Source organism: Ostrinia furnacalis, unplaced genomic scaffold, assembly GCF_004193835.3.
Source record: "Ostrinia furnacalis isolate ACB-3 unplaced genomic scaffold, ASM419383v2 OfSCF0067, whole genome shotgun sequence".
NCBI lineage: Eukaryota > Metazoa > Arthropoda > Insecta > Lepidoptera > Crambidae > Ostrinia > Ostrinia furnacalis.
Genome location: NW_021130306.1, coordinates 924850 through 996938, shown reverse-complemented (window position 1 = coordinate 996938; position 72089 = coordinate 924850). Strand labels below are relative to the sequence as shown.

Genomic DNA, 72089 nt, shown 5'->3' with positions numbered 1-72089 from the left:
ATTTAGTATTAAAAGCAATTATTAAATATAATATTTAGCGCAAGTGGAGCCGCGGGGGAATGTTCTAGTTTATATTAATATGTTATTCTAAAGGCATTGATCACAATAAGTACTGACGCCAACAAATCAATCTCCATTAGATGTGGAATTCAATAATAATTTGAACGTAAGTATGAGTAATATGGAATAACCTGTAGCTTATCTATAAATCTGTTAATTTTGAGTAAGTTGATATGGTGGCGACTGTACAAAATTATTTTGAAATCTACTAATAGGACGTAATAAAATAATACAATGCAAATGCACTGCAATGCAATTTTGTTTTGGCTTTTTGGATTTTTGTTTGAATGGGCTTGGCTTTTGTTTGCACGTAATTTCTTTGTTCGTAGGTACTATCGGGGACTCTTCCGCCCTCAGATCATAGAAGGGAATAGATGTGAAACGGGGGCGTGGCGCGTGTCTCCGCGATATGCCCAGAAACGAACATCGCCCGCGACGCCAGGTTAGTCGCGATTCAGTCGTACTGAGGAAATGTTCTCCGATATTGTTGGATAATGTGTCGTAACGTGCNCCGTTGCTCCCAGAAGAAGACGTTTCGGTTGAAGGACGAGCCTTCGACGCGCGGGGGCATGTTCGCGATCGCGAGTGATATAAAACCTATTTGGATATTGTGACAGTGAAAAATCATACGGCTTTCTTTTGTTTTACTCTCTGTCGGTTGGATTCGATCAGTACACAAGTCTGTTGAAATTATTTCGCATTTTTACTTTAAAATATACCTGATTCCCTTCACACAATACCTTATTTGATTCATTAAGTGGGATAAAAATTGGGACATGACGCGGCCGTTCCAAAACACGAACGAAGATTAAGTGATTATGCATGTGAATAGAGGAACAATAACGGAACAATCATGCGCACATCGTAAGCTATAACCGGGGCAGATAGCAGGTGGCACAATAATGGAGCCAATATACTCTCGTTTGTTCGACATAGACGTGTGAGCACACAAACAAGTGAGGCGTTCCGATTTTTTGCTCTCACACATCATTTGAATGCCGATAACGGCATGCCGGTGCTTGCTCATCAGGCCTTATTTGGAAAAAATACTCTCACCGCGAAAAGGAAAACTTGACCGCGTCTATTATATTAACACAAGTTAGTGGAACGCGCCTTGACCTCTTAACCGAACAGCATTCGTATTATAAAAGATGATTCGTGTTTTATGAAACGATTGGACCTATTTGCTCGGTTTTTATCGGCTAACACTCACGTCGAAGCGATATTATCGCGATCAGATAAGATAAAATCTCTGTCGCTTGTACGACAAGGGATGATCCATATATTTAGATTTATAATTACCTCGCGATTACGGCTAATAGGCATACATGAAGTCGATACACGCATTATATTAAGACGGTAATTAAAATAACTGCATAGTGCATACGCTATACTAAACCAGAATAAAGTCAATAGCGGTTGGTGAATCAAATACTGAAAACATTAATAGCGAAATAGGCGTGTGGATCCAATTACACCGCCCGTGCCTAGACGTAGACTGGATTCGCTAAGGTTGAACGCCTCTTTACCCAGAACACTTATGTTGGAGCATGAAGAATTTAATGATGATATGCGTGTTTAATAGAAAACGTCCTTATTCTTGCATTTAGAAATAATAATGCCCAATAATATCGCTAATGTATCCGGGTTTGTAATTCTATGCACCGACAATTTACAATACATGGTCAAGTCAAGAGTCATGAGATGATAATAATAATACATGATAACGTTGTTGTTATTTTACGAGCTAGTGAAATAAGAGAAGATTCAAATCAGTGCCTTAAAAACTTTATTACATTTTGATAATCTTTAACATCGAATAACAAATCAAAATACGCTACAGGAACCGCGTCTTTATTCCTAAGACCATACCTTTCAAAATGCTTTACAATCTAGTATAACAAACGTGTTCATTACAGGTGCTCTAACAAAATCCCAGTTCCCTGTCTTCACGATCTACGCCCAGAAGTCATGCCTGGGAGTCAGGCCTTGCGAGCGCGCGTGGTGCTTCGACCGCGTCCGAGGGTACCACCTGAAGGGAAGAGGCAAGAGGACCCACACCGTTGGATCTAGGCAGATGTGCTTGGACCTCTGTCTAGGGGAGAACGAGTTTGTTTGCAGGTTTGTATTTAAAATGTGTGAATTTAGTGATAGTGCTTTTTTGAATCGCCCGTCTTTGGAACGTCACTTTAAAAAAGTGTATCGGGGATTGATTGGACATTGACTTCGAAAAAATTGGCACCTTTTGTGACATTTTATTAAAGCTAGGTATGTGTAAAAAATATAAAATGTAACTGTCAATAACCATGGTTTGAAGGAATAAAGCCCAGCAAGCCTATGACAGTTCATACTTTTCTCATGGATATAAACATAAAACGTATGCACCAAAGCGAAACCACAATAGAAGGAAGTGGTAGAAAATTATTAAAATCGCCTCCATTCCTTATAGCATCGAGCGGTTACAAGTTGTCCCCCACAGACTATACCGGCAAGTCCGCATTGCACATATAAAACATCAGAATAGTAATATTCAGAAGTATTCCAATAAACAGTCAACGGGAATATTTACGGCAGGTGAATTTTACGACTAACGAAGTCCGACTATAAAAATAGGCGTGTACAGTATCTTATATTTAGAAAAGGAAAAGCTAGATTTATACTATGATTCACGTAGTATGTTAAGTCAATTCAATTCAAAAGGCAAGGAACCAGAGGATCTGCGCCATTACTCTTACAGAGCCTATCATAGTTGCTGCACGGCTTCTAGTATGATTGCCGGGAATATGGAAATTTTAAGAGCTCTTCCTTGTATCAGCTTATGAAGTTATTAACCATGAATATATTCTGTATGAATGCGTTGACGAGTTATTTATGGAGGAAGCGAGTAAATCCGAGTACGTAGATAAATTAAAAGTGCACAAGAAATGTACAAAGTAGAGCTTTCTATGGGCGGAGTGAGACATGAATGACCCGCGAGCTCCTTGCCCCGACACGACCTACAGTGCGCGACTCCCCAGACGTTTAAAACGCTAGCCATTAGTGCAAATAGGTATCACTATGTTTATTAATGCGTATTTAAACTCGCCAACTGTAATCTAAATATATAAAAGGAGAAACTGACTGACTGACTGACATATCAACGCACAGGCCTAAACGGCTAAACGTAGGCACTTGAAATTTGGAAGGTACCGTAGAGGTGCACTAAGAAAGGAATTCCCGAAATTCCCACGGAAACGGGAATTAGCGGGAAAAAAAATTTGTATGAAAAAATCTAAACCGCGTAAGATAGACGAAGGGGGTAAAACGGGATCCACGCGTACGAAGTCGCGGGCGGCCGCTAGTGCAATATTAAATAGACTACAGAAAACGACTAAACGGAGCTTAATTAGCGGAATTTCTACAGATGCTTCTTTTTATCAACCATGCTTAAGGCTTTGTAATTCCATGAAAAACAATAAAAGCAGTATATCAAGGCAGAGCAGCAGCGCACGCCCATTCTAATCACTAATTAACAATCCAGAGGTATCATTGCAAATAGTTGGGTAATTAAAATTACGAAACTTAATTATATCGGATCGGATTGGAGATACTTTAATGTGAAACGTAATTCGCGAGCAATTAGGACGATTAAATTAGGTACTATAAAGAGCGATATCAATAATGAAACGGATAGTTAATGCAGTTTATCTCCAGGAAATTAATTAAGGATTGCGAAGTATTTCATACGCTTCTAAGAAGATATATTTATTTACATACATTTACGAGCGTGTTTAGTTAGGACTAAAAGAAGTTTAGACGTACTACTCAATACAGTCGCACTAATCGAACAGACACAGCGCGTCATGACTTTTAGTACGAGAGCCCACGACCAAAATTTTTGTCTCATAGCAATACGGCCAAAACCGCATCAAATCGATAGATACGATTATCCTGAACTCGAAAATACCAATATCAGACATTTTCCGCGTAGCGTTTGATCTGACCGAATTTTCAAAATTGTCAAAGAATTTTACCGAACTGCATCATAGCAATATGTCTGATTTGCAGACTGTAGTTGAATGATAGTTCTGAGATACCGGAAACATTATTTTCAGACGTTAGTGGTGTAGCGCAAACCCGTAAAATCATTTAAAAAAATTAAAAATGAGACAAAAAAAATGTCTCATAGTAATACGTCTGAAAATCTTTTTTATTAGTAAATTTTGGTTATTTGATGCGAACAAAACAATTTTCAGACGGAAATGTGAACGCATTAAATTTTGAGACCGTTTTGAAAATGTTAACAAATTTTACCGATCCGTATCATAGCAATATGTCTGAAAATTGTTGGACATGATAAAATAAGTTGTCCACATGTGCAAAAAATTTATATCAGACAAATTAAGTGTAGCACCTTCTCTATCATACAACTTTTTGATACACTTAAAGTGTCTGAAAACAGGTTTTTGGTAATCATGGCAGCAATACGAAAAGTTAAAAAAAATAATTATCCGTATTGCTATGATACAGTCCGGCTAAATTTGTTGACATTTTCAAAAATGCGCACAGGCTATATGCTACGCGGAAAATTTCTGAAAACAAACTTTTTCGTAATACAATTATAGAATCTATGTACATTTTCACTATCAGACGTATTGCTATAATACCGACTGTCTTTTTTTTTGACACAGCAGAAATGGCCTCCTACTCAGTTGCTACACTTTCGACCGTTACAACACACCTAATCTAACAATTTTATAGGGTTTTTGCCGTATTGCTATGACACATGGTTTTATGACCATTTATTGTTGTCTTTGGACGAAGGGTTTCATATTTCTCGATTCAATTTCGACCGTGTGAAACTCGGACACTACGTACGGTTATGTGTATGTTTTAAGTCATCATTCATTTACGGTACAACAAAGTCAATCAATTCGCTTCAAGATTTCAGCGAGTCGCTATAAATGGTGTTCGCTCGGTACAGCGCCAGTGCAGATAAGTCACGGCTCTTCCTGGTAACTGTTTGGTTTCTGAATTCTACAAACGAGCATTATATACAAAGCAGGGAGGCCAATTGCGCTGGCCGCGTCTCAGGCGTCTAATGTACCAAGACATGACTGTCCTATTGTGTTTATTTCCTTGTAAGGTTTTTGATATCATTAACATAAATAGTATAGCAGGTTTGACGCTCACATTCGATACACGTATTTCTGATGGCGAGTTTAGTTGAACAACGTTGTTAGTTACTTCCATAACTGCATGTCTTTGTATAATGACCGTCATCGACAGAAAAAATGATTTAATTTTTCCGGTTAGATTTTTAAGGATTAAGCTCATAGGATGTTATGTATGCATTACGGCTTAACTTTAAAGTACAATGAATAAGTAAGCTATAAGGAAGTACTTTCCAATTCCAATAGGCCATTAATATCATTGTTCATTCCCTGCTATGCATTATAAGTCGAGATCGCAAGGGAAAGACACACATTAAGATAAACTTTCCCCGCAAAGATCGTGACCGCATCCGAGTCGATACTGGCTCCAATTTGAAATCGACCTTTAGTTTATAAACTTCTACTTTCATCTTTAAGGATGCATTATTAAGCCGGTCCATTCAATAATATTCATGGAATATGATGTTGTTAACTCAAGTCATGAACCTTGCATGATAAAGTCGTAGCTGTATTTGCAGCGAATATATTACTTATGCAGTCTAGTCCGTTGTTGAAGTTAGTGTAAACATCACGGCGGAGGCGCGGCGATTAAAGTTAGAGCCGGCGACTGGAATGAATTGCGCGATTTTACGTGGTCTCGACTAGTTCGACACGTGTACCGTTGGGTACAAATCGTCGTATCTCCATTGAGAGTAGCGCGAGCAACCCGGGCGCACCCCGGGCGGCGCGCATCGCGATCGTCGGCGGTCACGACATTTGGCAAATATTCAGCAAGACGCGGACGGCGCGGCGCGGTGTGGGAGCGGTCTGCCCTATCGCTTCCTACTTTCACGATACAATAACCGATAAAACACATATTGTTCGCTCCGAACCCTTCGAAAATATTTTACTTTTATTGGAATCGGAAAACTGCGGCCCCGCTGACTGCACGACTGGACATTACATGCCTTGGAACAGTTATGTGGGAATAAAACTTTGCTACATTATGTTCGGCGCGAGCCCTTGTTCTGGCGCACCTTTATGGGATGCCCCGAGGCCCTAGGTACTTCTCTAAAAGTTACGGTCTCATAATACAAGTAATAGAAATTATGATTTATAGAAATGGCCTATTCTTTAAGGCAAAACGTTTATTAAAATAATCGTTTTGGAATTAATTTAAGTAGTGATTACCAAGACAGGTCAGGTGAGCGACTACATTACCTTCAAGATGTGAGAGGATCGTAAATAGATAGAGACGTGTAAAATTTACAGCGATGGTAGTCTATTCTGATGTCTATTACGTTCAATTTTTTTGTAACGGATATATAGGAAATGTTGCAGCAAAACAGATTGCCTGTAGTCGTAATTATTATGCGATGAAGACGACGCATTCACTCAAGCAAGTCTGCGCGGTGTTTAATGAATACAACGGCTGGTAGCGGGACACTCTTGCAATCATAAAGCTGAGAGCTACTTTAAATTAATGTTTTCTTGTAATAGCCCTATGCCGCTATTCAGTAACGCGTAGATTACATGTAACACTAACGCACTAGCAACTTCATAAAACTAAATGATAGGATACAATCTTGTCGCAGAACTGGCCGATCGCAGAAACCACAAAGAAGAAAATCTTTTTTACTGTTTCTCTTTCTTACTATTATAATACAAAAGAATTCTTGAGTCTTCAGTCGTTATGCATTCTTGTGTAAAGGTCATCTGATCGGTTACGATAGTATATCAGCACAATAAAGGAGATGACCAGGATAAAACTTTCGAAAAAGTTTATATTGTAGGTATCGTACTCCACTTAATACGAAAATGTTTTAAGATATCAACTTAACGTAGTAGGATAATTTAATTGACAAAAAAGGCCTGAAAAATTAAAGCCGTTAAATTGTGATAAAGCTGAGAAATTATAAATATATGTCGGCCATTATCTTATCTTATTAAAAGCATTTTGAAATAACAATTATGCAAAATACATATTTACGTTACAACGGGACTTTCAATCAATCGAGATAAACCATAAAAATAAATATCAAACCGCTGAAAATTGCTTAAAGTAGTTCGAGCGATATCGAATATTACAGCCGATATCACATCAGACTTTGAGTATACGTTTTTGTTGCAAAAGATCACTTATTCCAACTACATAACACGCATCAGTGTTAAGATTGATCTGCTCTCGTCCGTACTTTTAAGTACAACATATAAAATTAACATATTGAGGCCTACCTTATTAAGTCCAAAGATACTAACAATAAACAATATTAATAGCAACACCATTATTTATCTTAGCAGATATTGCTAATATCGAAGAAGCTGTGAAATATGTGCAGTTTATAATGCTAATTTATGGTATTTGCCTACTTATTCAGCTTTATAGCTTTTATATAGATAGTGAAATATCGATAGGCACATAAACTTTGCTCATAAGCTTTTAACATGCACTAGTAGATAACTAGGTAGCAGTGATAATGATTATAAATACTCGGTAGTCGTAATTATTTACTACAAATAACAAAATATAAAAAAGTGCAAAGAAGAATAAAAGCAAAGGGTTCTAGAACATCTAGCTAATCTTGACGTAAAATAGCAATAGAATTCGTGTGGTAAACTCCCTGGGAAAGTTCACACAGTGAAAAAAAGGAACAGAAAAAGCGCTGCAAATTAAAAATGTCTAACCTTGTTACAGATCAGCGAACTACAACAACAAGACTGGCGAGTGCGTGCTGTCAAACATGGATCGGATCACCCTCGCGGGAACTAGCGCATTCCAGCCTAATGAAGGTAAATAAAATATCAAAAACCTAATAAATAAATACCACATTTAATATTCGTGTCCACGAGACTAATGAATATTTCATTTCCAGACACCGATTACTTAGAAAACAACTGTGTCGAGGAACCGACCAAACTGTGCGAGTTCAAGAAGATGAGCGGTCGCATCCTGAAGACTGTCGACTCCGTATACCAAGACGTCCAAACAGTTGAAGAGTGTCGCGAGCTCTGCCTGAACTCGCCTTTCCGATGCCATTCGTACGACCACGGCGACACTGGTGACCACGTGTGCCGTCTGTCTCACCATTCACGAGCAACTCTTGCTGATATCCAGGTAAAGCGTTGCTTGAGTTGAAATTTTCTTTAGTTTTCTTATTGAGTTGTATTTATGTATAATTTTTTATTACCAGGATCCTTACTTGGAGGTGCCCGAAGCTGCCACGTACGAACTTTCCTCGTGCTACAACGTCTCCATCGACTGCCGCGCTGGTGACATGGTAGCTCGCATTCAGACCTCCAAATTATTTGATGGGAAAATCTACGCAAAAGGAAGTCCGAACTCATGCGCTGTCGACGTTGAACAGAGTCTAGAGTTTGAACTGACAATGGAATACTCAAACATTGAATGTAATGTCAAGCAAAATGGTCTCGGCAGGTAATAAAATACGTAATCTTGTGACCAAAAATATATTGCGCGAATGTTGGTACTAAGTTGAATTCTATTGCAGATACTTGAACGATGTTGTAATCCAACACCACGATACTATTGTTACATCCTCGGATTTGGGATTAGCCGTCGCTTGCCAGTACGACTTGACAAACAAGACTGTCGCTAACGAAGTTGACCTCGGAATCCAAGGAGATGTCAAGACTGGTCTGTCAGAGGAGGTTATTGTGGACTCGCCCAACGTAGCCATGAGAATCACCGACAGGAGCGGAGACGACACCATCGCATCTGCGGAAGTTGGAGATCCCTTGGTAATCATATCTTCTTTACCTTCGACTTGGAATGTATGCGCAATAACGAGCTCTCTTTACTTAATTTTTCGTAATATTTCCAGGCCCTCCGATTCGAGATTTTGGACCCGAACTCACCTTTCGAAATATTTGTGCGAGAACTGGTTGCTATGGATGGCGTAGACTCCAGCGAAATCACCCTTATCGACAGCCAGGGTTGTCCTACAGACCACTTCATCATGGGACCTCTATTCAAATCATCCACAAGCGGGAAGGTAAGATATCAAATATAATAGCGTTGTTAGCAATCAATACTTATTGTTGACATCCAATTTATAGCCATACAATTTATGTTATTCTCTATTTCCTTTATAATTATAATGGCCTTTCCAATCCTTAACTAAATCACGCCATAAATCACACCAAAACACAATAAAACTGAATACCAAGACTTAGTAATAAATCTAACTATTCTTGTAATTTATGAGAAACGTTAATGAGGGTCGCTGATGTAGTTGTTTTGTTATATTATTATGTTAAACTTTCTAGGCAATTGAGTACAAGTATTATAGATTCTACTATAATTTACAGATACTGCTGTCACACTTCGACGCCTTCAAGTTCCCGTCGTCCGAAGTGGTGCAATTCCGCGCTCTGGTGACTCCTTGCATGCCGACTTGCGAACCTGTTCAGTGTAACGGCGGACCAAACGAACTTCGCACCATCTCATCTTACGGCCGCAGGAAGAGGCGTTCGACGTCTGCAGCGCCAACCGAGAACATGCTTCTTGTGCAAACGATTCAGATCACCGACAAATTCGGATTCGACAAACAGCGAGCGAAGAACGTTACCGAAGACTCAGTTTTCATCAGAGAGACCGACGCCACTTGCGTCAACGCTGCGGGAGCGATGCTCGCCGCCGCCGCCTTCCTGGCCGCGCAACTAGTCGTCCTAGCAGCGTGGACCTGCAGTTGGCAGCGTCGACGTGCGGCGGCGAAAGCGGCCGAGCTTCTCCCGGGCCCGACCGCTCCCTCAACCCTCTGCAAAGTCTACGATGCCAGTTTCTCCCGTGCGCACCAGAGGCACTTCTGAGTAACTGTAGGCATGTCGACGTGATCAGCGTCCGCAATAGTAGCATATATAGTAGTTTAAAAACCCCCGTCGAGTCCAGGCTCGTGAGGCCGACGTTTCGCCGGAGAGACACGTCCACCTTTAACGAAGCGCAGGGCAACGATAGCGGTTATTTAATGGTATTGTCCGAGGTCTTCCGCGTGGTGCTACGTACGGGCGCGCGCGGGGGAGCGCGGCGGGGAGGCGGGGACGACCAGGGAGCGTGTGTGGCTGTGGACGGATGCTAGGCGCTCGGGCGCTGTGTGACCGCGTTGTGGAGTGAATGCGAACGCTCGCTTGTCCCCTTCTCCCGGCCCGCGTCGGCGGGACCGTGGCCGTGAGTCGTTATCAAGATCACGTCGCTCATTCGTTCACTTTACGGTCGGATGTCCACTCGGAGATCCGACGACGTATTGTACCATATTTTTTTAAAGTAGCCTAAGCCTGATTTTAATGATAGTGATAAGTAAAAAGTAACATTTCAGTACCTTTTAAGTAGATAACCGAACGTGCGACCTAAGTCAAGAGACGATGGATTGACGGCCGTCCCGACATCGTAATTTATTTAATTTAGCATAGTTTCTTTTTTACGTAATTTATGTTTGAGGATTGAATTATACCTATTTAATAAATTCCTAATATAAATGAATACCTAAGCAAATACATGTAGCTTACTTAAACATGTGCTATCGTTTGCGATGTAAACTGAAAGTATTTTATTATGATGCTAGTGCCTTAAATTTGAAATGTTAATAATAAAATGCTGTAATCATTTTATCTGTTTCATCCGTCCAATTTGTCAAACCTAAAATAAAATATTTCAGAATATTATTCGAAGTTTTATTTGTCTCCCTGTAAATAGCAATTTAATTACTAAATACTGGTACGCAAATCAACACACAAATTGTTACTAAATAGGGTTACTTTAATGCATTAGTTAGTCTGCCTCTATGGCTTTATTTATTTCTGTGAAAAGGCTGTATTTGACGTCTATCATCAGCTTCCAAAATGAAAATGATCCTGTCTGTAGTAAAATAAGTAATAGCTACAAGACTCACGAGAAAATGATTATTTTTGTAAATGATGAAAAATAAGACAACTTCATATAAAAATTCATAGACCAATCAATGAAAAAATTTAAAATAAGAGAGTGTACAAAAATGAAAAAGACACAAAAGTGACTTAACAAACATTGGAAATAATTACCTACATATTCCTATCAAGCAAAACCAATAAAACGTGGACACAATTGGATGTAATGTCTCTTGCTATAAAACTCAGAAAATTCTCAGATCAATGAATCTACATGTATAGCTAAAGTTACAATAGCAGGTGGATGTAACAGTATTTTGATATGTAGATCCTGTACCAGTAAAGCACCATAATATAATAGATTTAACATGATATGGTTAGAAAAATTCTGTGAATCATCATAAAAATATTGACACATGCTACTATCAACGAGAGTTAAAACTACACTCAAGGGCTGAATATCTAGAAGAGAAAGTTATTTAATAATTCATAGACAAAACTGTAACAGCGACTACGAACGAGATCCATGCCATAAAACATAAACCAGATGTCTCATCTTTAAAAACGAGTCCAAGAATGCGAGCGACATACCGCATACCAACAAAGGTTTCGCAGGTCAGATTTGCTCTTAAAACGGCTCACATCAATAAGATGCGATCAGCAGGTTGTCGCGGCGGGCACGTGTGAAAGGGCACGCCTCGCGCGTTCGTGCCCGCGATCCGATCGCAGACCGCGGCACGCGACACGAGACACGTGTCGAAAACGCTCCCATTAGTGCACCACCTGTACGCTAAATCTCGCTTCCTGTATAGATCCGATCGCATCCTTTGGTGCGCTTGCACGTCTCTACTATATTGCTGGGGTTCGATTTTTTTTTCTCTTTTTCGGAATTAAAGGTCCATTTTGAGTATGATCAGCGAAAGCAATGGGCTGCTGTAGGATGACGATGAAGAGGCTTTTTTCATAGCTTACACCTGTACTTAGGGCCCAAATTTGGCTTGGCCCGAAACACTTCGGGACAACATTACGACGCGAGACACGTGTTGAAAACGCTCTCATTAGTACACCACCTGTACGCTAAATCTCGCTTCCTGTACAGATCCGATCGCATCCTTTGGTGCGCTTGCACGTCTCTACAATATTGCTGGGATACGATTTGTTTCAAATTAAAATTATTTCTCTTTTTTGGAGTAATAGGACCTTATGTAAAGTAGGATCAGCGGAAGAATATGTCCAGCATTGGGCTGTCATAGGATGCTGATGATGAAGAGGCTTTTTTCATAGCTTATACCTATATTTAGGACTTACTGCTTAGTCTCTACAATATTGTTTGCTAGGATTAGATTTGTTTCAAACAATTATATATTTTTTAGGAGGTTAAATAACTTAAGGCCACGATAGCCGAACGGTGAAGGGGTCGGACTGGCCATTTCGTGATCCGGGGAACGCTGGTTCGGTCCCCGCCGCCGCTCGACTATTGTGGTGAGCTCACTCGTGATACAAGCATATTTAGCTTAGTACGAGGGGCTAACGGGAGTATTAGTAATTTGTGTAATAACAAATTACTATTAATCTTAAAAAAACTTATGAAAAGTCTAGAGAAGACAAAGACGGGATTAAAAGCCGTGTAGTATCAGCGGATGCCTACGACCAGTAGCGGTCTGGTATAGGCAAAGGATTGGTCTAAAACACTTCGGGGCAACAAGTCTGGCGGTGAGAAGTGGCGGAAGAAACGTCGTATAATTATGTAAGTAATTGTTAATTGCAGGAAATACAATTTACAAGAATTATGAAAAAAGTGCGAGCTAGGCAGGTAAAGTCCATGCACCCTTGCTAAATGCGATCAATTTTCAAAGGATATTCCTAATTTGTAAAATGGATAGGCAATTTTATAAGTTTGTAATACTTATTAAAAATATTATATTGCGCATAGCCAGCTGAAGTTGTCTCTGAGTTGTTGAACTCTCACAACTCTTAAGCCTTCAAGGCTGAAGCGAATAGGTATCTCCTGGTCAAGTTAGCTCGACCGTAGATCGCATCTGCACCCCTCGGGTGCGATTGTAATCATCAGCCAGCCTACATAACATTTAAAAATTCCCGTAGATTAAAATAACCTCAAATAACTACCAGTTTATCGAAAGTGCCCCATTACTATGCCACATCATCAACAGCCCTTTACAGTCCACTGCTGGACTATGAGCCTCCTCCACTATAGTGGAGGGTTTTGCCATAATCTCCACGCTTGGCAGGCGGGTTGGAGATCGCAGTTTAAAAGATTGATGTTTTTCAGAGAGCGCTGCTGCCCATTCTCTGTTTGATGTGTAGTCCCTAAGTCGCCTCTTACGACACCCGCGGGAAGAGTAGGGGTTGGTGACAAATTACTATGCCACCTACACACTTAATCTAGCTTCCTCCCTAGATTCTAATTACATATCCTACGACACTTAGCTGACACACCTTTCTGAAAACTAGGTCTAACCTAATTCTTATAAAAGTATCGATCTCTAAATGCCAGTTTGTTGAAACTTGGTAGAGCACAGACATGCCTTGTACGACGTAAATACATCTTTATTTAACTCGCAATTTCAGAATTAGCCAGCAGAAGTATTCTGTATTTTGTTTAGTAAGCACTCCACTAGCGACACTTTATCTTGGTGGTGATCGCCCTCATAAATTCAACAAATTCAACGAGACGGCGTTATTCGTATTTAATTTCGTAAAGCTTAGAGAGGAGGCAGTGAAATAGCGTCTTCAGATAATAAATTACCTCGAACCTGTAAAAGCTCTCCACTTATATTGAATAACACAACAGATGCACATTTAATCCGATTTCAATAAAAGAAGCAAAATGACGCTAAAAGATCCCTCAATATTTACTCATGGATATAAGTAATTGTATGAAAAACACATAAAAGCAAAAATATGATCAATGCATTATTTATAACACGATGACATCAAATAATTACTTTTGAATGTTTGTATTGCATGATTATCATACTGTATTTACACAGCTCGAAAATAGTATGTATTAAAATCGTTTACAGGCATTGCATAATAAACGATTTTATAATTATTTGAATTACCTGTTGTAATGACAGGTTCATCCAAAAAAATGCTATCGCACAAAACGGCAAGGATTTAAATTGAGTTAATATGTAGAGACCTTTTAGCGAAAATGATACTGTAAATCTGTTTCCAATTTAGATGCTAATACCAACTCTATTTCTCTTAAGGTAATTCTTCGATACATAAATCAGTCTGGACAAACAATTTAATAGGTGTAGATAGATTAGATAATACAATAAAGCATTGTGTTCAAACAGAAGCACAATATTGAAACATTTCAAACAAATGCACTTTAAGCTTATTGCAGCGCTTTGTACTTGGCGCCAAATGCATTTTATGTGTCGTAAAATCATACTATTGAATGCAACAATGTAGGCAAAGATAAAGTCGTTTACAATAATATAAAATATTCATGAAATACACGGAACAGCAGGAATGATGGCGACCACCGAGGGGTACATTCGTAGCGAATGCGAATCGAAGCGAGGAAAAAATAAAAGCCAATGCGTAGGTACTCGTTTATACGAAGATTGACAGGCGTTTGTGCATGCAGCTTGTTTTGGAATGACTACAAGATGTGCCGACGATATCTTGAGTGCTGAGCAACACGGGAAGATCTCGGAGAGAAATCGTATTAATTCCATTTATGATAGCTTTCCCGTTCGTACTTATTGAACGAGCATTTGTAGATGTAATCGCACGTTTGGCATCGCGACACAAATGAAATATTGTCGGTGCGGCTCGGTTCTCATGAAATAATGTAATCTGATTAAGTATTACAATAAATGAGTCACGGTGGGTACTCTCAAAGAGCTCAGTGACCAGAAAGAACAATAAGTTTTTTATAGTGCGTGTTTTAAAACATTAACGTTTATGGGATAGGTTGAGGATATTCAGAGAATTCTTCAGAATGAGAGGTGAAGGCCACTCGCTGCTATACCTAAGCGTGAATATTAGACAAAGTAACTAGTCAAAATGCACATAATAAGTATAAACTTTCGCGTTCATTTCAAGTAAAATGTAGCAAGACGGTCTCGCATAAATAGCACACTCAAGTATCGATAATATATTAAGTACATACATAAATGCAATGTTTAGAACATACCAACAGCCTTTTAGCCTGGGAGGAAATTATGCAAAATACATTACGCCTCTTTCCAGTTTCCCCATGTTCCTCATCTTCTGCCTTCCGCATTTAATTTAGCCTGTTTATAAGATCATCGGTCTATGTCTCTCCCGTAGGATAGGTTTCAAAATAGATCTGAACTAAATTTTATACGATTATAAGCAAGATTTTTTACATGTTCATAAACATTTTAGCTAAACTTAAGTATGAAGTAGATAAGTGTAACACTAGTATTATATTATCTGTGGTGTAACAAAAAAAATATCTAAGTAGGTATATAAAAATTTAAGGTCACGATCCACGTGTAGATCCATTGTAGATCGTTTTCAATAAACATCGTTAGAAATTAGCTTTTATAAAGTTTTTATTGATAAAAAAGTATACATAGCACTTTATTAATGGTTTTGGTTTTTTACAGAGGGCTATTGTTGCGGTAAGTGCGCATTGAGTGAGCCTTTTGAAAGCGATCTAGGACACACTTTCGCTAGGAAAATGAAAGTAAATGAGTACATTGCTAGTCTTTATCTTCCAAATGCTTAATAAGTACTTTTTAAAATCAAATAATGGCTTGAATTCACAACTCCCAAATTAATGTCAGATCAGTAATCTGGGCTAGTCATCTTTTCATAACATGATACTTTAAGAGATAATTTATACATACACTATATTAATACAAGTCAGGTCAGACGATGGAAAACAATACATCCGTACAAACCAGTGTGTTTCGGGTTTATTGTTCGTCAAGGATAATAAAATGTGTAAGATATTGTGCGACCATGACTAAGATAAAAATCTTTGACAACGTATCCTGAGAATGAATCCCACGAGCTGAATCACATCCGTTTAGCGACCATAAAAATAGGTGTTTTGACCTTTAATTATAACACAAGTACGTTCATCTTTCAGACATTCTTTGCCTGCATTCTTGCATAATTTAACGACGTTTAATGAAATTAAAAAGGTATTATGGACAAATTATGTCAGTGACAGGCTTCACTTGCTTTATAATTGCTGCCAGTCAGTAAGTAGCTCGCGAGTGATGTTTGCTCGCCCCGCCCTTTATTAAATGGGAAATATTACATGATGTACACAACTGCTGCCGTACACACACGCGGTCCAATGACTCCAATAAATATTCAGCAGATTACTGCCAGTGCCTCGGATAAAAGCTATTTGTAGCGAGACGTACTTTTAAAAATGGAAGGCTATCGTAAACTAGAAATTGTCAGTTTTGCCGTACAGGGAGATTCTGTTAGCAGATCGTAAATCTGTCAGGAGATAAGTGCTTATCTGGTATGTTCACGAAGTGCAATCGATTTTGGTCTATTATATTCCGATTCCACGGCGCCGGTTACTGATTCGTGGCGCAATTTGTGTACTTATTTGCATCAAGTTAGTCCTTCGCGACCGCGATCACGCAGCTCACTCTGATGCGAAAATAAACAGAGAAACTGAACACCGCAAAACTACGCCACCTGGATCGGGCACATCTATCTTGTCAGCCTATTTATGTCCTCAGACGGACGCACAAAGCCTTTCCCAAATGGATTTACTTATAATGGTCCACGCAAATTATTTGCCGCTGCTGGTTTTTTCATTTTCAATCAATGTGAAGGAAACATTAACTACAGTTTTAATGGGCGATAATGAGAGAGTGCTTACGAGATTTTAATACTCAACTCATAATTCCTTAAAAAAGGTAAACGCTTGATTTTTTTCAACGTGCTTAACGGGAAAATTAGGGTGTAATAACAGGAAAGAATGCATCGCATTTTCACCGATCCGCTATCGGCGCTTCCAGGTATCCTTTCAAACGAACATTCAGTAAAGCAGTGGGCGGACCCTCCAATTTGTTGAACTTGAGGTCCTGATTGCATGTTTACACAAAGTCTCGTGATGACTTGAGCAATCGAAACCACTCCAAGTGGGTGGCTCGGAATGACATTTATTATAGTCATTGGACTTATCGATATCAGGCAAATGTATAATTTCCCGTCACGAGTATCGTGGTATTTGTTCAAGTTATTGAATTTAGTGCAGCCATTGCATTATGCAAATCCTTCAGGAAAGGATATTGAGTAGTAGTGAACAGAATTTAAATTGCGGGAAAATACAATGTGGGTTATTTTGAAGCGTCCCACTTCGATATGAATCGGCAGTTCGAGTAGGCATCAACTTGTACGTTGTATTGAGTGAAATGGTTATTTCTAGTTTCTAGTATTCGAAATGGGTATTGGGAATGTTCGTGGCGTGTTTTTTGTGACGTTTAGTCACGGATTAGTCGCGGATCGCGGACGGGGCGCGTTCGCACAGTGGGACGAGATGAAACATCCCCGGTCCGTCGGAAGTGATCAGAGCCCCGATTACGGTAACTTTTAACGTCTACAATCCGGACACGCTTCATCGACGCTGCGATACGATTGGTCGAAACAGCTGACGTACGCTGTTGAACGACCAATCGTATCGCAGAATCGAGAAGCGTGTCTGGATTGTAAACGTTAAAAGTTACCGTAATCGGGGCTCAGAGTGCATCACGACGCGCCGACGCGCGCTAACTATCCGCTAATAGAGGATCGTGCTCGCGACCCCGCCTCCCGTGCCCGATGATAATGTCCAAGCTGACGGACACTATTATTGTTCCTGTTCGGTTATCCAATTATGTTCGTATCTTGTGCGGCTTTATATCGTTGCCAACGCCACGCCGATGTCCGATTCTCACGCTCGTCGGCGTTAGTTTTATACCCTTATAATCAATTCAATGCGAAAGTAAACTTCTCAGTCTCGACAAATATACGACTATTATGTTACACATCAGACGGACAGCTTGGCTGATAAAGTTTTACTAGAATGCGTTTAGTAGCGAGAATATATTAGTGTTCAGTAAAAGGATAGAGCTTTAAAGAAATTATAAGTTGTGTACCGCGAGTGGATTATTACTAACATAATAATTATTAGCTGTAATATTCTGATTTAGTAATCATCGTAGGGTTGCAAGAACAGGTTTTTACCATTTAAGAACAGTTTATTGACTGATACAAAAGTTTGCATACACGCATAATATGAATGACTGGAGAAAGATTTGTATCACAGAAATGAGAGAACCACCCGCTGATTTCACAGAATGGAATCTGCGAATGGTTCCGCGCTAACAATACATAATCATATCATAGCAATACACATTACATAATTGTATTACGGTGTGTTGCGAATTCTCATCATTCACCGCATTCTTCAGAGGTCGATTGTGATATTACTCTAAACTCGTTTAATTTTTTTTTGTTTAAAGCAATAAATTGCGCGAGTCAGCTGCATACGTCATTTAGCACAAATATATTTACAAAATATACGAAATCCAATTATAGATAAATATCAGGGCAAAGTCGAGGGATTCCAATCACGCGATAGATTCCCAATGCACTGATCAGATTAATGCTCTTTAGATGCGCCCTTATAAATGCACCGGGAAGGCTGTTGTCAGAGACTAATGGTGCTCACTGAAGCTAATGTATACTAATATAGATGCGACTTTAGCTTGCAGGTAATCGTCCAGAGTAATTGGGTGGTTGACACCAGTGACCAATGATTCCAAGTCACGACTTCACAGAAGACTCAATTAGTGTTCAATTAACTGTCAAATAAGAAAGAGCTTAGAAAATAATAAATGAGTAGTTGGTCCATTCAGTTACAGTGACATCATAGCTGGTCTTTTCCATCGAAAATATATGATAGAGTCGGTCTTTGACCATCACTGACAAAGTTTTGTGTACTGATGAGTTATCATAATGGGATTCACCTATTAATTTCATTTGCCTATTGGAACCTACGGCATGATTCAGAAAAGTTTCCATTGGGAATCATTGATTGATTTGGTAATGACTCCTTTTAGTTTTAAGTAGTAGTATCTTTAAAAAAAAATCTTAGACTATAACAGTGCTGCATTTATCGATATCGCTGCAAGTGAACTTGAGTATAAATAACCGCGATAGGAGTTGAATCGCGGACTCACACGACTCGCACACAACATGGCAAGTCACGGGTCTATCCGTGTCAGAGCGAACACGAACGAACTATCGACGCGCGCGCATCGTCCCAATTTCATCAATCAAATGTGTTTTGTGATTGCGCAGTCAGAAACAAATTTATGACAGTGTAAACGGTGGGATCAAACAGTTAACCTACGTATGGTGTTTAGTTCGTAAATTATCGTTGAGATCTATCTATCGAAGGTTTTAGAATATGCCAATTTTTATCATCATAACGAATGAACTATCGACGCGCGCGCACATCAACTGTGTTAAATTTTATGGAGACTTTATGACAATGTAAACGGCGGGATCAGGGGGGCATTCGATATCGACTGCGTAAAAAAGTGTTTGTGTGCTTAATATTATGATGTATGACGGATTGTACAGCGCCCCCAGCGGATACTTTCAAGAACTAAAATCTTCATATATTTTTTAACGCAGTAGATATCAAATGCGTTTGACGTAAACTCACACTACGCCCCCTGAACAGTTCAAGTCATTCTGCTTTTGGTGTTTTCGTAGCCATTGATCATACTGCTTATGGTATTTGTAAGCTTATGATTCAGATCTATTTATCGATAATATTTGAATACGCGTATTGTATAGTTTTTCCTTCGGTTTTTATCATATTAACGTGCGTCCACGCTGGTAGAGCCCATGCGCCTTGTGTTTTAGCACCCTTTTAGGAACTAAAGCCTGGTCCGTGAGCACGTAGAATTTCGTCCAATGACCCCAAGCTACCCATCCTTATCGCTCGCGCGTAATTATATTGCTGTCGCGACTGTACGACGCGCGCCCGCAGTGAGTGTGCGAGCGCGACAGCAACATAATTACGCGCGAGCGATAAGGATGGGTAGCTTGGGGTCATTGGACGAAATTCTAGGTGCTCACGGACCAGGCTTTACTATTGACGCACGCGCATCTGCATCATTCAACTTATTTTGTGATTGCGCACAGAGAGAAATAAATTTATGACATTGTAAACGGCAGGGCTAGACCAGAACAGATCAAGCGCCATTGATCAAAAAGCTTATGGTGTTTAGTTAGTAAACTATGAATCAGATCTATCTGTTGATGGTTTTTTTATTACGCTTATTGTATAGTTTTTCAAACATGAATGCATTAAATGGAAACTAATATTTATTGCTAATGAAATTACATGAATTATGTTTTAATTTTAATACAAGGTCTATGTTACAGATACATTCAGTTACACAACTAACAATAATATTACCTAATATCATCTTAATTTTTTCACAAAAACAATAATTTCAATGGAAAAAAAAATAAAATGAATATCTTGTTAGTTAGCCAGACAATTATACCGTAAATAAAGTATTGGATTATCTAAAGGTAGTTAATTTCAGGGCTTATTTTCAAGACTTCAGTATACAGACTGGGAAATTCTTTATAAGTTTTCTTTACAAGTTGTTCTTTGTTAATGAATTCAACATTCCCGTTGAGCAATTTGCGAAGGATCAACCTGTACAAAAATTAAGAGTAAAGCAGTTTATGGCTTTTCAGGATACGAGTATACATCTTTTAGGGCTGATTTTCAATCGTCGGATAACTTTTAACTGAAGAATAAGTTTGACACATTGACAGTTTCAGTATGGAAAATGTCAAAATGAAATGTTTATTCTTCAGATAAAAGATATCTGACGATTGAAAAATCGGCCCTTAACTGAACAATAAACTTGTCATTTTAACATATTTCCCATACTAAAAATGTCAATGTGCCAAACTTATTCTTCAGTTAAAAGCTAACCAGCGATTGAAAAATCAGCCTTGAGAGCCGATTTTTTAATCGTCAGATATCTTATAACTGAAAAATAACCTTGTCATTTTGACATATTTCCCATACTGAACCTGTCAATGTGCCAAACTTATTCTTCAGTTAAAAGTTATGACGATTGAAAAATCAGCCCCTAATGACATAAAAAATCATATCTCCTTTACTTTCTGACATCGTTCACAACTCACCCTTTGCCGTTGATCGCCGACCGACCACACCCGGCTCGCGAAGTCGTTGGACGCTCCCACGATGTACGCGCCCGAGGAGTCGAAGTCCACCGACATAACGCCTTTGTTGGACCCCACTAGGGTGCCTTTGTTCTCCACCAGACCCACTAAAAGAATACCGGTAATATTAACATTTTGATACATCAAATTACGACCACGAGCCGGAAGACGCAGCGTGGGCAGGCCTCCCACTAGGTTGACCGGCGATCTAGTGAAGGTTATGGCGCAGGACCGGCCTTTGTGGAAATCCTTGGGGGAGGCCTTTGTCCAGCAGAGGACGTCTTTCGGCTGAAACGAACGAACATCAAATTATAGATCGTTTCATCCACGAAAATGCGCCCCACCATTCTTCCGCTAATCTGAGTGTTATCGATACACGCTAAGTTATCCATGAGTGCGCACGCACACTACAATAATGACGCTCGGATTGCTCGGATCTAACTCCCCGCACCCCGCGCTTCCCTAGACCAAAAATTGGTGGGGCGCGTCTTCGTGGATGAAACGATCTATATAAGAACCGGTTTCCAGCAAGCGGAGCGGAGCAGAGAAGTGTTTAACCAATCAGGTTTCATCATTTCCACTTCTCCTCTTCGCGTTGTGCCGAAAGATCCTGTATAAAAGTGATACGATGTAAGAATGATTTGTATGCGCGTCAAGCGACAGCACAAGTTAATCTATACTGTATAGCTTAACTTACAGTAGGTATACTATATCATACTATACCTAACCGTATACACTGTGGTATATTATTTAGTTGTAATAGGTCCGATTTCGCAACAACTATTATCTTTCATTCATAGATTCCATATAGCATACGGATATCTTCTATGTTAGTTGACAAAGACAACAGAGTGATCTAAATGTATTACTACATTTGCATGAGTTCGATATCAATAATAAGGGTAACAATAAAAAGAGTCAAAATGTACTCACACTTCGACACGTCCCACAATTTAACCTTTCTATCGGTGCCTCCTGTCGCAACCATGCGATCGGTAGGGCTCCATTTGACGGCGTTAACCTCGCCATCATGCGCGTCCTGTATAAAAAATAATAATTTAAAAAGCGAAGTGTGCGTCACGTCACAAATCTAATAAGGTTGAGAGCAAGCCTATCATGTCCATTATTAGTGGATCCGCGGCTGCCTAAAAGACTGCAAAGACGCTTTTTCAACAAAAGTAGTTGTAGTAAAAATAACCTTGTAAAGCCTGGTCCGTGAGCACGTAGAATTTTGTCCAATGACCCCAAGCTACCCATTCTTATCGCTCGCGCGTAATTATGTTGCTGTCGCTCTCGCACACTCACTGCGGGCGCGCGTCGCACAGTCGCGACAGCAATATAATTATGCGCGAGCGATAAGGATGGGTAGCTTGGGGTCATTGGACAAAATTCTACGTGCTCACGGACCAGGCTTTAGTAAAAATAATTGCGTACCCTTACGACTATTACCTGCTTGCAGGTGAAATTGAGACTTATCGTGTGACACGAGCGAGCATTCATGTTCTCGTAGGCACCACTGACTTGTATTATACTGATTTTTGTTCGGAAAAACATATATCTGTTTCTCATATTGGCATGTTAGGCCATCAACGGTTTTCAAGCGCCAACGCGACGTAAAATATTGACTCTCGGCGCCTCTCTTTATTAATTTCTATGGCGCACCACCACTGCGCACTCTTTGGGATCCCTTGGACTAATCAATTGATAATGGTGAATATACGAGTACATAGAGTTGAGAATACTCACAAATCTCAGCGCTACTTTGGTGGGCAATGTCGTGGCATAGAACGGCATCGACTCCATGATCTTGTCATCCGAACCACCAGGCGAGCCACCACTACTCCTACTGCCCCCTTCTCTCGCGGCTTCCTCCAACTCTTTCCGAAGCTTATCACTCTTCTTTCTGAAAACAACAGAAAAACCAACTTTAAATACATTCAATACAAACTACTGACGGCCCATACGGCCGAATACAAACCATAAAGCATATTTTGCAAAAGCAGTTATGCGTAACCAATCACCATGCATTTTGTGTCTCTTCGTGACGTAACAGTGTCCTATAAAAAGGCACCAAATTCAAACCTTATTGCTTGTGAACTGCTGATCTAACACCTTGACGTAAGTGATTGTGTCGATATAAAACGTATCATTTGATCAGTGTTTAGTGCTATGACATATTTACAGTGAACTTTTTACACTACTGAAAATACATACAAGGTAATTCCAAAACTGCAATACAAACACCACACAACATTGTATCGCTTCCAAATTAGGCAGCTCATGTCGAAATGTTTTAATAATTACTCAGCATGGGTATGATGAATTGTTTGTATGAAAAAGTCTATTATACAGGGTGTTTGGCGCATCGTGTGCCAAAATGATTTGGCGGATAGAATGGGTCATTTCCTATATTACATTGAAAAACGATAGAGAAAAGGTTTTTTACATTGCATAAGATAAATATTTTTTACCTGTAGGTATTTAACGTGTTATTCACACAAAAAGGGGCTATAAACACAAATTTCGCAAATCAGTCCGAATAGAGTCAATGCACTAATTTAGGGAATTTGTGAAGTTGTTGTTATTATTTAAACAAGATTAGTATACCGTTTGAATGGGGATAGACTAGAGAAGTTTTGATAAAATCCGAAGATCGCTATCTCTTTTAAAAAAAAAATTATAGCCTTGTAAACTTAAATGTTCAGTCCATTTTTAACTTTTCGGAAAAGTTCAAAGCTGAATTAAAAAAAACTAGATGATATTTGCCAGTAAATTTAGATTTGATGCAACCCTATGTCAATGCACGTCAAAACAAAATATTTACTTTGAGGCTACGCTTAGTAGTTTTTTTTTAATCGAAATTAAATGATGCGATTTGGGTATTTGGTGAAATTACTAAAAAAACTTAATATAAAAGTAGCCGCCTGACATGGAACGTGTTATGGGGGCTGAAAATATAGGAAATGACCCATTCTATCCGCCAAATCATTTTGGCACACGATGCGCCAAACACCCTGTATAGTTCTATAGGCGACACGATATAAATATTACAATTCGATATGAAGCCAAGGTAACTAATGCCCGTTTTCACCATCAATCCCTAATTTTTAAGTGACCCCTATATGTATAAACAAAATTCCTGATATGTGTTACCATAGGGGTCACTTAAAAATTAGGGATTGATGGTTAAAACGGGCATAAATCGCTGACTGACTATTTATAAAATCAGTGGGTCTAGACAAAGTGCAAATTATAATCGCAAACCAGTCGATAAGTGGTCGAAAAGCCCCTTTTCAACCGACTTCAAAAAAAAGGAGGAGGTTCTCAATTCGACCCGTATGTTTTTTTTTTTTTTTTTTCTATGTTTGTTACGCGATAACTCCGCCAATTATGAACCGATTTGAACCAATCTTTTTTCGGTTTATAGGTAACTAGCTTTCCGCCCGCGGCTTCGCCCGCGTGGAATTTTGTCTGTCACAGAAAAACTTTATCGCGCGCGTCCCTGTTTCAAAAACCGGGATAAAAACTATCCTATGTTCTTTCCCGGGACTCAAACTATCTCTATGCCAAATTTCATCAAAATCGGTTGCGAGGTTTAAGCGGGAAAGCGTAACAAACAGACAGACAGACAGACAGACAGACAGACAGACAGAGTTACTTTCGCATTTATAATATTAGTTGGGATACCTCAAGGGTGGTCCCATTTAAATTTAATAATAGAAAAAACAACCCCCAAGGGTGGAAAATTGGGGATGAACTTTTTTATACGCAATATCTCCGCCGATTATAAATAAATTTGAACGATTATTTTTTTGTTGAATAGGTATTATCAAAAGGGTGGTTTCATGCGAATTTGAAGAAAATATTTCACCCCCAAGGGTGGAAAATTGGGGATGAACTTTTTTATACGCAATATTTTTAATTTTTAGTTTTTTTTTGTGTTCATGCATTTGAAGTCGGTTTTATTTTTTTTAAAAGTTATATTAGATTATTTGTATGGAGTTTTGACGGATTCGATTTTCGATTCGATCAAAAAGTGCGTTTTGTCTAGGGGGGCAGAATATTATCGTGACGTGACATTAGTGACATAAACGACTATATCCAACATGATCTGACATAAACTTGAAAACAATAGATTTAGCAAACAATGTTAATCAGCGGTCAAAATGCATACCTTACATGTGCCAAGTATCTGAAATCAAAACATGCAGTAATTCATGCAGTACATTTGCGTGCTGACATTATTATTAATAAAACTTTACAAAATAATTCTCAAAACCTAACAATAATAAACAAATTAGATACAAATTGAACCGCACAGCAATAAAAATAACATTTAGTGTGTGTAATATGATAATATTTATTTTATTGCTTATAATCCATTGAAGAATCTAATAAAACTCCACATTAAAAGAACTTTGAAACCTGATGTAAACAAATAAATGCTTTTACACTCAGATTTCGTATTTACTATTAATCACTCATAAAAAATTACAAGATGATTGAAAACATTTTTGAACACATACATCTATAACTATACCCTAGTTTTATTATTAGATTGTTTAGTACATTTCACACAACTCATTTAAATAACTACATGCACACTCATGAACATTTTAAGTATGAAATGATCATCGATGTAGTTATTACATTTGAACACCTTAAAATGAGCAAATAGACATGATAACTCACAGAAGGAACATGAAAACAAACCAGCATAGACTAGAAAAACAAATTCTTATACGAAAACAATTTAATAAGTTTTAGGTAAACAAAAAAATATCGAAAAGTAACATCTTACAATGAGACAGAAGGAAAATTACGATAAATGAGTCAGTTTCAGAGTGCAGTTACGACATTCATGGGCCATTTTCATGAGGAAGTATGTTCAATTATTATGAACGCCACAATGCCTTCAAACCACCACATTCTCATTCACATTATGTCAAACTCACCCGAAACTAACTCTACCAAACGTGTTGATGAAAAACGCGGTAGGGTTGCTTGACCTGTTGAACAAATTAAACAAAAAGAAGCAAAAACAAAAATTATCGGTACAAAATGCAAGCTGTAAAGCCGCGCACACACATCACCCACTCTATCACAACAACTGCATTTTAAAATACACATAACTAAGTAAAACACAAAGTATAATATCGTGTGCAGTGTCCACTACTGTTTGCCATGTATCAAAGTCAAACTCAAATTTATTTATTTGTATAGACTAATAAATAGTAATTACAAATCGTCAAATATTTTGCTCTTAAGGAGCCTCTGCATGTCTCATAATCTTTTTACCCTACCAGCGCTAAATTCGCGATCTCTCTTCCGCAATAGTTCAAATAATCAATAACGTAATACAGGACAAACTTTTGTCTACTTTGCGGTGCATATAAGTGTTTTATTCATATAATAGCAGCGAGCGACATACACTAACTACTTGTACACGTATGTAGTGAGTGTACTTACATAGTATTTTTACCAAATGCCCCATATTATGCAACACTAAAACAAGTACTTTTATAACAATATATGCGACTGCTACCATTGTCAAGACATCTTCATGTGATAAATAATATTCTTACCGAGAAACAAAAATAAATTGTAGCAGTCTTGTATGTTTGAAAATCAAACGTATCATAACGAGTGAAGTTCGATTTTTCGTTCAGCTTCGTTCGAAGTGATTAAGCTTTAACTTGGTATAATAGCGGCAACTACTAAGGATTATGCACGATATACTTAAAGACTTTTTAATATGGCAACACTGGAACATCACTACTCACCTTTACACAACCGCAACGGTATAATCCGTCATCCGTTTAAATGATAAGTAATAATGTTCATTCAGAAGCTCTTTCCAACAGCAAAATGTATGACCCAACTTGGAACACTCCATTTTCCTTATTATTGGGGTAATGGGTGTGAAAATTAACAATTAATTTATTACAGCGAAAAAGCAAACGGCCATAGGACCATTGTGGAAGGACGAGCAGTGAATTTGCCAATGTTATTATACTAAAAAATCTTATATTTATATCAGCTTAGCTTATATTGTTGACGCTACAATACCAAGTCAAAATAGAGCTGCGAAACTTAAGTCTGGTAAAGTAGTGTATATTACGTTATACGTGTATACTACATGCTGAACAATCAAAAAGCTCAAATAATACTTACTTGAGAAAATGCTCATTTTCTTCATTCATCTTGTCGGCATCCTTAGCTTTGTACTTTATTAACCTATCCACTAACGACCGGTTTTCGTCCTGTAAACACACAAAAACCGAACTTTAAAGATAATTCAACTACAAAATACTATTAAACACAACACCTATTTAGCACAACCTTTTTGAATATTTTGCGCATCTTCAGAATCTTTATAATCACAGCACAAAACAAGTCGCGTACAACACAACACCCACAGTTTATTGCGAGAAAATAGAAAAGAAGAAAAGATCAATTCGTTTCTCCGACTGAAAATACTTTTTGAATCTACGACCGAACGCGCTTACTCAACGTTTTCATTCAGACTGTACACAAAAGTGGTGTTTCAGATATTCCTAGCTACAGTGTGTATACGCACTACGGTAATCATATAAAGCTCGTAAATATACAGCTTGCTCCATTTACTGTTGGCATAGCCATTACTTAATTAATTAAAGTAGAGTCGGATAGGTGCGACCAATTTATTGACCTGTTTAATGGTGTTTAAAAGGAAAATGTAATCAAAAGTATTTAAGGTTGACATTATGTAATAAACAAACAAGTTTCTATATGTTTGTCCTCATAATAGTACAGCGAAAAAAACCAGTATGACAATGCACAAACAGGCGTATAATATGTATTATTTTAAAAATATTGAACACGCTGAATATTATTGCATAAAACTTCGAATTGAGTTGGCACAAACCCAAGTTTTAAATGATGCTATAAAATTCTAAATTTCCAGCAGAATAAATTGTTCGCAAGTAAAAACTAGAATTACTATGCCAAAAATAATTTCATAAACAATAACAGAAACCCACAAAGCGTAAAGTCCGCACCAATTCAATTTGCCAATCTTTTCAATGAGATGATAGACTTGAAAATCTATTGATTTGTATCATTTACATTGCTGGAGACATTTGTGTATGTAGTGTAATCGGATTCTATTTGCGCCGACTATAGTGACACATCATTCCAAGGCAATTAAGATCGGTCAAGAGAAACGATAAAAACAGAGCTCACTGCTGATGAATATTCTAATATACTTTATTCATACAGTTTCCAGTGTCCATAAAAACGATTATAGGCGTGCACACTCAGTGCACAGGTCTATAACTTTAGATTAAGTTAAACTTTTAACTCAGACATTAATTTTGCACAAAATACGCGATAACTTCGTTTTTTAGGGTTTTTAAACTTTTTTTGACGCAAAGGAGTGGTAATATGTTTTTATTGAATTCTTTTAAGCTATGTGTTTACTAGTTTCAAAGTAATTAAGATATTACATGACTGATTAATTAAGTCATATTACACAAACTGATACCTAAATTAATTTATCCTCATATAAAACATGCGAAATTTTGCGAGGGTAGATAAGTTATTCCTACTTGTAGAAAGCAACAGAACAGATTTTTATATTTGGACAACTTTTTATCTGACACATTATGACTGAATTAGTGACGTGCATTAATTTTAATTCGAAGTAGTAGTTTGCAGGTAGGCACTTCCTAATTATCTTTACACACCACACGCCTGTTATTCCCAAGCTCCCGATAATAGCGATAACAAGTTGTCTAAATGCGTTAAATTACTTCCTAATAGTAAAAGTAAACGTTTATCAGTAATTCTCGAGTTGTGTTTTGACCTCTTTATCATTGTCAATAGGCAGTTGTCATTAGGGATTGTAACATATTAACAACATTGTTAATTAACTTGTTATTTATTTACATTTCACAGTCCCTTGCCATTTAAGAGAGAATATGCCACACGGGCGTTGACGTTGCGTTGCGGTATCGCAGCGGTACCGCTGCGTAGTGTAGTGCTACATAATAAATCTGTCGAGAGACGCCGTGCCGCTGCGTAACCGCAACGCAACGTAAACGTCCGTGTGACAACTCTTTAACAATCACAAAAGGTATTGTGTATAAATTAGAAACAAAACTTTTTAGCCATTCTGTGGACTAATAATGTTGCAATAAAAGTTTGCCGTGTGTAATCATTAACATATTGTGACAGTATGATTTGCATAGCCTATTTTGAATGGTTTCCTTGTAATGTTTTCCTACACAACCAAGTTGGGCGACGACATTGAATAAATCCAACAATAGGTCACAGGGGATTTATTAAATCAGAGTATTGAAACGCTTGTTAAGGTTTATAAATATGTAGTGAACATTAGGAATATGTCCGTTTTGACAACTTGTGAGCCATTAAATAGGGTAGTTTAAGTAAATGAGGAACTTTACAGTAGGTACTTGATTTTAACGTTAAATGTTGGTTCAAGGTTAACTTAAACCAGTTTTGGGTAACTTCATTAACATAATGACCTTACTTAGGTAGACTAGAGTCTGATAAATTAAAATCCAATAATACTGTGTCAAAATTTACCTGAGCTTTTCTTAATTTCTCTTCTATAGCTGCAAAAGCCATCTGTAATGCTTGATGTTCGTCTCGTAATACTTGATTCAATCCTTGCAACTCAGTCATGTTTGTTTCATACATTTGTATTTCAGCTCGTAAAGATGCTATTAAAGCTGTGTTTTCTGAAATTCTACAAAGAGAATAATCTTTATAAATAAAAGTGATAAGTTTATTAATTTATGGGGACAGGCTGAATTATTGACAGAGTGTATCATAATTTTATCGATACTTATACCTCATACTAATAATTTGTTTTCCTTAGTTTATCAACTAAATAAATCTTGTTATTTGCTTATTGACATATCAAATACAAGTTGCATAACAAAAATCATTAATTTCGTGAGGGACAGTGTGGTCTCAAGGTCGACTTACAACATTAGGTGTCATTAGCTGACTAACAGGCCTGAATTTGTGACATTGATCTATTTTAAAATATTTTGGGCAGTCGTTTCAAAATACTTACATAATATCTTTTGCCTGTAATTCTTTTTCTAAATCGTGCACTCGGGTATTGAGGTTAATGATTTGTTGTGCGCTTTCTCCTCTACGTCTGTGGAGCGACGTTAGCTCCTCTTGCTGTACAAGTATTTTCTGTTCTAAAGCTTGTATCCTTTCATTGTTACCGCTACCTGAAATATTTTTATTTAGTTTAATTAGTTACTTTCATTGCAAATAAGACTAAAATATTACCGTTATAGCCTAAATATTATAATGAAACTGTTTTTTTCTTGCTTCCTGTAAAATGATTAATGCTTAACAATGTTTTGGTTAGGAAATCAATTTGTGTAGGAATCTATGCAAAAACGTAAATATTGAGGAAAATTGATATTTTTTAACTACATTGAAACTTATTGCCTTATATTCAACTTAAATTATAGTTAATCACTATTGATTGCAGAAACACAGAAATCGTTAATTATGTAAATAAGTGTAGGTGCTACACTAAAATTAGAACAGTTATTTCTTACTACTAATTAATGTATTGCGATATGAATCATGTAAGTAACACATTACTTAGTAAATTACTCCAATCTTCATCACTTGAATCCATTGTTATCACTGTTTTTAATAAACTTACTGTGCTCACAACGAAATGTTAATATGTATGATACATGAGGTAAGTGAGGGTAGTCATATTTTTTATATTTTCTCATAGTGAATGGTATTGAGTTACTGTCAAATTGCAATAGGAGCTCATGATACCTTCATTTTCATAATCATTTTAACATTATACTTACCACCAGGCGATAGAACATTATCTGTGCTTGAATATCTAATTCTCTCATTAACTAACGTCAACTGTAAATTTTCATTCTTCAGAGTATTCACATTGTCAAACAGTCTACTTTCTGAAAATAAAAGAATAATTTATTCACTGTGAGTTATTCAATTTCAAATTAATAACAATAAACCTTTACCAATTTAGTTTAAGACATAAATAAGTTAGTAACATTCTATCATGGTCAGCATAATTTATGCTAGTAACTTTGAATACTTAATAGAAATTGCATATTTATGTTGATATCAATTTTGATCATTCTGAGTTTTTATTTTAACATAGCTGGCAATTTAGACTGTTGTTAACTTTCTATTACTAAAGATTTATGGATAACAGGACGTATAGTTTAAAATAATCAAGTCTAAACAAAAATATATCAGATAAGTTACATTATTATCTTTTAATTTGATCTGTGTGTAGTTGAAGTAGGTTAATTTTATGATGCTAGACTAGAAGATAAGGGAACATCTAAAACAAATAACGGTGAAACAATGGCTTAGAGATTAATCTTCAGAAATACATTTCCAATGTCAACAAATAGACAAAGGCTATTTTAATTATAGGTTATGTTACTTACGAAAAGTAATAATATCCTGGAAAGCAGTCGTTTCATACTTATTCCTGGCTTGGAGCTGACTTATAATGGTACTTCTCCATTCACCTCCTTCCATTTTGACTTGATTTATAGGAATTAATGTAAATTAATTAAAACTTTAAATCAAAACAAACAGATGTCATGATGTTGCAATACCACTAGCTTAATTATTTGAAATAGTTCAAAGTAATTATTCGGACAACTTATAACATTATTTTTAAGTTGATATCTTTAATTATACACACAGAAAAATATTAAAATCAGTAAACTATTTTTTCGTGCCAATCGCAGTTTATCAAAAACTATTGAAGTTGACTTTGACATTTGTTTGTTAGTGTTGTCAAATTTGACGCTAAAGACGTTAGCCTGCTGGTTTGCGAAGACTGTTCCTTGTATTAAACATTGTCTATGGTATATTTTTGATCATTGATGATATAACAAAATAGAGAGACCACTGGGCCCCGATTGTAGTAAAAATCTTTAGCTGCACAATGCAACTGACGGGAAAGTGAATTAATTTTGAATTTCTATAGAGTTACGGCGATATTACGGCCCATAAAATAAAGACATCGTCAATCCTACTAGTATCCTACTAATATTATAAATGTGAAAGTTTACATCGTATAGCCTGACCAGGAACATAAAAACCCTGGCATAGAGGCGCTTCAATTGCATTTGATAGTGCAACACTGAGTACAGTCGTACATGTGTTAAATTAATAGGCTAAATTTATGTATCAGGATTCAGGATTACGGGCTAATTTGATATTTTCATAAATGAACGAAAAATATTATTAAAGGTAACCTGGTTTAAATAAATTAAATGAAACCATCAATCGAGCTAGTAGGATTTATTTTATTATTCATCAATAAACAAATTCAAAATTTGAATATTCAACTGCAATGTCTGCTCATGAACGCTTCAAACTCGGTACTTCTTTCCCAATTCCATAAAATTCAAAACTTAGAAAGTGACAAAAACTTTAAAATAGGTAGTTGAAACAGACTACAGCTAATTTTCATAGTGGACTGTACTATACGATAAACATGTCAGTCAATTTGACAACCTTTGTCGGAAACATTATTCAATGAAAATATTGTCCGAACCCTTAGTATTTCTCTTCGACAAATACATTAACACATCGTGAACCACTTTTCTTTCAAGACTATAAAAATATTTTAGCAATTTAATTCACAAAATCAATTGCACACATTTAAAATAAAGTTTGTTTACACTTTGACAACAATAGACTGACATGCAAGGTGACATGTCAATGAAGTTTTCAGTTACTGTTGCCATTAAAAGAAATTAGTACCATTAGTTTTCCGCAACATGGCGAGGGTTTTTATGTTCCTGGTCAGGCTATACCTAACTTCCTGATTGAATTATAAGGACATCAGTGACAATTCCCATAATCATCGTGGACTTCGACTGTTACTATCCAATTAGGGATTCAAGATTCAATTATAAGTTTTGAGAGTCAGAGCTCAGAGCTCAAGGTAGGTATGCGCTCGGCTTCCAAATTAATTTGTATCCAATAATATGATTTAGGATGGATTAAGGTGTTATTCGGCAATTAGTCATTCGCTACCACTTAGTAATTTCTTCAAAATCTTGTTTAACTACCTATTTGTACTTACTTATCTGAAATTCGTTAATAGTACGAGAGGGGGACCTTAAAAAACCCTACGTGATTTGATACAAGTAAGTAGGCTCCATGGCACACGTTCAGAAAAGTTGTGCTAAGCTTGGAACAAATTATTTATTAAACTCCGATTTGATAGATAAGAGTACTTACCTACTTAGGTCTTTCTTTCGTAGTACTTAACCTAAGTAGACACACGTAGGCATCTTGATTTCACCTTAAATAAGTTACTTTACTAAATATAACATAAAATTCTAAATGCGGGAGGACAAAATTTCCGAAGTCACTCGGGAAACTCGAAATTTAATCACTCCCGAGTTTCCCAAGCAACTAATGGTTTCGACAATCGACAAATCTAGGTTACCTACCTATATAAATATTTAATACGGGTATACCTACCTACGTTACCTAGGTCACGGAACCCGTGAGTGTTAGATGTAGGTACCTTCGTCCTTACCTTAGTTAGGGCAAATTATCTATGTGCCTGCTTATTAAATTGACACCACATAATTTTAATAATACCTACATAAGTTGTTTAAAAACAAGTTTCCTAAGAAAACCTTACCTACTACGCCATAAGGCACCCCTAAATTTTATTAGATCTAGATATGCATATCATGAACGTGTTTTTGTTTTTTGAAGAACCAGAGGGTCGATTACCCGCAATCTGGATTTACCCGGCCGGCGAAATGAATCTGTTTAAATTGCACCTTTTAATCCGGGCAAAGCGAATAGATGCCGACTTTGCGGCGGCGCCCGAGCGGAAAACAGCATCCTCCTTGAGCACAGCGGACCAGGAAACAGTAGAGATGCTAATTAACTCCCCAGATATCAGCGAACAATACCGTCCCTTTTGTACAGTCCGAATAATAATTCCGCTTTCTTTATTTTGTAGGGATAAGTCGGTCCAGTCTACTGACAGTTTTTATAATTTAGTTAAGCTTACTTTACTTCGATCATCTGCTTTCAATAGAGGTTACGCGTGCTAAACAGCATACATAAGTAATAGGTGTACCTATAATATGAGAAGTAAGTAGGTAAGTAAATTGTAGGTATTTAGACGAAGACTGTATGCGTATCTTTTTATCCATATTACAGCACATGTTACACAAATATTATGAAGTCATTTAACGTCTCTACCTACTTCTTAACCCATGGTCTATTAAGTTGATCTGCCATGCGGGACAAAGACCTAAAAGAAGAGATCTAAGTTAACACTACTGTGACCGTTTCGGTCTCTACCTTATTTAGACAACTTTACCCACCCAGACAGGTGATTCTGGAAACTTTATCGATTCGGCAAGAAACGGGAGATAACGGCATAGTGGCTTACGGGACTATTCCCACCTCTCTTTCCCACCACTGTAACTCCTGTGTAGCCAGATCTACTGGTTGACCGCTAACAAAAACCCAACCAGTGAAGGTCAAGTTTGTCCCGGCCGGGGGAAAGTATAAGAAAGGCCTTACTGATTCTTCTACCATATCCAGTTACAGATGAATAAGGTAGAGAGCTGGTATCCTACAAAAGTAGATTTAACGCACCTCTCTTAACCCTTAACTGGTATCGTAAATTGGACATACGCAACTGGTATCGTGGGGGCCGCGCGGCCCCCATACTATGTTTGCTTCTAGCAAGCATGTTTTACCTATATACTTGAATAAATGCTCATATATGATAAATATCAGGCTTGTTCTATGATAATTTAGTTTTTATTGTATTAAATCTTCTTACTTGTAAATTTCAAGACATTACATAATAGTAACTACTTTTTACGTAATATTTTTTTAACGTTACAAATATCTATGAAACCTATCGTTTAGAAAGTTATAGCCTGACCAGGAACATAAAAACCCTCGCCATGTTGCGGAAAACTAATGGTACTGATTTCTTTTAATGGCAACAGTAACTGAAAACTTCATTTACATGTCACCTTGCATGTCAGTCTATTGTTGTCAAAGTGTAAACAAACTTTATTTTAAATGATTGCAATTGATTTTGTGAATTAAATTGCTAAAATATTTTTATAGTCGTGAAAGAAAAGTGGTTCACGATGTGTTAATGTATTTGTCGAAGAGAAATATTAAGGGTTCGGACAATATTTTCATTGAATAATGTTTCCGACAAAGGTTGTCAAATTGACTGACATGTTTATCGTATAGTACAGTCCACTATGAAAATTAGCTGTAGTCTGTTTCAACTACCTATTTTAAAGTTTTTTGTAACTTTCTACCTTTTGAATTTTATGGAATTGGGAAAGAAGTACCGAGTTTGAAGCGTTCATGAGCAGACATTGCAGTTGAATATTCAAGTTCTGAATTTGATTATTGATGAATAATAAAATAAATCCTACTAGCTCCATTGATGGTTTCATTTAATTTATTTAAACCAGGTTACCTTTAATAATATTTTTCGTTAATTTATGAAAATATCAAATTAGCCCGTAATCCTGAATCCTGATACATAAATTTAGCCTATTAATTTAACACATGTACGACTGTACTCAGTGTTGCACTATCAAATGCAATTGAAGCGCCTCTATGCCAGGGTTTTTATGTTCCTGGTCAGGCTATATTACCAAAATTATTATTATTTTAATAAATCCATAATAATGTGAACTTAATAATAAATAACGTTTTAATGTAATGTTTCATAAAAATAATAAGCATTTTATAAAAATAAAAACATAAATATTATGTTGGCAAACATTAGCAGGTCCTGGTGGATTTTCAGACCACTTGTATTTATATTTTCATAGTAGCTGGATTGACTAGGTCCTACAACATCTTCATTTTTACTCTCCGAAGAAAAAACTTGAAAATCAGGTTCAATATACTCATTATCGACCGAATATTGGTTATTGGGTCTTCACAGTGACCTATAATTTTATTATCAATATCCTTCTTCTGACATGCTACTAATCACTAATTTGGAATCAAAAACTTCGTTTTAGGTATACTATATCTTCTATTGTTTTATCACTTATAAGCCATCAATACTACAAAAAAACAACAATCAAATAAAAATTGCCATGAAAAAAAAAAACTAACGTAACTGGTATTGTGGGGGCCGCGCGGACCCCAACACGTGCATATCTTCGTCCTGGTGAATGATGCAGTGCTGAAACGCCTGCACCAGACGCGAGTAGCGCCGATATGAGAATACCAAAAATTTTGGCTGCCCACGATGCGTAGCTTCTTAGAAATCAAAGAAAACGTCATGCGTGGGGGCCGCGCGGCCCCCACGATACCAGTTAAGGGTTAAATGAAGGCTGCTATGATCGGTAAAAATATTTAGGTAATCTGAGTAACATCTTAAAATTACAGTGTTTACTAGGATAGACTTCTATCTTGTACGAAGGTAAGGTACCTACTCTACATACAAAGTTACCTGCATTTAATGCATGCAAACTACAGCAACGGTTTTGTAGTGTTACCATAATAAATCGATTAGAAACTTTCGGAATCGCCAGGCAGCCATTGTGGTGGCAATATATTCGGCTTAATAGTGTAATTTTGTTGGCTCTCGGTAATATCTTGCGGTGGACTGGCCGGCCTCAGAAGACCTCTGACGGACGAACTTGTAACATTACAAGTTTATGCCTCAAGATGACTTGTAATCTAGCATTCAAAAACATAAAAAAAAGCTAATTTTTTATTAGGCTACGATACGACATTCGAAACTCTTCTCTTTGTTGGTTGATTTTGATATTTTGACAAATCCCGTATCAATTCTTAATGTAGCGTCCAATAATTATTATTACGAGGCTTAAATTCGTCTACTACATAGAGCTGATTTCAAATAGTTAATACATTGGATAAGCTTTAGGTAAAACTCAAGCTTTGGATCAGTCTTTAATTTGAAAGCGGCCTTTTTATCAAACAAATATTTTAACTCTTAGCTAAGTAGGTACTTAGTAAATAGGAGATATGAATTTTTATTTTCGTCTAAACCTATCTTTCTTTAGTATCTAAGTAATTAACTATAGCTAAAATCACGAAACGTCTTGATCCTGATCAAATAAACCGAGTAAAAGTTAAAATTGAACGAAGTGGGAATCTCAGGCCGTGAATAATTCATTAATTTCAGATGAACGCGATCGAATGGAGTTAAAAGCGAAGGAGTTTCAGATAGCATTTGGGAGGGCTACCTATAGAATAGTACCACTAAACTGAAAACTTAATGAATAAGATAAGATAAAATTACTGTAGAAAATAAGTAGGTAGGCCCAGATCCGGAAACGGTTTTCTAAGGAAGTTTTCTTTATAGGACCATACCACTCTAATTTTTTGCAGATAAAATTACCTAATTTGTAAAGATGATGATGATGTTGGATGATCATCATCTATTGTGGACTACCTGTATCAGTAGACCTACCTAAGCTTCTTTAAACCGTATAATCACACAACACGTCTTACACACACTTCACGTATGAGTTTCCACCATTTTCTTTGATTTTCACGTTCTGAAACTATAGAACCCAAAGAGAGCAGGTAGCCAGGTAGAGTCATCGGCTTATCTAACTCTCCATAAGGACTGTTTCCGTCTGTCGATACCTACTAGGTATTTAGGTAGGTTTCTATATCAACAAATTTTCCTATTATTATAGTAATTGAAAGGGGTTTTTCCGATCCTTTTTATTCAAACCGTCTTTCCTTTTGCTGACAGAGCTATGTTACCTAACGGTTGTCTTATCGACGTGGATCGAAGCTTTTCAAGGGTTACTTACCTAAGTAAGACACCCTACTATTATTATAGTTAATAGTGAATTGTAATTTAAAATTATAAAAGTTTAAAGTGAGTTAACCCTCTCGCTTGGTTGTTTGGACTACCCACGTAAGTACCTACTTACGCCTGGTTGCGAGTTCAATCCTCGCACAATACAAGCATTTCACATTGTGTTGATTGTGTGAATGAAAACATACCTAAGTTGGAAAGCAATTACAACAATATAAGTAGAAATCACTATTTATTCGAAACTTGTAGATACAGAACCCGATATAAAACCTTTAGGTAGGTCTACTGAATTTGAACAGTGTTTTTGTGACCCATATTGGTGTTTCTTTGTGCTTTGAAGTTTATTCAATAAGAAAAGTAGCAAATTGAACGAACAATAGGTTGAAACAAAGAGTTTTAATTATAGCGATGTGATATTTTAAAAGTCAAGGTAAAACTGTTCCAAAAATAAAACATTCCCTAAAACATTTTCTAATTTTATATTTCAGAATTCAGTATTGAATTTGAAATCCTCCGTTACGCTCTGGTTACCCCTTGTTTTCTGGCGCTGCGGAATTTCTTACCTGAAATATGAGTTTTATTTTTGAAATATAGGTAAGTAGATACACTACATGCTTATTATATTTTGCTTTTGTTTCGAACCTAATACCATTTCTATAAATAAATATCAATTTTTAGTTTTCAATAATATTTCTAGGATCAAATTTTACTTGCATGAATTGAATATTGATGAATGTTTGTTTCATTATAACTCTTACAGTCAATTATTCTTAGGTCGGTACTTGAAACAAATTAGATCCAAAATCATGAAATGTATTGTTGTCGGTAAGCGATAACATAGGATGGCAGGAAGATAGATAATATTGTAACTTACTTTTTCGTTTCTCCGCCTCATAATCGATTTCTCTTTTATTGCGATGATGACGTCTTGCTGTTTGTAAAATCAATTTCATATTAAATATCCAGAACATTTGTAAGTACCTATACCTACCTAATTAGACCAGGTAACAAACAAATGTTTAGTTAATATAATTTTGTTAGGTACTTTACCTTCTTCATCCGATTCTTCATCTTCGTCTTGATATCTTCCATGGACTTTTGGATTATCTACAATCAATGATAGTAAATTTTAAACCATCCTAACTAGTTGGATCATGTTTCAAAAATACCTACTTTTATAGAGTCATATTAATTACCTCCACCCACAAGGTGGACCGACGACCTGATAAAGGTTGCAGGTAGGCGCTGGATGCAGGCCGCTGCCAACCGTGTGATGTGGAAGTCATTGGGGGAGGCCTATCTTCAGCAGTGGACGTCCTGTGGCTGAAATGATGATGATTAATTACCTTCCGGCTCGAACTCTCCAGGCTGTAATCCTTTAGTACTTCTGTGCCTGCTGTTGCCTCTTTCTGTAAAACAAATGAAAGACTAATAATTCTCCAGCTAAATATTGCTCCTAGCTCTATCGGATTTGCGGAAGAGGGTCAACTTGTAAAAAAGTAGAGTCAGACGTTAATATGAAACTTGAAAAATAATTAGTATCTATCAATGTTAAAATAGTAGAGGAGCCATACTCATATAGTTACTATGGTAGAGCTAAAGATTTCGTTTGATGGCACCATTTAAAAAGGTATTGAGCTTTCTATCAAATAATAACTGTAAGGTAAAAAGATGAAAGAGGGTGTAGGACCTAGATAAGTAGATCTTATATTATAATAAATAAGTAATACTAGTACCTACCTACTTGCGTATTTAAAAATGTTTGTAATTAAAGTAAATCAAGTTGATATTTACCCTCTTCAGACACATCACTGGACTTGGCGTTTTCTTCCCTGCTGGACTCCTGTTCGGCTACTTCGTCGCTGAAGGAGTCGGCTCTTATTGCTGGACTGGCTTTTTCTTCTTCCTTTTCTTCTGCTCTCGGGTGCCTTTCATATTCTGATCTATCTGAATCTATGACAAGACACCTCACTAATAAGTATACCTACCTACCATTCATTCAGTCCACCACATTGTTATTACCAACACGCGTTAAATACACATAACTGTTGTTCAACACACGTGTAGGTACCCATGTAAAGATTAATAAGGGGATATTTGCTTAATTTTAGCATTTTGTTTTTACACCGAATCCATAGAATAGAAAAAACGAATAGACTTTGTCCTACTCCAGTGTTAAGAATATTCTTGGAACCCTATCCTCGTGACACCCGTCGGGTCCAATTGTGAATCTAAGCCGTACAGAGAATAACATAAACGCCAACAAAAATAGGTTTACCTTCAAAATCACGTATTCGAAGTGCTGGGGCCCCATTTGTACCTTGCGTCAAATCAAATCCTATTCTTAGATTAACTGAAAATTATCACGAACTTAATTTTACCAACAAGTCTCGTCATTACTAAGTAAATGACTTTTTAAACAGAGAAGAGTGAAAACTTTAAAAGTAAAAAATATGCAAATAAATTACGTACGAACTTTGTCCCCAGCCGCTTCGCCGAAGCCAACGGTCCATGATATCAGAACCTAAAACGTAAAAGATTTGAATCGTTTGAATTTGCATTTCATATAAATTTATGCCAAAGCTATTTTACCGTAAAGAAAAGCAATGTCTTCCGAGTGCCTTCAACGGGAAAATGCATTTTTACAATGGAGGCTATGATGGAGTTAGCATAATAATTCACAGTGAGAGAAACGAATGGCGATCCGCTTTGATTTTAATTTCCCGAAGCATAAACATTTTCATTTTACGACTTTGTAGCGAAAGAAATACTTATACAAACTAAAACATAAATGAAAATACAAACAAGATTTTTTTTAGGAACTTGGTAACCTAGGTAGAGATTTGTGTCATGTGCCTACTTAGTTTTTACCTAAGTACCTATTTTATATTTTTAGATACCTAGTTAATACTTTTTACTTTACTAAATACATAACTAACTACCTACTAAGTACCTAGGTAAGTGCTCATAACTAAATTCAGAAAGTCTCAGAAGAAGTTATTTATTATTGTAACTACCTACTCTAATTACCTATACTAAGGATTTCCTATCCTAGGAAAATACTTGGATACCTAAAAACCTGTAGTGTGAATTAATACTACAGAATAAACATAATATGGCTTAGTGGATGCAGACCGCTGCCAATCGATCAACATGGAAAGCATTGGGGGAGGCCTATGTTCAGCAGTGGACGTCCTATGGCTGAAATGATGATGATGATGATGATGGCTTAGTGGTTAGATACGCTTTAACAGCGTCGGACTGGCCATACAGTCGGGGTGGCATTTGCCAGCCGGGCCCCAGCCTGCGCGGGCCCCCCACGGGCCTGGGTTGCGGGGCATGCGGCAACCGTAGCACAGGGGGCCCGCGCAGCGTAGCCCCTGTGCTACGGTTGCCCGCGTGCATGTCTCGGAAACTATGCGTCGTACAAAAAAGTTGTACAGTCATAATTTGTAGAAAATTGCTTTGCCTACAAATATGTTAATATAACTTTTTGCCTTAAATTAAAGATTAAAGAAGTTATAAGCAAAAAAAAAATCCTTTTTGCTTATGTATAACTTCTCTAATTTAATTTAGGACAAAAAGTTATGTAAACACAGGGCCGTCTTTAACCTACTAGGGGCCCTGGGCACTTACGGATCAAGGGGGCCCTTGTCATCTAGAAAAAGGTATTTTGAGACGGACAGACCCCCTCCGTCGCGGGGCCCTGAGCACGTGCCTAAAGTGCCCAGTGGGAAAGAGGGCTTTTAACTTTTAAACTAAGAGGTATATCCTGATAAAATAAAAACAGTAATAATGCTAAATAACAGACGATACTAAAAAAATACTAAGAAAATGCCAACAAATAATAAAAAATGATACTTTTTGAATAAAATCTTCTTATAAATTCGTGTTTTTTTTTGTTTTCTCCAAAAAATGCCCCTATAACAGGTGGTTTTTATTGCTTTGTATTATTCTCTATCGTATTACCTTTGTAAAACCAAAAATCGCATGTCTCTATCCCTATCACAACATTGTCTATGATAGTTTGAACAAAGGCCTACCACAACATTATTCTCCGCTACAGGTAGGGACCATTTTAATTTTAACTAAAATGCTTATTTTACTTCGAAATCTTTCGAAATCGCCCGGATTGTTGCAATTTCATACAAAACTTGCGCGCAAGAAGCAAATCTAGTATGTAAAATCATCAAACTTCTAATGCTCGTAACTCAGTTCAGACTGAGTTTAGAGGTATACATACATGTCATAGTAAGTTTGGTTTATTACACTATTTTGTAATAAAAAAACAAGGTTTGGTCGATGGCCGCGCGAAAAAAAAGACGCCAATTTCCGCCATTGTCTTTTATCAAATAACCAAAAAAACACGAATTTAAAAGCAGATTTTTTTCAAAAAGTATCATTTTTTATTATTTGTTGGCATTTTCTGAGTATTTTATGTATTTTTTTAGTATCGTCTGTTATTTAGCATTATTACTGTTTTTACAGGATATACCTCTTAGTTTAAAAGTTATTACGTTTTCTTTACAATAAGTAACTAATTGGAAAAAAAAATCTATAACAAATTAAAAAAAAATCTCAAAAAATTTTTGACCTGTTTTTTGTCGATAAAAATAGATCTAGTTTCACCTAATTTCATATGTGCACTTTATCGTAACTCACACTGTTTTAAATATAGAATCGGATCTAATCAAGGATTACGAAAACAGCAGCTTTTACGATCGAGTCATTAACTGCTTAGCTGAAAGTTCTCCTGTTTTAAAAAACATGTTGATTGGCTAGCTTTATATTATTATTTGTTATTAGTAAATACCTACTTATTATTTTACTTTATTTTAGTATTGTAATAAATTTTTTACAGTTTGTTTATCTCAATTTGTGTATCTCAGTATTTTTCGATAGTATCCCATCACCATGATCTAGTCTCGGGCCTCGGGATTGCGATCAGCCACCCGGGCCCTTCCGGCCCAGTCCGACCCTGCGCTTTAAGTACCTACTGTTCATAGTCGCGGGTTCATACTTAGGTAAGTATACCTATTATAATTGGAAAGCGTTGCTTCTCCATTTGTTTTAGTTGGATATTTCACCTTAATTGTAATGGTGCCAAAGCAGAATTTATATAGGAGATATTTTCACATTAATTATGCAAAAATAAAGTCAACAAAAGTGTTTTTCTTCCGCAGCTACAGACATCGAATAAACCTCAGCCATTTATAACGTAATATGAGCGAGATAATGTGTGCCCCGGGCAAGACAAATTTGCCAACTTTTTCTGTTGAACCACCTCTTTGTGTGAAATGGTTAACGTTGAGAATTGTACAAAGTGTTATTAGAAAAGTTTTCATATTACTTAATCTTGGTAATTCATTTTGCCATAAGTACATAGGTAACTAGTTTATTATTGAAAAAAAAAAACTTAATTTAACCAGCCTAACAAAAAACTCTCGGCTCTATTAACCATAAGCTTTAAGGGTTAACTCGATGAAAACTAGGATGTGTTATCAAACACATTTAATTTTGAGCCTGCGCGTGCGGTTCTAAATAAAACTACCTACCGAAAACTTGAGAGTCGAAACTCTAACGGGTAAACAATACAGACAATTTGGAGGATGAGAGTTGCGATTCTAAGTGGGACACACAATAGGTAACACTAACTGAAAAATCACTAAAATTTTCAACCTGTGAGTGAGTCATGTCAGACTTCTTCGGATACTCCAAATTACATTTTAACAGTTAATTACCAACATTACTCGTGATACGAAAGATAGATAGATAGATAGACCATTTAAAACTGGCAAATAAAAGAAATGCAAAATTGAAACGGCATATTAAGGCAGTCTTATCGCTCGGAAGCGATCTTTTCCAGTCAATTAAGGAAGTTATTTAGGAGGTTAGAATGTAGGTACCTACTTATTTATCAGTTAGGTAGTAAGTAGTTACCTATTATTGTTTAGAAGCAAAAACTTGATTAGATATACCTCATACGCGTCAGTAGCCTCTTTTCATCACATGCATCGATTTTTTCGGTTGGGTTTTTATTTTTCATAAAAAAGCAACCAAATCAGTACCCGCAGCATGCGTGACTGTCCACAGTTTGCCCGAAAATTGTCTCAACAATACGGATCTGATGGAAATCCTCGCAAAAACCGACAGCTTAAAATTTACATGAAAAGTAGGTACGTGGCTTAGCGAGGTGGCGACGAGGACGTGTTTTTACCTTGGGCTTTAACTGTTCACTTTTATTCGAAATTGGCTTCGAGGCTTATTGGCTAAAGAGATTATAATTTTCTAAAGGTATGTTACGAAGTCAGTTTTTGTTGGGAACTGGGATATTATAACTTAAAATTATTTAAAGTATCTAAGCAACTACCTACAACATAAACTAATGTTACCTATATTATAAAAGGTAAGTATTTATTACCTACATTCAAACTATGTAAATCTTCGAATTACATCCTTCTTTACCTTTAATTACCTAAATAATGTTCTAGTTACCGAAGTCAATGTTAAGCGACCCAAGTTAGCAAGATTACCGCAGTCTATTAGCTCGGATACCTATTTGTTACCCAACACTGAAACTGAACCTTGCTATCCAACTAAGTAGGTAGGGTAAGTGCGTTAGTTTTCGTCCAATTATCGGAGTTGCCAACTTTGTGATGCGAAATAAATATTTTAAAATACCCTTACTCATATGTATCATATGTCGTTTTAGTCCTTACATAGTCTACTTTACGTTAATATTATATGACAATAAGTAAATNCAATAGGTCGAAGGACAAATGGACGAAAACTAATCTACAGGAATAGCTAATTTTGGTTTTCGTCCACCCCAGTGCTTGCTCATGACGTCATGGACGAAAACACAACAACGTTTAAAGCTGTTTTTTGTTTTCGTCCACATATTTTTAACGGTTTTTATGGGTTTATCACTGTTAAAAAGTGGACGTAAACTAAAATGTTTGTTGTAATAGCAATAAAGATCATATTGGAAGAAAAAACATTGAATTTTGTAGGTCCATTGAAGTAAAATGATTATTAAAAATATTAACTAGGTGTCAGGGTTTCCGTCCACGTGGACGAAAACCAAAATCTTGCAAAATTGTTATGCTAGTATTAGTCCACTTAATTATCTAAGATTTCTATACAAAAGCTTTAATAAACCCTTAAAATAGTGTTTATTATGCTAATAATTAGACATACGTGCCAAAAACATTTACATAAAGTAGCTAAAACAGTAATTAAACATACCATGAAAGTTCCCTACCAGCACGTTTTTTTTCTAACTTGACGACGTTTTCCATTCACCTGTGTGCAGCAGCAACTTCCGTAGATTTTTTTGGAGTTATTACCTATCAAATTACATTTTCATGCAGGCAGAACTGTTACTTAGATATTATAGATTGTAACAAGTCCAAACTTGCACGGAAAGTTAGATTTGTATTCTAATTATCCGTATTTGTTTGTGACAAGTCGGTCAAATGGACGAAAACAGGAGCTGGACGGAAAACCGGCGCAATTACCCTACTTACTAGAACCTACGAACCTAGTGCCAGAAGAAACGTAGCAAACTAAACGAAGGAGACTTTAAATAAAATAGCATCGCGCATTTTCATAGGAGGTAAAAAAGTAAAAATAGCACGGTCACCGTAACAGGCGGTATTCAGCAGGTGACAAATGGAATATATTCCAGACAGCAGCGAGCCCTCGCGTGACTCGGAATGAAAATATCGCATGGCATCCATGGCTTATAAAACTTAGCTTTATGAATGTCTTTCAGACTTCTGTTAGAACTTTTATCCAATAACATAAACTTGGGTAGACGTACCCGCTTACACTCGTGTTACCACAATATTTATTCACGCTTGGTAGGTAAGCAAGTTTAATATACAGTCAAACCTGGATAAGCGAGAGTTCAAGGGAGCACAATCTCATTCTCGCTTATAGAGGTTTCTCACTAACCCGAGTTTCTCGCTAATGCAGGTACATGGGTAGCGTTTCTCTCTTATAGGGGTACGCAGCAATAACAAATTCCTTCGCAATTGAAAACTATAAACTGAGTAAGTCTGACAAACAGGACGGTACACAGGCACACGTGTCCATTTGAAAAGAATGCGATAAAATAACAACAATAAAGTTATATTTAGTTCCACGAAATAGAATAGGAACAATATTGACGAGAATACAAAAACAATGGTAGGAAGTTCCACGAAAGTTAAGAATGAGTCATAAAATAGCACAATATGTTAAATTTGTAAATAAAGGTCGACTGTCGCTTATAGAGGTATAGATAAGTAGCAGTCTCACTTACGGAGGTCTATGAGGGAAAAACGACTCTCTCTTACAGAGGTTTCTGTTTCTCGCTAATAGAGGTTTTGGGAGCTTAAAATGACGGGTCCTGGCTATTACTCTCACTTATAGAGTTTTCTCACTTATCCAGTTCTCACTTATCCAGGTTTGACTGTAGTTACTAAGCACAGAACATAGAAAGATGTTCTGTGCCCCTAAGGACATAACTAGACCTAACAACTACGGTAATACCTATTTACAAATACCTACCTACCTAATCACTATGTTATGAATTTATATTATGTGGTTTAAACATGATTAGATTTAGTCTTGATATGTTTTAGATAAAACATTTTTAGTTACTTACAGTCATACCTACTTTCATCGAAAAATCACCAAGACCAATATCAGAAGATACTTTGGGCTTAACCATTGCGCCAAGTAAGTAGTTATCTAATCCTAAGGTTATCTATTTTTTCTCCATTTGTTTGGTTACTAAAAGGGGGAGTTAGTACTTAGCAAAAATTTACTAAATGAGAAAAAAAATTGCATCATAAAATGTTTTATTTTTCAAATTACATAATAGAAAAAGGATCACTTATTCCTACTTAAGTTTAAGTAATATTATAAAAATCCTTAGATTAATAAAGCAAAAATCATAATGTGAAATTATCAAAACAACATAAATGCATGACATTTTCAGTTACTCATGATGCAATTGTTCTGAAACACTTGATCCAACATTTTATACATCAAACTGAACAAATTTATCTAGCGCTTCCTCTGTACTTGCATATAATGATAGCAGTGTATTTTCTGTCTCATATGTAATTTTATTTAATGGTTTCCATGAATGTTTGTGTGCTTTAGTAACTGCTGAAATGATAGCATTTTCTAACTGTGTATCGTCTATTTTCATACCTTTCATGTCCTCTTTCACTTGATTCCACAATAATACAGAAGGTGACAACTCATCACACCCTGAAGGCAAGCGCAAAACTTCATGTCCGTGGGCATTTAACAATCTATCAAGTTCATATCCTGAACTTGGTTTCTTGCATCTGGATATAAGTTCATACAACTCAGCTTTGCACATACTATCGCTGTACGGAATATTAGCCATTCGTAGCCAGTTCAACATGTCAGCTTTTGTGTGATATCTTGTAATTGTTTGATCTATCAATTTGCCATGTATTGGATGATTATCAATAACAACAGCACATCCTTTTTTTAAATGTCTAAACAAAACATCAACAACAAATTTTTGGTAAGTTGCCACACAAATTTTATTAGTAATGATATAATTTTCTAATCCTGCATCTGAAAGAACATGGTAAAAATAAAATCCCTCCGCTAAGCACTTTTCATTATCCACTATGTAAGGACAATCATTATCAAAATCAGGTTTGTTAAATGTAAAATGTTTTGTAATGTATCTCTCTTCTACGTAGGCCATACGAATTTTTGCGTTCCTCAACTTTTTATAGTTTTTTATATAATTATATCTTTCAAATGTTATTTCTGCATCTTCAACTATCATTGATCCTTTATTAGTTTTTCTGTAATCAAAACCCATTGAAATCAAAGCATATCGAAAGTCATCAATATTTTTGAATGTGGTTATTTTGAGCTTAGACATACATAGATAGTTATAGAGATCTTTGAAATTCGGTCTATGTTCATTTTTATAAAATTTTAGTAATGCCTTTAGAATAACGATACGATGCCTTATTGATTGTTCATTGTTTTTGGTGGCGTTGCTGAAAAAGACTTGATTCAACATTGCCTTCGGGAGTCCAGTGTAAAAAGCAACTCTTTCTTCAAATTCATTTAGCGGCACTTGCAAACATTTATTTTCTGCTTCTACCTTACAATTTGAAAGGATGGTGTGCAAAATAGGTTTAATTTTCTTATCGATAACTGTATTTTCATCGTAATCTGCCATTCTTCAGTCAGTTTAGAAAATAATGATGTAATTATGTATTTCGAGATAGAATTACCAGCCAATCTGTAATAGTAAAGTATAAGTAAGTACCTATTTTATAATTCAACAAAGATTGTAAAAGATTTTTATAACTAATCGAGAAATAACGTTAAGTTCAATGAAAGTTTACCTATTGAATAATAGTTGAGCATGTGTATTCTTAGTAATTTATAATAATGGTAGCTTCTTATACACAGTAAAAGATTTTTTTCTCAATAAACTTAATTTAAAAATGTTATTAATTTCGTATAGTTTACAAAAAAGACCGACAAATAACACCAAAACAACACGCGAGACGCGAGTCCAAAGCACAGATTAGAGAGTATGTCTAAAAGATGAGACAGCGCACAGATTAGAGAGTTTCCTATGTATTACTTTTCTCTATGTTAGAGAGTACAGACAGCGCGAGTCGCAGTGTTGCCAGTCGGGTCTTGTCAGAAATTACCAGAAATATAAAAAAATGGAACCTTTTTGAATAAAAAGTAACCTACTACTTTGCGTGCGGAGCGATTGTGTAAGGTTGTTCATGGATGGAAAATGAATACAATTGATCATCAATCATTTACCTAAATTCGAAATTTTCAGAAATTACCAGAAATATAAAAAATGGAACCTTTTTGAATAAAAAGTAACCTTCTACTTTGCGTGCGGAGCGATTGTGTAAGGTTGTTCATGGATGGAAAATGAATACAATTGATCATCAATCATTTACCTAAATTCGAAATTTTGACCATTCCATGAAGACCGAAAAGTGACCGGTCGTATAAAAACGTTTCATGGATTTGCGTTTCACTATCGAAAAACATTGGCTAAAACTCATTTTTTGTAACAAACAATAAATCAAATTCATGTTTAAATGCAGTTTATGACATAATTTTAAATTGTCACTATTAATATTTTTTACTGAATAACCTGTAAAAGTTAATTCTACAATTTCTGAAAAATCACCTAAAAGTAACCTTTTCATTAATGTAACCTAAAAGTAACCAATGCAGTTCAAAAGTAACCTAAAAGGTTACAAAAGTAACCTTCTGGCAACACTGGCGAGTCGCGAAAAAGCGAGTGTCAAAGTGACATAACTGACAGATGACAGAAGATGGTTGATCTCCACAGATCACGTAATAGTTGGTCTCCAAAGATATAGTAAGTAGATAGCGTTACGTGGCGGCTCGCCTTCTAGAGATGGGTTTCCACCCGGGTAAAAACCCACATGAGGGTAAAAACCCAATAAAAACCCATTTCATTCCACCCGTGGGTGTTTATACCGGGTAAAACAAACAATTTCACAATTTTATCAATTGGTATCTTTTCTTTATTTTTATTGAATTTTTTTCATTTCAGTTTATTAATTAATATGTAATAAGTCAAATTTAACACTAATATGCATTTATATTGTAGCCAAATCGTAAAATTGATCACGTTATGATGATGTGACCAATCATTTTATAAAATGGTGTTATTATTTCAAGAATCGTTGAACCGATTTAGAAGAATAATTGTAGTAGGAACACAATAATTTGTGATCATGGCAAGGACATGGGGGGGGGGGGAGGGGAGACTTGGAGTTGAATTTTAACGTATATCCCAATGTCTAATAGAATCATCATCATCATCTCAGCCATAGGACGTCCACTGCTGAACATATGCCTCCCCCAATGCTTTCCATGGTGCCCGGTTGGTAGCGCTGCGTCCAGCGCCTTCCTGCTGAACCTACCTTTATGATGTCGCCGATCCACCTTGTGGGTGGACGTGCCACGCTGCGTTTTCCAGAACCTTGCTGTCCCATCGGCCGTCAGTTCTGCGTACTATGTGCCCTGCCCATTGCCACTTCAGTTTGCTAATCCGTCGGGCTATGTCAGCGTCTTTAGTTCTTTTACGGATCTCCTCATTTCTGATTCGATCTCGTAAAGAAACACTGAGCACAGTCCTCTCCATAGTACGCTGTGCAATTTTGAGATTCTGTATAGGCCTATAGTGAGAGGCCACGTTTCCGAACCATAAGTCATCACTGGTAACATACATTGGTTGTGGACTTTACTCTTCAGGCACTGAGGTATTTTGGACGAAAAAGTGTTGCGTAGTTTCCCGAACGCTGCCCAGCCGAGTTAGATTCGACGATTGACCTCTTTCTCGAAATTGAACCTACCTAGCTGAATCGTTTGTCCGAGGCAGATACTTGTCAACTATTTCGAGGATTGAGCTCCCAACCGAAATAGGTTGACATAAGCTTTGTTTTGTCCATATTCATCCGCAGGCCTACCTGTTGGGAAACTCCATTAAGGTCTTCGAGCATTGTGCCAAGATCTTCCAGCGATTCTGCCATGACCACAATAGCGTCAGCAAACCTAAGGTGAGCGTCCTCCAATGCAGCGGTGAACAGTTTCGGAGATATAGCATCGCCCTGCCTAACACCTCGCTGTAGAGGAATCGCCCTCGTGCACAGAGCACCTCATGCGATTCCTCTACAGCGATGTTTATATCTCCGAAACTGTTCACGGCTGTATTGGAAGATGCTTTCAAACTCCTGGAATGGGAAGGATTCGGCATAAACATGAACGGCGAGTAGGTACATCACTCACCTTCGGTATGCCGACGATATTGTGGTCATGGCAATGTACAATGGCATGGTACAATGCTCGAAGACCTTAACCGAGTTTCCCAACAGGTAGGCCTGACGATGAATATGGACAAAACGAAGCTTATGTCGAATGTCCATGTTGCGCCCTACCCAGTTTCAGTTGGGAGCTCAATTTTCGAGATTGTTGACAAGTAAGTCTACCTCGGACAAACGATTTTTACCTCTACAGCGTACTATGGAGAGGGCTATGCTTGGTGTTTCTTTGCGAATTCGAATCAGAAGTGAGGAGATACCGTAAACGAACTAAAGTCGCTGACATAGCCCGACGGATTAGCATGCTGAAGTGGCAATGGGCAGGGCACATAGTACGCAGAACTGACGGCCGATGGGGCAGCAAGGTTCTGGAATGGAGGCCGCGTACCGGAAAACGCAGCGTGAGACGTCCACCTACAAGGTGGACCGACGACATCGTAAAGGTAGCAGGGAAGCGCTGGACGCAGGCCGCTACCAATCGATCAACATGGAAAGCTTTGACTTACTTGACTTATGGTCCTATGCCCCCTAGATGGGGCAGAGGGCGTCCACAACAGTCCTCCATCTCGTTCGGTCTTGGGCTTCTCGCTTGATCTCGCTCCAGGTCTTGCCGATCTTCTTCGCCTCGTCCGCTACAGTGCGCCGCCAAGTTTTCCTGGGTCGACCACGTTTGCGTTTTCCTTGGGGATTCCAATCCAGAGCCTGCTTTTAGGGATGTGATCGGGGTCCCTTCGGAGAGTGTGGCCAATCCAGTTCCACTTGCGGCGCTTGATCTGCTGGTCGATCGGAATTTCGTGGCAAGATATTGCCGCCGACAAAGTTTTCCAATTTGAACGAATTTGAAGTCGCCGACTACATAAGTACGAGTAGTTATGTACAAACACCAACAAAAAAGTCGATGACAATGTTGGTGTGTAGACTGTAAAGGTAGACGGAGGAGTCTAAAAATGTCTAAAAAATAAATTCCATTGGGGTTTTTTCACTTTATGTTCATTCTATGCTGTTCAAGCTGGCAGGACTCGGACGCCGTTAAAAATTTAAAAGTGGGATTGCCAACATACATCGCGTGGCCTCCCGATAAAGATCCCCGGGCGTCAAGGCGCTTTGTTTACATTGTACGCGCGGACTTCGTGACACACTGTGATATTGTGAACTGTGTGAACATCTCCCACAGGAATATAATATCTTGACTCGTGATTTTCATTGTTCTTATGTGTTTGCCTGCACGCAGTACTTTTACCCACAGAATGGGTTTAGGTTAGGTAAAAGGAAGGTCAATTCAGTTGTGGAAGGTGATAATAATACGTTTAGCTCTAACATGATGAGCAGATGCTGCTGAAGGTACCATACACGTAGAACAAAAAAATATGGTTTAAAGGCAATAATTTTGATTTAATAAATACAAAAACGTAATTACAAAATTACTTATTAATTGTCCCGTTAACCTCTCGGTGTCTCGTGGTAAGCTAAATAACTCTATGTTTACGAGTAGTTCACCTCAATAGTTCAGCGGCGGTGATTCGAACAGCTTGGGCGTTGTAGGTACTAGCTATAGAAAGAATCCAAGAGTTGCTAATCCAATACACGATCAGGTTTTAAAAATAGAACGTACCTACTTACTAGGTACTTCCAACCAACAGAATCTGCACTTTTAACGAAAATGTGTTAAAAATAATTTTATTTAGCTGCAGCTAACGACACGGCACACAGGGGACGCCTCTTAAAAGCGCATCTGAACAACGCAATTAAGTCGTACACTGTCATGCCCACGGCAATTACTGTCAACAATGAGGTGAGACCGAGCAGTGGCGTAGCGTGGCTTTTCGCCGCCCGGGGCCGTCCGGAAATCCGCCGCCCTTTATTTTAATTATAAATATTTTAAATATTATATTGAATGGACTTCAGGTACACTATTCACCTTATTTGTTGAAAGTCAAAATAAACTACCACGCACTGCTTCAGAAGGAAAATACATTAAAGAGAAGCATTTGCTTGAAACCCACATGAAGTTTGATTTTCTTAAATAGCTCAGCTTTATTATGTTACACTAGGTGTATAACAATAAACAATAATAACAAGTATTAAAGTATGTATTTGTCAATTGAGAGTAAATGTTATCTTAAATTATATACAGGGTGGAAACGATAAGTGATCTCACTCGATTATTTCTAAACTATACAAGATATCAATTAACTAGTTACTGATCCTGAAAGTGCTTCATGAGCTCTATCAAACGGTATTAATAATAGGTTACAGAATAAACTGGATCTATCCGAAAATTCAATGTTTCCAGCTTCCATACATTTGGTAAAGTCACATGATTTTAAAAACTACACATGATTTCGTATAACTTATAACTGATTCTAAAAGTGCTTCACAAGCTCTATCCAATGGTATCAATAATAGGTTACAGAATAAACTGGATCTATCCAAAAATTCAATGTTTCTTTCTTCCATACATTTTGTACTACCACATTAATGACACTCATCTCTTGACAATATTATAGCAAGTAAAGCCTAAAACCAATATTTTCCATGAATCATCTATATATATAAAAATGAAACCCGTTTTCCGTTGTCACGACATAATGAAAACGGCTTGACCGATTTGGCTGATTTTTTTTTTTTAGTTTTCTAATACTCTGTACAAGGTTTTTACGGAAAAAAATATAAAGAAAATCTCTACGCTAAGGCGGTACGAAGTTCGCCGGGTCAGCTAGTTTCAAATAAGAATACAATTTACGAGTTTCTTTTAAGAGTTTATTATTAAACTAGCTTTGGTCGCCCGCTACGCGGGCTACAAAAGCTAGATCTGCGATGCTGGCCGCTCCGGGCTTCGCCCTACGCGGCGCTCGGCCTTCGGCCTCGCAAAAATTACAGGGGGTGTTTATTGTCTGTCTCCGTGCTCTTGTGCTTTTTTGACGCAACACATGTTTAACTGTGGTAACTCTCGGGATTTGAACCATCGCTCGGCCTTCGGCCTCGCCTTTCGGTCTGTCACTGGGCTCTAGTCCTTTTTTGACGCATTTAAAATATATCTATGGCGACTCACAGGCTTTAAACTATCGCTCGGCCTTCGGCCTCGCCTTTTTCTACGTTAGCTAAGCCCCCCTGCATACAATTTGTATGGAGAATTTAGTCCCTTTAGGAAAACGGGTGAACGCTTGGCGGCCATCTTGGATTTCCAAAATTTTGCATTTTTTCCTTAATCTGGACCATTTTCCGCGCCGAACCCCATTTTTACTTTTTTTCTATCCTCACCCAGTCCCGAGGAGCACCGCCTTAAAAACACCCATGTCCCAAAACTTTGAGTTCCCCTAACTCCCAGTGTTGCCAGGTGATCGAGATGAAATTGGTCAAATGTCATTAGTTGGACCTATGTGCAGGAGGCGTCATCCAAATTTTTGACCGAAAGTCGTTATTTCCTTTTTTTACATTTTTTGACCAAAACTCTTAAAGTATGGCAACACTGGGAATCATTGTTTTTCCAAACGATACTCCTTGACGAACTAAATAATCGCCACATACAACCCGACTTTCCCAAATGTTGCCAACTGCCCGAAAAATGCATTTGAAAAATCGAAAATCTGAAACTTTTTACAAAATGGCCGCTCACTCGGTCGCCATCTTGATTTTCTGACATTTCGGATTTTTCCCATAATCTAGGTCGTATATCCGACCAAACGTCATTTTTATTTTTTTTCTGCCATAATTCTTTCTGTCTGTCACTAACTTTAAAGTCACCCATGTCGCAAAAAAAACCTTTCCCCATAACTTTCAGTGTTGCCAGACTTTTTTCATAAAAATGGTGAAATGTCATTCGGGTCCCCAAACGTCACCAAACTGCATTCCAAGTTTATGGAATTTTTGGAAATTTCCATTTTCTACTATCCGGGGCCGTGGTGGAAAATTTTCTTCCAAAATGGTAGTTTTTTCCGATTCATGGCAACACTCGAATAACAGACCAACAATCGCCCGAAACATTGTACCCCACTCCGGTGTCGCCATCTCCCGGGAAATTGCTACCAAAGTTTGGGAATTTTTTGATCGCAACAAAATGGCCGACGGCTCAGCCGCCATCTTGTTTTTTGATAATCTGTCAATGAGGCTCAAAAGCAGACTATATACGTCACAAGTACCCAAAAGAAATTTTCAAAAACAATTGCGCATCTCGGAGTGACACCTCCCTAAAAACACCTCGAAATCGCATTTTCAATCCAAGATGGCGGCGCGGCCATTTTGTTTTACCGTTTTTTTCTCAAATTTTTTAGCACACCTTGGCAACCCCAACCAACCACCAAAAAAGAAAAAATTCAGGACCAAAGACAGAAAAGTTTGTGTTTCAAAAAGTGCCGCCATTTTGTTTTTTGGTTCAAAAAATATACTAAAGCTGTCAGTCAAAAAATCTAGTTAAAAACAAACACTAACAATTTTACCCCTTTCCCCTCTAAATACCCTAAAAATACCCCTGATCAGTGAGTCAGTGAGTGAGTGGTAATCGAGCTTTATATAATATAGATAAAAAAATCACACTTCTAATATTGTGTCATTGTGTGTGCCAGTGTAGTATGGAAGCTGGAAACATTGAATTTTCAGATAGATCCAGTTTATTCTGTAACCTATTATTGGTACCGTTTGAAAGAGCTCTTGCAGCACTTTCAGGATCAGTAACCAGTTTTTCTATATCTTATATAGTTTAGAAATAATCGAGTGAGATCACTTAACGTTTCCACCCTGTATAGGTAGTGCTCATTGAACTTAAAGGAACAACATATGTGCTTAATATTATTAAGGGTTGTACCCTAGCTACACAGCGCCACCATATTTTTTCTTGATTACTTTTGTTATAGACCGAAATTAAAAAAGTGGTTTGAAAAATGTATAATATGTATCGAAGCTATTTTTTTAAATAATTTGTTTGAATTCATTAGATATTTGCAGCAAGTTACAGATTTAATTACTGCTAAAAGTTACCATTTTAGCTAATTTTGAATTTCGAACTTGCAGAATATAATAAATATTGTTCCAAAATAGTGAACTGTCCTATGCATGACATTGACAGTGGGGCGCCACCGTCAATACCAGGTCGCTGGTTCCGATTTTTACCATGTTGGAAACCATATAGTTGAACGATGGTAGCGCCCCCCTGTCATTGAGTTTGGTGGGACAGTTCAGCGTGGGTCATCTATACCTACACGGTTTTAAAAGTAGCTTAGATATGGATTTACCTATTTACAAACCACTTTTTTATTTCGGTTTGTAACAAGAGAAATCACGAAAGATTATCTGTGTGTGGCGCAAGTTTTAGAGGGGTAAGTAAGCTCCTTAAATATTTTTGTTACTATTACTTAAAAAAATAGATTAAAAATGTACTCTTCGTGCTTTTTTCAAAGCAAAATCTTTTACACAATCGTCGATATCAAATTGTATCTCATTTTCAATTGCCAGTATAGCTAGATTTGTTAGTCTCAACGTAGACATAGTCGATCTTTTTTTTTCTTGTTCATGCAATGTTTTTTTTCTTATCCGCCGCCCCCTTTCATATGCCGCCCGGGGCCATGGCCCCCCCTGCCCCCCCCAAGCTACGCCACTGAGACCGAGGGGTTTATGTAGTAATTTAAAGTCATATTCTTATATCAAATAAATAGTGGCTTGTGCCTTTAATCTATGCGAATTTTTATAAAAACTGACTTTGACTGATAATAAGTAGAGATGGGCCGACTAGTCGCCGACTAGTCGGGAAAGCCGACTATTCGGCATCATTTGTAGTCGGCCGACTAGTGACGACTATTCGGCAAAATCTGCCGATTATAATCGGCGCATTACAAATTAAATATGTGAATGAAATAAAACTCATAATTACCAAGATGATTATGAGGTAGACCAAGGGCGTTTATCTAAACCATTTTTGACTGCAAAAAATCAGTAAAGAGTGGTTTCACCTGATTTAAAATTTTGGCAATCTGTCTAAATTCATACAAAGTTAAAATTAGCTACTGTACTGTTTTTATTTTTTAAGTTCACATGTATCAACTCATGCTGTTTGTTTCCTTAATAAAGAAAAATAGAAAAATAAAATGAATAAAAGAAAATAGTTAAAATTACCAGGAAATCACCAAAAATGTGTAAAGGTTATGTAATTTGTCCATATAAAAATTATGACACTTTTTTTTTTTAACCGGCAACCGGGACATGTGAAAAGGGCCTAATTCTACAAGCCGCGTAACCGTTGAAATTTTTTGAGATCACACTGCATTGAACCCATAGGCACAATGTACAGAATTATGTTTTGTTTTTCAACTAGGGGTTGAATGAAAGAGATTCATCTACTGCCGAGTAGTTTTGGCAAATAAAACTAGCCGTTCCGCTTCGTTGGTGCTCGTTAAAAGCGCAAGCCATTGATGGAGCGTCGGCCGTAACGATGCGCGCGGCCGCATCCGTCAATGACACGAGTAGCAGGCACCTTCGTTTATAGCCTTATGTCTGTAACTTCTGCAATTCATAGTTTCTGATGAGATAAATACAGTGTGAGTCACGTTAAAGTGTACATATAAAAATAGATGAAACTAGACCTATTTTTATCGACAAAAAAGAGGTCAAAAATTTTTTGAGATTTTTTTTTAATTTTTTATATAATTTTTTTTCTTCCAATTACTTATTGTAAAGAAAACGTAATAACTTTTAAACTAAGCGGTATATCCTGATAAAATAAAAACAGTAATAATGCTAAATAACAAGCGATACTAAAAAAATACATAAAATACACCAAAAAGGCCAACTAATAATAAAAAATGAAACTTTTTGAAAAAAAAACTGCTTTTAAATTCGTGTTTTTTTGGTTATTTGTTAAATTTCTCAAAAAAATGCCCCTATAACAGGTGGTTTTTATTACTTTGTATTATTCTCTATCGTATTATCTTTGTAAAAGCAAAAATCGCATGTCTCTATCCCTATCACAACATTTGCTATGATCGTTTGAACAAAGGCCTGCCACAACATTTTTCTCCGCTACAGGTAGAGACAATTTTAATTTTGACTAAAATGCTTATTTTACTTCGAAATCTTTTGTTTTTATTTGAAATCTANTAATCTGTCAATGAGGCTCAAAAGCAGACTATATACGTCACAAGTACCCAAAAGAAATTTTCAAAAACAATTGCGCATCTCGGAGTGACACCTCCCTAAAAACACCTCGAAATCGCATTTTCAATCCAAGATGGCGGCGCGGCCATTTTGTTTTACCGTTTTTTTCTCAAATTTTTTAGCACACCTTGGCAACCCCAACCAACCACCAAAAAAGAAAAAATTCAGGACCAAAGACAGAAAAGTTTGTGTTTCAAAAAGTGCCGCCATTTTGTTTTTTGGTTCAAAAAATATACTAAAGCTGTCAGTCAAAAAATCTAGTTAAAAACAAACACTAACAATTTTACCCCTTTCCCCTCTAAATACCCTAAAAATACCCCTGATCAGTGAGTCAGTGAGTGAGTGGTAATCGAGCTTTATATAATATAGATAAAAAAATCACACTTCTAATATTGTGTCATTGTGTGTGCCAGTGTAGTATGGAAGCTGGAAACATTGAATTTTCAGATAGATCCAGTTTATTCTGTAACCTATTATTGGTACCGTTTGAAAGAGCTCTTGCAGCACTTTCAGGATCAGTAACCAGTTTTTCTATATCTTATATAGTTTAGAAATAATCGAGTGAGATCACTTAACGTTTCCACCCTGTATAGGTAGTGCTCATTGAACTTAAAGGAACAACATATGTGCTTAATATTATTAAGGGTTGTACCCTAGCTAACCAGCGCCACCATATTTTTTCTTGATTACTTTTGTTATAGACCGAAATTAAAAAAGTGGTTTGAAAAATGTATAATATGTATCGAAGCTATTTTTTTAAATAATTTGTTTGAATTCATTAGATATTTGCAGCAAGTTACAGATTTAATTACTGCTAAAAGTTACCATTTTAGCTAATTTTGAATTTCGAACTTGCAGAATATAATAAATATTGTTCCAAAATAGTGAACTGTCCTATGCATGACATTGACAGTGGGGCGCCACCGTCAATACCAGGTCGCTGGTTCCGATTTTTACCATGTTGGAAACCATATAGTTGAACGATGGTAGCGCCCCCCTGTCATTGAGTTTGGTGGGACAGTTCAGCGTGGGTCATCTATACCTACACGGTTTTAAAAGTAGCTTAGATATGGATTTACCTATTTACAAACCACTTTTTTATTTCGGTTTGTAACAAGAGAAATCACGAAAGATTATCTGTGTGTGGCGCAAGTTTTAGAGGGGTAAGTAAGCTCCTTAAATATTTTTGTTACTATTACTTAAAAAAATAGATTAAAAATGTACTCTTCGTGCTTTTTTCAAAGCAAAATCTTTTACACAATCGTCGATATCAAATTGTATCTCATTTTCAATTGCCAGTATAGCTAGATTTGTTAGTCTCAACGTAGACATAGTCGATCTTTTTTTTTCTTGTTCATGCAATGTTTTTTTTCTTATCCGCCGCCCCCTTTCATATGCCGCCCGGGGCCATGGCCCCCCCTGCCCCCCCCAAGCTACGCCACTGAGACCGAGGGGTTTATGTAGTAATTTAAAGTCATATTCTTATATCAAATAAATAGTGGCTTGTGCCTTTAATCTATGCGAATTTTTATAAAAACTGACTTTGACTGATAATAAGTAGAGATGGGCCGACTAGTCGCCGACTAGTCGGGAAAGCCGACTATTCGGCATCATTTGTAGTCGGCCGACTAGTGACGACTATTCGGCAAAATCTGCCGATTATAATCGGCGCATTACAAATTAAATATGTGAATGAAATAAAACTCATAATTACCAAGATGATTATGAGGTAGACCAAGGGCGTTTATCTAAACCATTTTTGACTGCAAAAAATCAGTAAAGAGTGGTTTCACCTGATTTAAAATTTTGGCAATCTGTCTAAATTCATACAAAGTTAAAATTAGCTACTGTACTGTTTTTATTTTTTAAGTTCACATGTATCAACTCATGCTGTTTGTTTCCTTAATAAAGAAAAATAGAAAAATAAAATGAATAAAAGAAAATAGTTAAAATTACCAGGAAATCACCAAAAATGTGTAAAGGTTATGTAATTTGTCCATATAAAAATTATGACACTTTTTTTTTTCGGGGAAAAAATGCATGGAAATGCATACCTATCCTGCGGGGAAGTGGTAGATTATGTGGGGCTCCTCTCATTAGAAGGATGAGAAATACCCAAATAAATAACCCCTGACTGAGCTCCGTCGATCGCCTTAGTGTGAAGAACTATAGGAATCCGGACAAAGCCATCAACTATGACAGTCTGTGCCAGCAATTGGCGGGCCCTGCTGCCTATCCGACAATGGTAATGGTAGTCCGTGCTATGTAGGCGGGGGTACCCCCACGCCCCCAGCTTCTGACCATCACAGTGGAGGGTGGAGAGGAATAAGTGGGCCTAGGATGCGTGCCGCGATAAGCGCAATTTGCCCATACATTTGGACGTCGATAAGTAAGAATAATATCACGGCACGCATCCTAGCCCAGCATATTGTCACCTCCTCTGACCCCTGCGCCGTCGAAAATTATGACATCTACCTTAGGTACTGTTAGGTGATTGTAATGTTGCTTTTTATTTTTTCTCATAATTAAAGAATTCTAATTTCTCATGAATTTATATTGATCTGTTTAGAAATCTAGATATTCTTATTTCTTTGAGAAATCTAGATATTATTCTTCAGACAAGTAGGTATTAGAATGATCGGCATTGCCGACTAGTCGGCCGACTAATCGGCAATTTGAAAACCGATTAGTCGGCTAGTCGGTTGGTCGGCAAAGACCATAGTCGGCCCATCACTAATAATAAGGCCCTTTTCATATGTCCCGGTTGCCGGCTAACCGGCGCCGGGTACCCGGTGGCGAAGTGTATGGGCATGCCGGATTAATTACGCCGGTACATGTGAAAGCTACGTACGTATGTACGTAATCCGGCATGCCCATACACTTCACCACCGGGTACCCGGCGCCGGTTAACCGGCAACCGGGACATGTGAAAAGGGCCTAATTCTACAAGCCGCGTAACCGTTGAAATTTTTTGAGATCACACTGCATTGAACCCATAGGCACAATGTACAGAATTATGTTTTGTTTTTCAACTAGGGGTTGAATGAAAGAGATTCATCTACTGCCGAGTAGTTTTGGCAAATAAAACTAGCCGTTCCGCTTCGTTGGTGCTCGTTAAAAGCGCAAGCCATTGATGGAGCGTCGGCCGTAACGATGCGCGCGGCCGCATCCGTCAATGACACGAGTAGCAGGCACCTTCGTTTATAGCCTTATGTCTGTAACTTCTGCAATTCATAGTTTCTGATGAGATAAATACAGTGTGAGTCACGTTAAAGTGTACATATAAAAATAGATGAAACTAGACCTATTTTTATCGACAAAAAAGAGGTCAAAAATTTTTTGAGATTTTTTTTTAATTTTTTATATAATTTTTTTTCTTCCAATTACTTATTGTAAAGAAAACGTAATAACTTTTAAACTAAGCGGTATATCCTGATAAAATAAAAACAGTAATAATGCTAAATAACAAGCGATACTAAAAAAATACATAAAATACACCAAAAAGGCCAACTAATAATAAAAAATGAAACTTTTTGAAAAAAAAACTGCTTTTAAATTCGTGTTTTTTTGGTTATTTGTTAAATTTCTCAAAAAAATGCCCCTATAACAGGTGGTTTTTATTACTTTGTATTATTCTCTATCGTATTATCTTTGTAAAAGCAAAAATCGCATGTCTCTATCCCTATCACAACATTTGCTATGATCGTTTGAACAAAGGCCTGCCACAACATTTTTCTCCGCTACAGGTAGAGACAATTTTAATTTTGACTAAAATGCTTATTTTACTTCGAAATCTTTTGTTTTTATTTGAAATCTAACTTGTCTTTATCAAAATTACAAATCTAGAGCCATTTTCAGTTTCGTTGTTAACGAAGCGTTGAATGGCGCGCCCGGAGAGGCTTAGTTCAAACGATCATTGCAAACGTTGTGATAGGGATAGAGACATGCGATTTTTGGTTTTACGAAGGTAACACGATAGAGAATAATACAAAGTGATAAAAATTACCGGTTATAGGGGCATTTTTTGGAGAAATTTATCAAATAACCAAAAAAACACGAATTTAAAAGCAGATTTTTTTCAAAAAATATCTTTTTTTATTATTTGTTGGCCTTTTTTGTGTATTTTATGTATTTTTTTAGTATTGCTTGTTATTTAGCATTATTACTGTTTTTATTTTATCAGGATATATCGCTTAGTTTAAAAGTTATTACGTTTTCTTTACAATAAGTAATTGGAAGAAAAAAAAATCTACAAAAAATTAAAAAAAAATCTCAAAAATTTTTTGACCTCTTTTTTGTCGATAAAAATAGATCTAGTTTCATCTATTTTCATATGTACACTTTAACGTGACTCACACTGTATAAACCGTGGACAATGAAATTGAAGTCGTTCAGGCGCCAAAATGGCGTTATAGTTCCAAAATACTGAACTGTCCTATGCATGACATTGACAGTGGGGCGCCACCGTCAATACCGGATCGCTGTTTCCGATTTTTGCCATGTTGGAAACCATATAGTTAAACGATGGTAGCGCCCCCCTGTCATTGAGTTTGGTGGGACAGTTCAGCGTGGGTCATCTATACTGCGCTTGAGCCGTACAAACAAGTGACAGTCGTGGCATTAATGTCAGCCGTTATTCGATTCGAAATTTGAATGTAGGTAGGTACCTACTTATTTATCAAATGACGGCATACCGAGAGGTGTATTAAACAGTCATATTATATTGTGGCATCGTGAATAGTTGTAATGGGTGCTATTTTTAACCACAAATGGATAGTCAGATGTGCTGTCGACTCTACACGACTTATAATCCTACGGTGTACATACGGTGGATTTCGTTTGTAGGTACATCTATCTACTTACCCGTCACCCGTTTATTGCGTTTTCATGGCTTTTGTCATGGCTATTCGGCTTTACAACCAATGCTTGCAACTGTCAAATCACATGAAAATGGCACGTCCTGTCCTGTCACATCAAGTTTTCATCTGTTGTTTGATAGAGATGTAAAACAAAGGGTTAATAGTCAAGTTACGTTATGGCTACAGTTATATTGTAGTAAATTGAATTAGCCAACCTACAAAAGGGAAACTGAACGAATCAAAAAGTGCGCGCGGAAAAATCCGCGTGGAAACGATGAAGCAATTTCCGAATGGAGCGCTTATTGATTAGGTGGAAACAGTAGTTTAAGTTGGTTAATAGCCTCGTACCCTGCCACGCCACTGCTCGCGGCACTGCAACTCATAAACAATTTATGAACGGCTGTCGTACCGTAAACTATACATATTTACTGTCTGCCTCTATTTTTGTTCGAACGGTGCAACAATAAATCGGATTTTCTAACCGCATTTGTTTTGAAGGCACGCAAGTCCGCTAACGAACCAACTCGGACGCTCCACGTGACTTCTTATTGATACTGAAATTGCACTTTTCGGAATATGTCGAAGAAAATGTGGAACTTTTTGTGAGTTGGTTATTTCTGGAACTCTTTATGGTAGAGATACAAAAGCACAAAACATGTAAAGGGCAAAGCCCTGTTGGGTTCATTCGTAATCGGGAACTGAAGAAAAGTTCTCGTATCTTAGTAAATGTTGGGTCGAAAACAAACTTAGTAGTAACTAAGCGCGTAGTGTTGGAACTTTACCTGAGGTATTATGTAACTTTAGGTATTATGACAGGGGTCTAAGTCTAGTCACAAAACAGATTAGCTGGAAAAGTATTATAGCTTCCTACCATATCTAGACAGGGCTATCAAAATTATCCCTTCTGACCTTTAACTAATAGTATTGCTGGTGTTTATTGTAGGTAAATCCGTTTTAGTTGCTTCAAATTTGTAAAGGATCTTTTAGTTTCTAGTTATTCAGCGAATTTGAAACTAGTCGTCGTTTCAGCCGAATGACGTCCACTGCTGGACAAAGGCCTCCCCCAAGTTGAAACTAGTAATTCAAAGAGATTATCACGTCAGCCCATCATAGTAGTCGAAGAATACTTAGGTGTGTAAACCTTCTGAAACATAAAATTAACCCTCTTAAAAACATTAATAAACTCTGACGATGTTTTGCATAACTTTCGAACTTGTAAAGAAACACGTTCTAAGAACAATGGATGCTTGTAAAAGGTTAATATTATTATGTTGTTGAGAAGGAAAATCTGGAATACCAACCCTATTTTTGAGCAAAGAGCAAGGGCCCTCAAAGAAACAAATATTTGAGGCTTTACTCGCCGACCGCCTCTCGACTAAGTTGTATGTATATTGTATACATACCTCTACTTATTTGGCTTTTATCTTACAAACTTGATCTCTTTTCTCTGATTTGGTTGTTTGTGATAAACTTGTGTGGGAATACCGAATATTCTCATGGTAACACAAATATTGCAATATTTGCTGAGCTATTAGATATTTGTCGTCGTTTAGTTCTGTAGAGTCATCGACATAAAAGTTGAATGACATAGGTAGGCACTTTTCAGTTTTAAATCTAAGATTTTCGAATATTTTTATCGTTTTCTTAAGTCTTAGATCTTGCAGTTTTTAAGAAGTAATAACGTTCCATCGTAAAGATTGAATTATAAAAGGAATGGTCCATTAAATTGTCATCGTCCCTCATTATCGGGCGGACATTTAAACGTTGCATTAATCACCAAACGGTGCGAACTCCGTCACAATCGCACTGAAGAAATGTTCACTAATTAATTAAAGCAGCCGTGTTTTCCTTGTGTGGGTGTGGCCATTCTTCCTGTTTGCACGCTAAGGGAAAGAAAGTTAGATTAAAAGCTATTCATTGTCCAGCCATTGTAGCGGCAAGTAGAGTCAGCAACGAGCTGTGATCTCACTATCGAGGAGTTGATGAAAGACCTGTGCGCCCAATGAAAATAAATTGGACGCCTGCCCTGAAAACATCGCACCTTGCACTTTTAAACTTTCGAACGAACATTAGTTTCTTCAAACTCATGCTATTCTACAATTATTTGCAATATAACTTTACTGAGACGGAGGTTGTTCATGAATTATTACTTAAGTAGCAGGCTGCATAAGTTCAACTGTACCTATTTTATTATTTAGAGCGATAGATAGGGTAGGTTAGCTGTAGATAACAATCACTAGGTAATTCGATCGTTAATGGTAAGTTTCAGGAGAACACTATATTTATTGTTTATAACGAAGCTAAGTAACTGATCAAAATAGGAAATGTGAACCTTGTAGTGTCTTCGTAAAGCGTCGACGAATAAATTTTTCCAAAAAGCAATTTGCAATCGACCAGTGGTTCAAAGGACCAAATTTCGTGGGTTGCTAGGATAGTCTATTAAAATTTGAAACTTCATTTTACTGAATAAATTGCTTCTTGACTTTGGCTATCTTCAAGATAAATACAGACCGTAATCTGGGGCCGCTTAGGCAAACAAATTTTGCGTTGAAAGATTTTTACTGTTTGTTTATTTGTTCGTAAGTATTTTCTTAGATTGTGAATTAGGGACTACCCAGGCAAGTACCTATTTTAAGAGACGATTGATATATAAGGCATATTATGTAAATTTAAGGCGTCGTTTACAACTTTTTTTGTCATTGTGCCATTGGTGAAACTCTTGTTTTTCCACGGTTTTCTTCTCCAAGATTTTTTATGCCCTTTCTTCTAAAAGAATACCAACTACGAATAGTGTGTTGTAATAAAATACGTAGTTCGTGCCCCATGATGTCTTACCACGGGACCACTTGTCATGTCAGGACGATAAATCACGGAGGTGAGTGTTCATAATGTCAAGCCACTCCACGGCCTTAAACAAACTTTCTCAAGTGTGACTGGTAAGTTTTCATCCTCCTATTAATCATGACTATTATAATAGCATCTGCATTTATATTATACTAGGTCTTCAAAACCATGATTTATACGGCCTACGTTTTTGGTTTAGTTAAATCGATAAATACCTATACCATGTTTGTAGATTTTAAGTTTCTAAAAGTTAATTCAAAGCTAGAGTTTACCACTAACCAGCTATAACGCTTTATTATCTATAACTTGACATTTAAGCATACTAAATCGAGGAAATAAATTCAGTAATTTTCAGCCAATATCTAACATTCAGCCCTTTGATTTAATCGGCGTTCGAAAATCTGATTAAGACGTTCCATGCTTATTGGCCAAACTCCGCATACCTTTTAAAATATGTACCTATTGGAATTCTAATGCCCGTCGTTCGACGGACCGCGATCCTCGCACCCAAATTAAAAAGCTTTGAAGCGAGTAAACAAAGGCTGTTAGCACTCCCTTGGTCATTATTTAAATGCAAGCTGGCCCAAGAACGGAGCAATTCTTGCGCTAACAATTTGGATTTGTAACATGCCCGATAAATAAATTATAAATACATTTAGCGGGGCACGTCCCGAACCATTTCTCTTCGTATTCGACTAGCCCATTTGCAGATCTGCAAACGGTGCCATTACTCAGCAATAAATTGGCATTTGCGCCGTCATACATAAATTACAAGAGCGCAAAGAAAACCAACTTACTTTTTGTACGTACGTTACGTAGAAAATTGTTTTTATTGTTTCAACAATAAAAGCGATAGTTGAATGGATCGATATGTTACGGTCAAAGTGATAAATGTGAAAATTATGAATAATCGCCGGTTATTATGAATAATTACCGCATGATTTGGTAAATGTGATTAATATGAGTTCATTTATGTGTGTATAAAACTAAATAGGCGGCTTAGGGGTGGCCCAAGGGCCACCCCCGCCGCACCTTAACCTATTTTTCACTTTAAATCAAAACATTATGTTATAGGCATCATGGAAAAGTAATATTATGCTAGAAACATTCCAAAATCATTATGCCAAATTATATTAATATATGATATCAAAACGTTCAAAAGTTTGGCTGTACACGAGCACGTACACAAGATGTTGTTCTCTTTTATGAAATTTGTTAGTACTAAGGTTGAATTATCAAATAATCACTGTTAAATGTGATTAATTTATCACTTTTACCGCGACTGTCGGTAATTATTCATAATAACCGGTTATTATTAATAATTTTCAATTTATCACATTAACCGTAACAGATATATTAATTTTGGTCAACTCTATTTTATGATTCAGATGTGATATTAAAATATAGGTAAAATTTTCCAAAACAGAATGTAGAGATCAAATTATAACTAATTAAGGCTCATAGTCCAGCAGTGGACTGTAAAGGGCTGTTGATGATGATGATGATGAAGGCTATGATAATTTGTTATGTAATGCTTTATGAATGTGGCTGAACTAGAACCGTCAATATAATAGTAGTAGGTTAGTAACCAGGAAATCATAACGAATAATAATATTTATCTCTTTAAAAACGCCTTAGTATGCGACAAGGTACTTAAATTATACTAATATCCAAAGCAGTAGTAAAATAAGAAGTTATAAAAATGGCAATTAAAAAGTTTATATACGATTAATTATGTGACAAAGTGAAACAGGTGAGTTTGTTAATACCCATCTAAATCATGTTTTTACTGCAGTTTTGTAAACATTGCCCGCCTGACCGCCTAACTAACAATGATCACGCAATAAAGTAAGTATGTCTGAATTATTCATAGCTTTCAAAGGTTTGATTTTTATGGTATGAAATAGAGCATTCGTTTTACAGGTTTCTGCTTTTAATAACACGAGTTTACATATTTTCTAAATCTAAATAGATTTTCCTAGAAAATTCCGCGAAAATCCTGTGCAAGGAAAAGAATTTAGTTGCTATGCTAGTTACTAACATTAAATTCGAATATTTTCATACTATAGCTCGTAAGTAGAGACGTACACAACCTTTATTCGACAATTTTAAAAGTAGGTAGGTACCTACTATTTTTTTAATGATTCATTGAAAAAAATTTTCAGTGTGTAATAAGTATTATTATTAAGATTTGAACAGAAAATAACGAGTATGAATGGAACGGACAAAATACTAAGCATACTCATAGGAAATAGGAGATCAAAGTCTCGCAAACGTAAATCTACACAAAAATAGTTTCTTTGATCAAAATAGAGAAATATTGTTACGGAGATGCAAAACACTCGCAGATATTTTTGGATAGGGCTGTACACGATACGTTATTCCTGATAAACAGTTACAAGATTTTTTTTAAATTCAAGTATTTTATGTATCATAAGGATAATATACGAGTAGGTACATTATTTATGGCAAAATTAAAAATAAAAATAGAAATAACTATTAATATAAATACTTTTAGGTTGAGTTGAATTTTTATTCGATAAAATTGAGATTTCTACTGAGGTTTCCACTGAGAATTGAGGTCTTCGTGGAAATACTTGGGGGAGGCCTTTGTCCAGCAGTGGACGTCTTTCGGCTGAAACGAACGAACGAACGAAAATTGAGATGTTATTGTATTATATCTCGTTAATTTCTAATTCATTATACTAAAGAAGTCTGGGGCAAAGTTATGAGGTTTTTAGGGAGACGACGAATTTTAAGCGGGTTAAGTTAAATCTATACTTATAATAAATCTGTAGAGAGGTCAATTCTGTACATGAAATATATTTTCAAAATAACTATCAGGGGGTGATTAGTGATCGATACTGATGCCAAAAATGCAATCAGTAAAATTTTTGTCTGTCTGTCTGTCTGTCTGTCTGTCTGTCTGTCTGTCTGTCTGTATGTTCCTTATAGAAACAAAAACTACTCGACGGATTTTAACGAAACTTGGTACAATTATTCTTCATACTCCTGGGCAGGTTATAGGATACTTAAGGAATTCCCACGGGAACGGGAATTAGCGGGAAAATCCTTTTGTATGTAAAATCTAAACCGCTTAAGTTAGACGCTTGAAATTTGGCATGTAGGTACCTTAGTAAACTTAGAGCTTAGTTACAACAAGGAATTCCCGAAATTCCCACGGAAACGGTAACAAGAGGGAAAATCCTTTTGTATTAAAAATCTAAACCGCTTAAGTTAGACGCTTGAAATTTTACATGCAGGTACCTTAGTAAACTTAAAGCTTAGTTATAACAGGATATTGCAAAATTCTTACGGGAACGGGAGTTAGCGGGAAAAAACATTTGTATGAAAAAATCTAAGCCACGTAAGATAGACGCTTGAAATTTGGCATGCAGGTACCTTAGTAAATTTAAAGCTTAGTTACAACAGGATATTGCAAAATTCTCACGGGAACGGGAGTTAGCAGGAAAAAACATTTGTATGAAAAAACCGCGTAAGATAGATGAAGGGGGTAAAACGGGATCCACGCGTACGAAGTCGCGGGCGGCCGCTAGTTCAGAAATAATTGTTTGTGACTGTCAACTGACATTTAAGAGTTCAAAGTTTATTCTTTGGAATTTTGATGAAATGGGACGCCCCTTTTAGTGGTGTTCTTGGGGTTAGGTTCAAGGGATATACAGAAATTAAAATGATCAATCAATTATTTCCGTTATTTGTTCTTTATGGAGAACTATCAGTGTCATAATAATTACCTACTTTATTTTTTGCTATTTTCTGTCAGATACATAGTAAGGGGAGTATCCCACAACCCAGATGAAAAAAGCAAAAAGTCCACTTTTGAGGCTTTCCCTTCGAAGAACTTTTTCTACATTCAGAATGAATGATAATGATGATCATTATTAAAAATTGAGCTCACACCACTTGTGTTAAAGTCGTTTATTAATATGTGTTGTTGTGTTATTTCAGTGTTTCAGTGGTGAAGTAAGCTGTACTATTATTTATTATACAGCATAATATGTTATGATTTTCTCAAAAAGTTGCAATCTTGGAATTACCGGACCCTAATGACGCAATGAAAAGAAACACTGTTTTCTTTGAAATATAGCTGTGACATGGCAGTATAAATGGAGTGCCCGCACCTTGCGTTTATCAAGTAATTTTCAAAGCAATCACGTTGACTTTAAAATAAAGGCACGTACTTACGTGGATCGCTTGCGGCTTCAGTACTAATGAAACTCATAAGCATGGATCTAATACAGGCCATTAACACTTCCCAATTGGTGTTGTGGAGGGAAAGAAAAACTCCCCTCATTTGACTCTGTGGTTAGGTGCCATTAAACTTAAAGACGTAGCATTTACACGCAAATGTAATATAGGCTGTTTAGTTCACTGACGATATTGCTAAGACATGATGTCCAATTAGCTCATACATTAGGATTAGTAGGTTTGGTAATAAGTTAGGAACGGCGTTACGGGATTATTATTTTTGATGACGAACTTGTTGGAATTCAATGTTAATGGTGTAATTATCGCAAATTTAGTTTCGCAATAGAGAATAATATACTCGTAGGTAGCAATTGATATGAATTTCACGTGAGTTTTCACAAAAATAACAAGCACAATACGAGAATTCTTTTTGTTTGTTCACAATTGAATTTTGATTAACAGCTGAGTATAGTTTGTTTTATTTTGATAAAAAAATCATGTTATCTTTGAAGAATTAAATGCGCTAGGTACTGACTGAGATCTTAAGTGTATCAAATATTTTTAATAGTTTTCAGTGCAATAATTCCCGATAATTACGTACGTAATCAAATACCAAGACCCTCAAATTCGCAAAGCTTGTAGAGAGTCTTAAAAAAGATTTCTTCCGACCACTCCTTGTTTCATTATTGGCGGGAAATTGTTTTTCGTACAATATTTCCTGGCAGCCTCACCTAGCAGACCACTTATTCGAATCTCGGCGAGTCCCTGAGTTTGCTTAATACTTTAAACTCGTAATGAAGGTATTAAGGCGAGCTGAATGCATAAGGAATGAGCCACCGCAGACTTCATATAATTAGCCGCTTTATAACCTATTTTCTTTTTTACGTCTTTAATGGCGGATTAATTTTGTTGATTACTACGAGTATAGCCATGGCTAGAGATATGTGAACGCAGTAAAAATGCATCGTTAACACAATGCTTTGTTTGATCATGATTCTATTACCTAATAGGTACAAGTACAAGCAAGATAATTTGAAATCGTGGAACAACTGTTTTTTACAGCGTTTCAAATATTACGCTTACAGGTAGCCTTAAAAGTACTTACGGCTTATTAACCCAAACACCCAGAAAACGATCCGCAAACGTTAAATTCAGACCGGCTAACAATTTTCCAAGTAATAAGTTTTGCTTAAAGGTTTCAATGTAATGATTGTAGAGGTTTACTCGTTCCTAAAGCTAAGACATAAGGTACATATTTGTGTGGCCGTCAGCTGATTGTATATTTCGCAGGGAATATACCTAAGGCAAGTTACTTTCCCCAAACTAATTCCATAAAGTCATCGAAGAGGCCGGCTCCCGTATCGTCTTGTTTAATCTCCATTCAATGCTTCCCCTCTTGTTAAACAACAATTTTGACGTGTTAATAGCCAAAGTTTATTTACGCCTATGGAACAAACGAAATTAGCGCACTGCAATTTAATTTTGTGGTAACATAAACCCGCCCGTTTTCCAGATTTTTTATATTAAACATCGTTAACAACGGCTATTTGCGATAGCGTTAACACTGGGAAGTATCCATTTCATACAATTCAGTTATTCCACTACTACATTCTTGTTATTGTTTCGTTTTGTTTTTAAAACTTGAAGTTTTATCGACATTGCTATTTTAATTTCAGTTGAAGCAATATAATTGCATTTCAATATTTGATTATCACGATTTTTACTCTCACAGAGCTACTTCGAATTCGAAAAGCTTTTAGTCTTTTGACTGCGACTGAGTTTTTCGTTCTTTCATTAGCTCTCTCCTTTTAAACAAATAATAAAGCGCGGTGTTCGTAAAAAGTCAGTTCATTATTCGCTAATTGATCACGATTCATTAATTGCAGACCATTGTGTACGTTCGGATGTAGGTACAGATAATAATTGGACATTTCAAGGATGTCGTCCGCACGTTTGAGACAGCGCT

At 36.8% G+C, this 72089-nt stretch overlaps 3 protein-coding genes across 5 annotated transcripts; 1 reads left to right on the top strand and 2 right to left on the bottom strand.

Moving 5' to 3' along the window:
• Window positions 1–554: 554 nt before the first annotated feature.
• On the top strand, window positions 555–10840 carry neo (ZP and PAN domain-containing protein neyo). The gene is made up of 8 exons (XM_028318494.1): window positions 555–645; window positions 1980–2181; window positions 7888–7982; window positions 8066–8307; window positions 8384–8628; window positions 8702–8951; window positions 9035–9205; window positions 9522–10840. The coding sequence occupies exons 1-8, from the start codon at window positions 555–557 to the stop codon at window positions 10020–10022; spliced, it is 1797 nt and encodes a 598-aa protein (XP_028174295.1). The 3' UTR covers window positions 10023–10840.
• A 9743-nt stretch (window positions 10841–20583) lies between these two features.
• Window positions 20584–32048, bottom strand: Atg16 (Autophagy-related 16). 3 transcript variants are annotated; one of them, XM_028316817.1, is made up of 10 exons: window positions 31790–31907; window positions 31172–31282; window positions 30397–30562; window positions 29901–30063; window positions 27486–27574; window positions 26267–26320; window positions 23058–23214; window positions 22245–22350; window positions 21273–21418; window positions 20584–20772 (listed from the first exon to the last, which is right to left on the bottom strand). In XM_028316817.1, exons 1-10 carry the CDS (start codon window positions 31881–31883, stop codon window positions 20737–20739), a joined length of 1122 nt encoding a protein of 373 aa, XP_028172618.1. In that variant the 5' UTR covers window positions 31884–31907; the 3' UTR covers window positions 20584–20736. The 3 variants fall into 3 exon arrangements, with proteins under 3 accessions (XP_028172618.1, XP_028172467.1, XP_028172544.1); XM_028316666.1 differs by lacking the exon at window positions 26267–26320 and having other exon boundaries at window positions 20586–20772; window positions 31790–32048; XM_028316743.1 differs by lacking the exons at window positions 31172–31282; window positions 31790–31907 and adding an exon at window positions 30948–31051 and having other exon boundaries at window positions 20587–20772.
• A 14977-nt stretch (window positions 32049–47025) lies between these two features.
• Window positions 47026–48807, bottom strand: LOC114364028 (uncharacterized). The gene is made up of 2 exons (XM_028320045.1): window positions 48588–48807; window positions 47026–48481 (listed from the first exon to the last, which is right to left on the bottom strand). Exon 2 carries the CDS (start codon window positions 48416–48418, stop codon window positions 47219–47221), a length of 1200 nt encoding a protein of 399 aa, XP_028175846.1. The 5' UTR covers window positions 48419–48481; window positions 48588–48807; the 3' UTR covers window positions 47026–47218.
• Window positions 48808–72089: the final 23282 nt, after the last annotated feature.

Excerpts from the sequence above, each read along its gene's own strand:
- Atg16 (XM_028316817.1), bottom strand. The coding sequence starts at position 31,883 with ATGGAAGGAGGTGAATGGAGAAGTACCATTATAAGTCAGCTCCAAGCC. Across the intron at positions 30,563-31,171 it reads TAATGTTCTATCGCCTGGTG|GTAGCGGTAACAATGAAAGG; the intron begins GTAAGTATAATG and ends AAAATATTTCAG. Across the intron at positions 21,419-22,244 it reads ATTGTGGGACGTGTCGAAGT|TGGGTCTGGTGGAGAACAAA; the intron begins GTGAGTACATTT and ends GTATTCTTTTAG.
- LOC114364028 (XM_028320045.1), bottom strand. The coding sequence starts at position 48,418 with ATGGCAGATTACGATGAAAATACAGTTATCGATAAGAAAATTAAACCT.